Source organism: Euphorbia lathyris, chromosome 4 (assembly GCF_963576675.1).
Source record: "Euphorbia lathyris chromosome 4, ddEupLath1.1, whole genome shotgun sequence".
NCBI classification, from domain to species: Eukaryota; Viridiplantae; Streptophyta; class Magnoliopsida; order Malpighiales; family Euphorbiaceae; genus Euphorbia; species Euphorbia lathyris.
The window spans coordinates 20,591,523-20,662,868 of record NC_088913.1 but is presented as its reverse complement, the minus strand read 5'-3'; the positions used below and the strand labels follow the sequence as shown (position 1 = coordinate 20,662,868).

Here is a 71,346-nt window from a genome sequence, read left to right as displayed (position 1 = left end):
TTCGTAATTTATAGAGACTAAACGGTAAGGAATTTGGCCAAAGTCCAAGAATTAATGTTGCTCCAAATAATTTTTAGAACATTCTGAAGTTAACCAAATAATTTTTCTGCACTTATTTCGTATGTCACCGGAAAATATCACCGGTGTTCGGGATCCGCCGATCGAAAAAATTAAAGTTGATTGTTTTGATAAACTAATTATACCACTTTGTTCCTTATGATTCCAGGAGTCTAGAATCACTCTCAAAACATCCAAAATCAACCGAAAAATTAAACTTTGGTTAGATTTCTTACTTTTTCTGGTGTAGCTCCGATTAAACCCCAAAACTCCTTACATGCATCAAAATCTAGTGTATCCATACATAAATCGATCCCCTGAGTCCATTTTTTGTGTTAGAATTGCAAAATAATGAACATAGGACCGAGAAATAGAGATAATAGCAAAAGTGACGAATTTTCTCTCTCTAAACGATTTTTAAAAACTCAAAATCTCTCAATAAAACTTACATGCACTTGTAGCTAGAGTTGAGAGCTTCATTTCGGTATAAAGAACGCCAAAAACGGTGAAAAAATGAGGAAGAACAAGGGATATGAAGATTGTTTTTTGTTTATAAAATGGAGAAGGTTTAGAGGAGGAAGATGAAGTCTGCGTGTATGATGCAGATTTTATTTTCCTCAAATTAGGTCAAATTATCATTTAGTCCATACATTTATAATACCTTTTAAAAAATTTCCAAAATTAATTATATTTTAGCTTGAACTCCTTCTAACTAATCATTTTACCAATTAGTTTAAGTATATATAATTTGGGGTATTACATCGGCTTAGTATATCCATGTAAAATATTAGTGACTTACTGTATTAAAAAGTAATCGATCAGTGGTTTAATATAATTATTTAAAATATTATGGGTTTAGTTAATAAAAACATGATTTGATGAAGGACTAAAATATATATTTACCTAAAAGAAATATGGAGGACATGAACAGTGGGCATCCAAAACTTTTCATTTTTCTATAAGTTTGTTTCAAAAAAAACGTCACGATTTTGTATGCCATTGTTGGGCAATTGAAAAAAAGTAAGGATAAAATTGAAAAGCAAGGAACATGGGTAAAATTGGAACAAATTATAGCAAAAAAAAATGCAATTGGTACTGTTCACTTAATTCTCTTTTATATATATAAATAATTATTATCAAATTTGAATGTTGATATATCTATTCAAAACCGGTTTGAAATGAATTTGGTCAGTCACCTTATATATTGGTTCATTAAAATCTTATAGTGAATATTAAAATCATCTTAAGGCTTAAATCTAATAAGTCTAATATAACTGCAACACTAACCACGTATCTATTTAAATTACAAAATTATATCTATATTTTTTTCTTTCCGGCTCAATAATACACAATATATCTATTCTTATTAAGTTAGAATGCATACTTTATATCTCTTGGATATATATTTGATTAGTTGGCTGAGTCGCAACCGTAAATAGAAGTTCTTGTGCTCAAAGTATTAATTTCTTTGAATGGAAACCAAATAAAAGTACTATGAAAACAACATCAAAAAAATGAATGTTTTTCATGTATGTAATTTGGGGAAGGATTTTGACTTTAACTTCGATTTATTTATTTTTCTTTTTATTTAGGTTTAATACATCTCTTTCCCTAAAATTTCAATGAAGGCGAAGACATAAAAACTAATTTAAATCATTTGACTATTTATATAAATAAGTTGTCCTAAAGTAAAAGCTTTATGCCAAAAACAAATATAAAATAAGATATTGTATCTAAAATATAAATAATGTTTCAAAAAATTAGAAAAAGCAAATACATTTATACAATATCAAATTTTCACTTTTTTTTTACTAAGATCATATATGTAAAGTAGTCAAACCATAATTTAAATACCAAGAAAATAAAAAGAGGAATGCGTGTTTCGTTCCCCTGCACAATTATTGTATATTGATGTCAATAAAACAACATACTATACTGACACTTTTTTTTAATTATTTAAAATTGTGATCCATCTATATAAAATTGTCATAAAACTCTACAGTTGGATGGAACTTGTTTCTAACTTTTTTTATACCGAAATGTATCTTGTTTAAAACAAATAATTTTAAAAACATTTTTGTTTACTCTGAATTTTAGGTTTTATGTCATTTTTTATGCACATTATTATTTTATTGAAGCCCTCTAAACATGGTAGCTATTCTTCAATGAAGAAGCAGAGGATGAGAACTGAACTCCTATCTATCTGTTTAATTTTTTTAACGTCTTAATCAGAAATGACATAGATGTCGTTTTACATTTAAGATATTAAAGAAAATAAAATTACGCATATTGATCCCTCCTCTGCATAAAGACTCACGTGACAAATTCCAAATTTTTTTAAAAGCAAACGACAAAATGGAAAGTTTAAAAAAAATGTGAAGTTAATATTAAGAGGTTGTAGTATTTTTTTAATTAATTAATTTTAATATTAATATTAAGAGGTTGTAGCATCTTATTATTATATCACTCTAACTTCATTTTACTTATTTCTCTCTTAAATAATAACTCATTTTTATTTTAGTTATTTCTCTCTTAAATAACTCATTTTTATATAATTAAATTTAGTTAATATACTAGTTAATGCACATTATGTTATTATTATTATCAAATTTGAATGTTGATATATCTATTTAGCAACGGTTTTAAATGAATTTGGTCAGTCACTGTTAGATATAGGTTCATTAAAATCTTATGGTGAATATTAAAATCATCTTAAAGCGTAAATCTAATAAGTCTAAATCTAACTGTGACGCTAACTATGTATCTATTTAAATTACAAAATTATATCTATATTTTTGCTTTCCGGCTCAATAATACATAATATATCTATTATTATTATTAAGTTTGATATATCTTTGATGTATATTGGATTAGTTGCAATATTCGTAGGTGTGGATAGCAAGTTCTTCTACTAAAAGTGTTGATTTATTTGAGTGGAAACCAAATAAAAGTATTATGAGAACAACATCAAAGAAATGTATGTTTTTCAATTAATAGAATCATGGATGTAATTTGGGAAAAGTTTTTGACTTTGACTTTGATTTATTTACTTTCTTTTGATCTAGGCTTAATACATCTATTTGCCGAAAAATTTCAATGAAGAATAGGACATAGAAACTAATTTAAATAATTTGACTAATTGTCCGAAAGTAAAATCTTTGTGCTAAACACAAATATAAAATCAGGTATTATATATATAAATACACTTAAATAAAATTTAAGACAAACACTTTTATCAGACTATTTTTATATATTTTTATCGGACTATTTTTATTTGTCATTGTCACCGAAATAGTTCATGTAATACTAAACCGGTATCGTTAATTCCGACCGAATGTTCAGTTGGACTTGTGACACTGTTAGGAGTCTATCTGTATTAATTTTATATTCCAAACTCTTTGTACTAATTATTTTATATTTACTATTCATACCGACTCTAATTGGTAAATATCAATACCGACTTTAATTGATAAATATCAGCATTAGATCTTCTAATTTATAAATTTAACTTTTGCTTAAACTATTTTATTCATAAGATTTAAAATAATCAAAATATTCTTATTGAATTATTTTAAGTCATTGAGATAGTAATTTTAAACCAACGTAGTTAACGTTTATACTTTTAAACTCATGACACTGCTAAAAGCCCATTAATACCGAATTTCGCTTTAATAAATCCAAAAGACAACTAGTCTAAAATTTATATTTTTATTAGTAATCTATATAGGCGATAAATTATTAATCGTAGATCTGTTAAAATTAAATTAGACGAACTACCAGAATCAAACTTACTTAAAAATCATATTTATAACATTTTAAAAATAGTTTGGGTTTAAAATATCGTTATCGAAATGTCGTTTCTGATTGCCGAGATGTTAAGTGTGGTCGCCGAGATGTCACCGACGTCGAAATGTCGCAGAGATGTCACCGCTCTTGCCCTTTAAAAGTTGCATATATCTTTATATCACTACAAAAAGCAGTCTTTACCGACGGAGTTTATTTTCTATAGCGACGGTTTTTTCTGTCGCTATAGACTTTAGCGATAGTTTTCTAAACCGCTGCAAAACCGTTGCTACTCTAGCGACGGTTTTTGTGAGGCGTCGGGGTAAGTTTCTATAGGAACGCCTAGGTTGTGGCGGTTTTGCGACGGTTTTCTAACGAATTTGCGACGGTTTTTAGACAGTTTTGAATTTTAATACCGTCGGTTTTAGAACATTTTACCGACGGTTTTGCATCTAAAGGCGTTTAAAACCTCCTCCTTTTTTAATTATTTTATATATATATATAATATTTGAATGCTTTTTATAATAAAATATATAATTACAAAGTATCTTTATTGAATCAAATCAACTACATTTTTTATCCAACGATTGGAAATATACTTTCATATATTATGTAATGGAGTCAATTTTTCATTTCTTATACATTATATCCAAAATTGTCAGATTGATATAAGTGCTACAACAATTATCAAAGCTAGTTCACTAGAAACTAAATTTGTCAATACAAAAACGTTTGTCAATACAAAAACGTTTCACTACGCTGTAAATTAAAATCTGGCACAGAATGTGTAGCTTGTATCATCACAAACATCACCACATGCACCATGGTAATTGCAATAGCGATTCACCAAGCAGCTTGATAGATCTTTTTGCATGAACAATTTGCACAAACATCATATTAACTAAAGCAGTACATCAATTTACTATATGCACCCGCTACTAAAAAAGGCATAAATAGAGAATCTAACATTACAAGTGAGTTTCAATAATAATATCGCAATGCATCGGCTAGAAGTTTTCCTGTACTACTTTTCAATGAGCTCTTCATTCCTTTCAGAAGAAAAAGAAAAATTGCAATCCAACAACTCAACATCTATTACACACGAAAGTAAGGCAATCTGTTTGAGTAACCATAATATAATGGCAACCGCTTACCCACAAGAAATATGGAAGTTCCTTTCAATTCTGAGGATATATCTGCCCCTCTTCTCTAAATTGAAATTTGAAAACATAAAAGATGAACTCTTTCAATTCTAAATATAAGTAAAACTTGAAATTCAGACATTACATTTCAATTTCAGTGTCTCACCTTCACTTCATGAGAATAGTCCACCCGCATCCACTTTCGTTGTTGTACAAGATTACACCATTTTAGACGTTAGGGGTAAAATTATCAATGTTATGGGTAAAATTGCTCTTGGCTGCCAACGTTAGGGGTAAATTTGCACATTTTAGACGTTAGGGGTAAGTTTTGGGCCAAGTACCTACATGGGGCAACATATGGACAAGTTCAAGTTTCCTCAATATACAATTTTAAGTGCTCTTAGTTATTGCTAAAATGCTAAGGTTTTCGCTTATGTTTCAAATTAAAGTTAACAGGACAGGACTCAAGAATGGTTTTCTCACACATGGATAAGAGAAATGTAGTTGAGTAATTCTAAACATCTCTACATCTTCAAATGAAGTTTTATTATTATCAAACAACATTTATTGCACACAAATAGATTCCTTGCTCCATATCCTAACAATGCACAACATGGATATTTTATATTCACAATGAACCAATTATAGAAGTTGTAAATTATCAAGTCAAATAGATTCCCAGGATTTATTATCACTTCACATAGAGTAGGCCTATATCTTCTTAAATACTGTAAATACTTAGAGCGTACCGGAAAACCGTTCAGTAGCTTTCCTTAGCAGATTCATTAAATTTAAAAATAAACAAGTAGAAGAAAATTACCATCACAAACTCCACAAAAGCAATACGAGTAGAATGATGATAATCCCCCAGCAACCTCAAGCTGTAAACCTCCATCAAACACTAACTACATCAAGAACAATGTTCAAACCCATCCTAGTGATATTGCAATATCAAGAACAATATTCAAGTTTTCATTAGGAATAATCACAAACCTCTCCACAGACTGACTCGAAGAAGAGTTTAACATCAGCTTAAGTAACCTATATAAAACAAATTAAACAATTCACCCAACTGAATCAAAGAATCCAATTAGAAATCTCTTTGGACTAATCAAAACAGACCTTTTTATCAATGTTTGTGCAGTAGATAGTTCTTGTGCACATTTCACGTTCATCATCAGTCTGAAATCCAAGGTACCAACTTGTCAAAAGATTATATAGAATCATAATACAAAGAAAAAGCCTATTTTATCAAACTCTGACATCATGTCCATGCGTCGGTGTATGAAAAGGCTTTCTTCTCACCCTAGGCAAAAAGGTTGGATTAACTGGAGCAATGGCTGTTTTTGAACGCAGCACCCTAACAGGGTAGACTCCAAGCATTGTCCCGGCCAGATTCAAAGCAGTCCGTTTACCTTCTATATAGCCAAACCACTGGATCATATGAGCAGTGTTTTTCTTTTGCACTGACATGTGAATGCAAAACAAATTCATGAAACAGGAACCACATATAATTAGAGTAAGCAATAAGCATTATCCTCATCAGTGAACTCAATAAATGCAAAACGGAGTACAGAGTTGGGATCACCACATATACGACAGTCCACCACCTGTTCATGGGAAAGGAACTTGTCCAGAATATAACTATGATGGGGCAATTAAGATAAGAAGGTAGGAGATATTACCTGCCCACAGCCAATAAATAGAGCGGCAAGCTGCTTTTCAGTCACCTAGTTCCAAGTAAGAGAAAACACCAACAAATTAGCAAATATACAATTTGGTACACAAAAAGAAACATAGCAATAGGATGGTAGTGGCAAAGACATCTCGTAAGTTCATACTTGTTGATCAATGTCAGACACATATACAGTCCTACGAATTATATCCTCCCTCTGAGCCATATTAGTCATGCTGTTCAACCTCCGTTTTCCTTGATTGAAGTTTTTCTTCTGTGCACAAACACAGTAATAAATATCATGAATCATATACCAATCCTCTGTTCAATACTTGACAAGGTGAATAGAAAAAAGGCAAAAAAAAATTCTAAAGTGACGTACCTCAGCTTGATACTCGAACTTCTCACCAGAAGCATCGACAGCCTCTTTCTCAGCAACAACTTCCTCACACCGGATAGCCAGTCGATTATTTCGTTTCTCCAGGTTCCATTTGAGGCCAGTACAAGAAAAACCCTTATTGAGAATGCTGCTATTGGACAAAAAATGACTTGTTAGATTGAAGAGGTTTGGAGTGGCTGATGGACTTGGGAGAGGAGATCAGAGGAGTGGCGAGGGAGACGCTGAGAAGATCGGAGAGAGCGGTCTCCCTTTGCTTGGATCTACACCATACCGTCTCAATGAAAAGCTTAGAGATCCATCTCAATCGTAATCGTCTTGGCCTTACGAAAAACTTTAGAGATCCATTTAGGTTTTGCTCAAAAATAGTGACGGGCCAAAAATGGGTGGACATTAATTGGGCCTTTTATATTGCTTGATTTTACAAAGTAAAGTAACTAGTTGGATAAAATTGAAATAGATAAAAAATAAGTAAGTAGATTTTATAGTGACACTTTTTAAAAGTGTATTTACAAAAGTATTGGTATAGGGATATTTTTTTTTATAGTGTATATGCAAAACTAGTTTCCTTTTAGAAATACCATTTCTTTATAAAATTCATTTCACTCCTTTTTTTTATGGTGTAAAAGGTTTTCTTATAAGATTGTCCAAATTTTATTTTGTAAGCCTCTCCCCTAATTAATTCCATCATATATATATATATAGAGGGGTGAGATCCAGCGTGACAAGGGTTTAAGTTGTGACATAACAAAACTACGTAGTTTTGATGATAATTAAAAAGGGTAAGGTGGCAAATTGGTAAATAAAATGAAAGAGAGGATAGAGAAAATTGTTTTATTTCTTTTCTTTAAAATACATTTTCCCGACATCTCTAACATCGTTTTTCGAAAATTTTTATACTATTAGACTCGTCTAAATTAGACGGTCATTTTAAGATCCCTAAAGCTCAAGTAAAAAAATTTCCGGTGAACGGAATCCGGGTGGGCGTTTTCCGGCGAGAAAACAAGGTTAGAAATGTCGGGAAAATATATTTTAAAGAAAAGAAATAAAACATTTTTCTATTGGAACAATGCAATATGTTGGAACAAATGGTACACTGATTTGGAACAAATGGTACACTGATTTGGAACAATGTAAGTAGGACAAAAAACGTGCCCAAAAAATTATCAAAAAATTCGAAAATATGTAAAACATCATTTTAAGAAACTTTAATTCTTGGCTCAAAGCGAAATTCCTTACAGTTTTGACCCAATAAATTATTGAAGCATGTAAAATGGATAAAATTAAGGAACAAGTTTTATTGGGACTAAACCGTAAGAAATCCCGCTTCGACCCAAGAATTAAAGTTTCTTAGAATAATGTTTTACATTTTTTGAAAAAAATTTAGAATTTTCTGGGCACTTTTTTTCTTGCCAGAAAACGCCAACTCGGATTCCGTTCACCGGAATTTTTTTTACTTGAGCTTCAGGGATCTTAAAATGACTGTCTAATAGTATAAAATTTTTCAAAAAACGAGGTTAGAAATGTCAGAAAAATATATTTTAAAGAAAAAAAATAAAACAATTTTCTGTTGGAACAATATAAGTATTATGTTGGAACAAATGATACATTGATTTGGAACAACGTAAGTAGGAAAAAAAACGTGTCCAGAAAATTATCAAAAAATTCCAAAACATGTAAAACATTATTTTAAGAAACTTTAATTCTTGGCTCAAAGCGAGATTCCTTATAGTTTTTACCCAACAAATTGTTGAAGCATGTAAAATGGATAAAATTAAGGAAAACGTTTTATTGGGACTAAACCGTAAGAAATATCGCTTCGACCCAAGAATTAAAGTTTCTTAGAATAATGTTTTGCATGTTCTGAAATTTTTTGAGAATTTTCTGGACACTTTTTTTCTTGCCGGAAAACGCCCACCCGGATTCCGTTCACCGGAATTTTTTTTACTTGAGCTTCATGGATCTTAAAATGACCGTTTAATTAAGACGAGTCCAACGGTATAAAATTTTTTGAAAAACGAGGTTGGAAAAGTCGGGAAAATGCATTTTAAAGAAAAAAAATAAAACAATTTTCTCTTTCCTTTTATTTACAAATTTGCCACCTCCTTTTGGTTAATTACAAAATTGGTCCTTGTCACACAATAAAGCTTGTCATACCATAAGAGATGTGTCACACCTGATCTATATATATATATATATATATATATATATATTTCACATAGATTTTTGTAAAATTAAAATTAGTGCCACATGTACTTTAATAAATTAAAATGTTGAGATGTGTATTTAGGTTAGTTAAAATATGGTATTGCTATATACCGCCCATAAATTCCGGTTCACCGCACCCTTTTGACCATATTGCCCTTTTCATTTTTTTCCCAAAACCTTAAAAACTCTCTCTACTTTTCTCTCCCGAGCACAAATCCCGGATTTTACAAAAATGGATCAAAGCATTCCCGAAGATAATGAGTTCGAACACGAGGTAATATTACGATTATTAAAAACGTTATTTAGGTATTTATGAATTTTTTTTTTTTTGGTTTTTGCCTGGGCGAGTGGCGCATACCACCCGTTCCCTAGGCCGAACGGATGAACTACCCGTTCGGCCTACAGAACGGGTGGTATGCGCCACCCGCTCCACCCATGGAACGGGTGGTATGCGCCACCCGCTCCACCCATGGAACGGGTGGTACGCGCTGCCCGTTCCACCTACGGAACGGGCAGTACGCGCTGCCTGTTTCCACCTATGGTGAAACAGGCAGCCTGTCCGTTCAGGCAAAATTGGGCAGAAATTGCCCCGAACTATTTTTGCACGGGAGAAATAGCCCCGAAGTATTTTTTTTTAATTTTAATGTCAATTTTTTTGTATATTCAGGTACCGATAGAAGATTGGAACCCCGATAATATTTATTATAGTTCGCGTTTCATAACGGATACCGTTTTCCCCTTAAGTCAGGATGCTATTGATTGGGCAAAAAAGATAGCTATTCAGAATGGGTTTGAGATTGTAATATCTTCGCACAAACATGGGGGAAAACAGAAGCTGTTGCGATGTTCACGGGGTGAACGATATAGAGGTGTTGTGAAAATTGATGAAGATCCTGCAATTAGGAAAAGTAAAACTAAAGCGTGCCGCTGTAAATTTCAGATTAAAGCCTATCAACATGCAGACCTTTCTGGATGGGGGATATAGGCTAAGGCTGGGTTAACTGGAATGCATAACCATACAATGCGTATGTATCCAGAGGGAAGTCGGCAAATGAGCGGACTCAGTATCGCATCTAAACAAATTGTGCGTGATATGACTTCAGCTCAAGCAAAGCCTTGTGCTATTTTAGCAGCAGTTAAAGAAAAACACCCAAAGGACAACTCAGTAATTAAACACATATATAATTACAGGGACAAAATGAGGAGGGACGGGTTTGAAGGTAGAGACCTGGCTAGTCAATTCTACTATATTGATGTGGAGAACAAATATGTCAATTACACACAGGCTGATTCAGGTGTGATAACGCATGTGTTCATGGCACATCCAGAGTCAGTTGATATGTTCAGGACTTACCACTGGTACATCGGCATTGATTCAACGTACAAAACAAACAAGTACAAAATGCCGTTTGTTGAGATTGTGGGGATGATGCCATGCAATAATAACTTCAAGATAGCGTATGCTATTGTTAAAGACGAGACCGAAGGGAGCTATCGTTGGATTTTGCAAAGGCTGAAGATTTTGATTGGGGATGATCTTAACCCGACCGTTGTTGTTAGTGACAGGGAGCTTGGGTTATTAAAGCCGATCCAAGAAGTTTTTCCACAAGCAGCGCACTTGCTATGCACTTGGCATATAAATAAGGATGTGGAAGATCGGGTGTATAGAATTTTGGGAGATAAAGGCCTTGCCTCTAAATTCAAGAATGGCAGATGGAGAATAATATTACAATCATTAACCATTGAGGAGTACGAGACCAATCTTATGATGATGAAGGATAAGATGAGCAGGTACAAAAATATTATCTCGTATGTTGAGGAAATGTGGTTGGTGCATAAGGAGAAGTTTGTTGTTGCTTGGACAAAGGAGTTCCTACATTTTGGCAACACAACTACTTATCGAGTGGAGAGCGAACATGCTAGTCTAAAGCAATGGCTCAATACGGCAACTGGCTCCCTTGACACGGTATGGCAGAAGGTTCACAAGCAGATTGAATCACAAGCAACCAATATAAGGTATTTGCAATTTCTTCTACTGCAATTTAGGAATTTGCATTTATGGTTGTATCATTTCACTAACTAATAATAATTTTGTCTTCGTATCAGGTACATGCTTGAGCAGTCCCGGCTTCGTCAAGCAGTCACTTTCACCGGACGCCCATTAAGCCAACTTGTATTCAAAGTCTCTCACTACTGTCTGCAGTTGCTGAATGAAGAGTTAGAGCGCATGAGAAGGTTGAGCCATGAAGTGTACGTGCGTTGCGGTTGTGTATTGAGAACATCGCATCAGATACCATGTGCATGCGAGCTGAAACGAGCTTGTGATCTGGAACAAATGATCAGTACTGAGAGTGTTCACGTGTTTTGGAGAACACTTTTAATCAATCATGGTCACACTGATGAAAATGACGGGCGTAATGATCTGAATGAGGATCAGCGATATTTTCAGTCCTTAGTGGACCAGGTCTCTAAAGGTGACCCATCCTTAATGCGTAATATTTCAATGTTTATCCATGATCAACTACACCCTGATCAAGCTCAGTACACCGAACCCGATGTCAAAATTCACGTGCGAGGGCGACCTAAGGTGAGCAAATCCACAAAACGTATGCCGAGTTCTTGGGAATACAATGAAACTCGTCGCGGACGGGCTCGTTCTACTAGTTCATCTAGGAGTCGTGGTTCTGTAATATTACAGGTGAATTGTGATGAATTCTGTGTGGTTCTGTAATGTTACAGGTGAATTGTGATGAATTCTGTGTGGTTCTGTATGGTTTTGTAATGTTACAGGTCAATTGTGATGAATTCTGTGTGGTTCTGTAATGTTATAGGTGAATTGTGATGAATTCTGTGTGGTTCTGTAATGTTACATGTGAATTGTGATGAATTCTGTGTGGTTCTGTAATGTTGCATGTGAATTCTGATTAATTCTGTGTTGTTCTGTAATGTTACAGGTGAATTATGATGAATTCTGTGTGGTTTTGTATGGTTCTGTAATGTTACAGGTCAATTGTGATGAATTCTGTGTGGTTTTGTAATGTTACAGGTGAATTGTGATGAATTCTGTGTGGTTCTGTAATGTTACAGGTCAATTGTGATGAATTCTGTGTGGTTCTGTAATGTTACAGGTGAATTGTGATGAATTCTGTGTGGTTCTGTAATGTTACAGGTGAATTGTGATGATTCTGTGTGGTTCTGTAATGTTACAGGTCAATTGTGATAAATTCTGTGTGGTTCTGTAATGTTACAGGTGAATTGTGATGAATTTTGTGTGGTTCTGTAATGTTACAGGTCAATTGTGATGAATTCTGTGTGGTTCTGTAATGTTACAGGTGAATTGTGATGAATTCTGTGTGGTTTTGTAATATTACAGGTGAATTGTGATGAATTCTGTGTGGTTCTGTAATGTTGCATGTGAATTCTGATTAATTCTGTGTTGTTCTGTAATGTTACAGGTGAATTGTGATGAATTTTATGTGGTTCTGTAATGTTACAGGTCAATTGTGATGAATTCTGTGTGGTTCTGTAATGTTACAGGTGAATTGTGATGAATTCTGTGTGGTTTTGTAATGTTACAGGTGAATTGTGATGAATTCTGTGTGGTTCTGTAATGTTGCATGTGAATTCTGATTAATTCTGTGTTGTTCTGTAATGTTACAGGTGAATTGTGATGAATTATGTGTGGTTCTGTATGGTTCTGTAATGTTACAGGTCAATTGTGATGAATTCTGTGTGGTTCTGTAATGTTACAGGTCAATTGTGATGAATTCTGTGTGGTTCTGTAATGTTACAGGTCAATTGTGATGAATTCTGTGTGGTTCTGTAATGTTACAGGTGAATTGTGATGAATTCTGTGTGGTTCTGTAATGTTACAGGTGAATTGTGATGAATTCTGTGTGGTTCTATAATGTTACAGGTCAATTGTGATGAATTCTGTGTGGTTCTGTAATGTTACAGGTGAATTGTGATGAATTCTGTGTGGTTCTGTATGGTTCTGTAATGTTACAGGTCAATTGTGATGAATTCTGTGTGGTTCTGTAATGTTACAGGTGAATTGTGATGAATTCTGTGTGGTTCTGTAATGTTACAGGTGAATTGTGATGAATTCTGTGTGGTTCTGTAATGTTACAGGTCAATTGTGATGAATTCTGTGTGGTTCTGTATGGTTCTGTAATGTTGCATGTGAATTCTAAAGAATTTTGTCAGGTTGTAATCCAAGGAATATATTCGAACATGATATATTCCAACGGCTATATTCAAACGGATATATTCCAACGGCTATATTTTCCATCTATAAAATTAAACAATTTTTCTACTTCAGTTATCCACATTTACTCTTTAAATTCATTTCAACGAAAACTCTCAACTATCAATGGCTTCATCTGATTTTACCAATGTGTTCCCTAATTTTCCTCCCAAGAAAAGCATAGTGTCAACTTTGAGTAAGTCTGATTGCACGGCGAAGATGCTTGATTACCAATACTATGCAATCCGTGTATATGGAGAGACATTTGTGAGTCCAGCAATGTTCCATCCTGAAACTCCATTTATGTTTTGCTTCAAGCTTCCGTCTGCTGGTGAGTTTCCAATATACTCACTACACATGCTATGGTTCTTATGTTATATGCATTACATGCCTTTTGAATTCGCTCTAGAGGAATGGTTGAACAGTTTGAATGAAGGAAATATTCCTAGTCATATTCAAACATTTCTGAAGTGGTTTATGCCTATTGATGACTGGAAAGCTATGTTCGCCAGACTATTGCGTGATAATCAGAGGGGAATTATCCCTAGAAAAAATTTCAACTCCATCATCTTTTTAAGATGGACAGAGTCTGAAATTTCTCATGAGGTTCATCGAACTTATCCTTACTCGATCGTGCAAAATTGGGATCGCTATAAATTAGAGGTTCGAGTACTATAGAGTATCAGCGCTTCAAAGAACGATTACCTTCCAGGACGAGCTTGGCCAAGAAATAGAGGAAATGCTCCATGGAACATTTTTCCTGTGGAATATGAGACGAATATTGCAGAGGAGAAAGAGATATACCTTGCAATACAGTCAGGTGTACCAGCGACATCTTCACCAAACATTGATGAGTACGAAGAAGATAGTGACTAATGTATTTTTTTTTTTCCGTTTATGTCGTTGTAATGTATTTTTCCAGTTTATGTCGTTGTAATGTATTTTTTCAGTTTATGTCGTTGTCATGTATTTTTTCAGTTTATGTCGTGGTAATGTATTTTTAAATTTGCAATAATAACAAAGCGTACCACAAAAAAACGATAATATCAAAATACCAAATTCAGTCATAATAGTACTAAAATACTTCGAAATACAGTCATAACTCACTTGGCCAAATGCCAAGCACCCATAATCTGCTCTAACGACTGCCTATATACAATCGCAGCATCCTCGTCCAGATGACTCATGTGATCCAACATAGTTTCACCCCAGCCAGCTAATCGACTAACCCACTGTCAAAAGTAAGGAACAAAAAACAGAGTTAATATCACTTCACACTTCAGTAAATATCATTTCACATTAGTAGATCAGTAAAGAAAAACCAAAAATAACTTACAATCTCACTGTTCGAGCGAGTATAAATAGTCGGTCCGGGTGCAACAATCTCCGGAAGTAGACGAGGGTGTGAGTGACGGGTGTACCAATGCATGTACTGATCCTCACAATCTGATGGAGTATGTGCTGGAGTGAATACAGACAATATAAGGACGGCCGACTGGGGAAAAGAGTCCCAAATACCCTGCACCATCACAGCTGGCACCTCTACACGATACTTCAAACTGGTCCACGGACGCACAGCCTTAGAAGGCTGCAATATCGGTCTAGGAATGGTCTGCACATGTCCAAGCTGTCGAAGGCATCTCCCCGGCATGTACGGCTCGATCATATCCCGATACCGTATCCATCCAGCGTATAGAGTCCTCGGGGTCTCCGTAATGGCATCAGGGCCATACGGCATCCACATCACCTACAGATGTATAAAATTACATTAACACATACAAGTAATACAAATTTGTTTTAATTGAATAATATTTATAATTATATAGCAAGTATACCTCATCTGCCGTCAACACATCAAGCCGGGCACGAAATGCTCTCAGCCGCTCATCGCTCTTCTCCATCGATATAGATGGCCACAACGAAGCCCTAGGAAGATCCAGGTCAACTGTAACTGCCTCTCGATGTGGCCTGAAGCAAGGAAAATACTCGTAAATCCAGGACTGGAGCAATGTCATACAACCCGTTATCTGCCCGCAATCTCCTCTAGTAGCAATACCAAGATGACGGTATAGATATGTTAGTGCAGCTGATCCCCAAGAAAGTCCAATGGCTCCAGCTGCCGAGTCCTGCACCTCTAACAGATAAGAAGGTCGGATGCGGTCACCACTCTTGTCTACGAACAAGGTGGAACCGAGCATCAGCCACGTCCAAGTTATAGCCTGGGTCTCAGGAATCCGATCACCTCTACAGTGCTCCATGACGGAAGCGGCTCGTATACCACCAGAAGAATAGTGACGGGCATCTAACTCAACCCGAGTCATCCCAAACAAATCCATCACGCACTCCTTAAGCTCATCAATACTCGCATCAGCAGTCACCATGGCACCATCTACGGGGATGCGCAATATCTCCCACACATCATGCATCAAAATGGTCATCTCGCCAAACGGCATGTGAAATGATGACGTGTCTGGCTGCCACCGCTCTACAAATGTCGTGATCAGAGCAACATCTATGTGACTGTGCATAATACCAGGTAAATGGAACATGCCAGATGACTCGATATGCGACTGAATCGTCCTGAAAGAACCACTGTACCATAATCTCAGCTTCGAGCAATACCCTGATCTGGTATGACACCTAAGGACGCCCCTATCCTGACCGGCCCAGATAGCACATGCAACATGTCCCAGAAAGCTCATGATCACAGCACCATCAAATGGACCCCCGGGTACGGGGTCCTTCACAACCCAGTCATCCTCTGTAGCACTCCTCGATCGCTTGCTGCTACCTGAAATTACAGTAAATGGTTTACATTAAATTTTTGGTATATTTTCCAATAATCACGATTAAAACAAATAAAAATAAGCAGATTTTTAAATTTCTCTTACCAGAAGACGATCCTGCGGTAGAAGAAAATCGTCCGTCTCGACCCCTCGTCACGACGCCACGATGTATGGGGATAGTATCAGAACTAGGACGAGGCATAGAGTCATCTCCGTCCATCTCTATATCAGCCGCCTCATCCTGTCCCTCAGCACGCTCCGCCTGTGCTGCATGTGCCCTCCGGGCGTCCGTCATGAACCGCTGCTGCTCCGTCCGCTCCCGCCGAGCAGATGCAGTAACAGGACGTGAAGACGTGTGTCTGCGGTCAGATCCCACCTCATCCTGTAATATTATTTATTTATTATATGCAATTTACTATAAATTTTTTTATTTTTTATGTGTTCGGGTCTGCCTACGGCCGGTCCGTACAATTTTTTTTTTTAAAAAAAAAACAAAATTTGGCCTTTTTTAGCCTGGGCGGGTGGCTTACACCACCTGGCCGACGGACCAAACGGGTGCGGTGCACCAGTCGGCCATAGGACCGACTGGTGCGCCGCAAACGTTTGGCCCGTAGGCCAAACGGGCGCGCGGCTCATATGCGTTCCACCTACGGTGGAACGCACCGTTCGTGCGTTCCACCGTAGGCGGAACAAGTAAATCGCACCCGCCTGGTGCGATTTCTGTTTTTTTTTCCCGATTTCGGAGCCAAAAATCATGAATTCGTTAATTATTTGAATGGAAAAACTTACCGTAATACCCATGTATCCTTTGCCCTTGCCTACTTTTTGTGCCATGTCGTTTTAGGTCGGTTTTTTGAAAACGGAAAGAAAGTAGAGAGGATTTGGAATTTTCAAATTTCTTGTTTGAAATAATGAGAAGGGCAATATGGTCAATAGAGTGCGGTGAACCGGAATTAGGGGGCGGTATATAGTCGCTCACTTAAAATATGGACATGTAAAGTAAATGTGTCGTGTAAATTGATTAACTTAAATACTCATTGTTTAGTATTGCAACAAGTGTTTTTAAACTTCACAAGTATATGGCACAATTTTTTTTGTTTATTATTATTATTATAAATTATTTTTAAAATAATAGGCAAGTTATATTGTTAAAGTTATATCAAAATATTTTTAAAGCATATTTACATAGCATATTTAATATAATAGTATAAAATTTTATACTATTATACACAACTCATATACTTGGTAATATTAAAAATATTCATTTTGATTCTTTTAATTTATAACTGTTATAAAACTTACTCAAAACTTTTAGTTATACCTAAAAATATCAAATTAAGCATAATAACATAATTATATATGATATAATCTTAATTTAATATAAAATACTTTAAATTTTTTTGACATAGACGTGACAATTAGTGCTCGTGTTTTCCTTTGTCTTTAATGTAATTTTACTTTGTTTAATGTAAGTGCATTGCACACAACTTAAAAAAAATATATTATAGGCTTAATACCCTCACAGCCCCCTCAAGTTGGCCCAATACTGCAACTGACCCCCCGTACTTATACTTTTAACAAGTAACCCCCTCAACTTGCTTATTTTGAACAAATAACCCCTCAAATAGGTTATTTCGGGAGTTTTTTTTTGCCATTTACTTAATGTATCACTAGATTAGTTAGATGTAGCAACCGATAATTTGAAATCTTTTATTTCTGATGTAATATTATATTGATTTTTTTTTGGCTTTAGGGGTTATTTATTCTAAATAAGCAAACTTGAGGAGTTATTTATTCCAATTGAGCAATTGGAGGGGTTATTTGTTCCAAATAAGCAAGTTGAGGGGGTTACTTGTTAAAAGTGTAAGTACGAGGGGTCAGTTGCAGTATTGGGCCAACTTGAGGGGGCTGAGAGGATATTAAGCCTATATTATATTAAATAATAAATAAAATGAGAATAAAAATTTAAGAGAATAAATAATATAATTTTTTATATACTAATATTGCAAGTATAGAAATATTAATATATATCATACAAATTTTATTAAATTTGAATTTTTTTCCTTACATTCTTTAAAAGCAGTTTTATATTATTATTTTTTTGGTAAAAAAACAATTTTATACTTTTATTTATAAAAATTAAAGGAGACTTAATACTAGTTGATTAAGATAAAATTTAAGAATATTAAAATATATGGATAAGTTTACTAATCTATTAGCTCTTATTTGAGAGGAAGTTAATGGAGGCAAATGTAAGTAATGGAAGGTTAAATATCGCATTAATCTTGTTTGTGAATTGTTTTGGAAAAGTAAGTAAAAGTTAAAACTTTTACTTCATTTAACCTCCGAACTCTAACCTCTAAACTGGAAGTTAATAGAAGTAATAGAAACTTTATTAATTTTTTTTATCTCTGCAGAGTAAATTTAATCTTCATTCCCTTCTATATTTAAACTTCTAAACAAAGTTAATTTTTAACTCTCATTTACATTGTATAAACTTCCAAGATTAATTTTTAACTTTTATTTCCATTAATTCCCTTCTTTTCCATTACATCTTTTAACTCTCATATCCATTAACTTCCAAATTTTCAAACAAATGCTCAGTAAAAATATAAATAGTAATTAATTATAACAATTAAAACTAAAATTGACTAGAAATAACATAAAAAAATCCTAAAAAAGAAATAACATAAAACTATATAAATTGTATAATAAAATATAAACATGAAATTCACTCAAATAAATTATATGATAAACATAAATTAGATTAAAAACCCTAAAACCATAGTAATAAATAATAGGTAATAATTATGCAGATTTCCCCCCAAATAGTAGTATATATATATATATATATACATATATATATATATATATATAAAGGGTAAATTTCAAATAAAACCCATGTGATTTCACTAATTTTCAGATAAAGGGCTGTGGCTTACTTTTTGTCAAAACGAGTATTGAGGTTTCACACTTAGATTAATGCTATTAAAATTATCTTTAACGTCTTGAAAATGAAAATTTTCAAGAATTAAAGTTGTTCAATGTCATATTTTTTTATGGAACTACATTTTCCATTTTCGAAAATCATCTTTTTTGGAACTTTCTATCTCTAAACATTAATTTTCCCTTTCTTTACCAAACATCATCTAAATAATCTTAAAATAAAAAAGTTGAAGAATTAAAGTTGCTTAAAATATTAGTAGTTCTTAAAATATCTCATTTTTGAAGTCGTGAAGGGTGATTTTAATAGTATCAATCGAAAAAGTCCTTATTTTGCTAAAGTTGAAAAGCTCAATCCTCGTTTTGACAAAAAGTAAACCACAGCCCTTATGTGAAAATTAGTGAAACCATATGGGTTTTATTTGAAATTACCCTATAAAAAAAAAAAGTAATATATGCTTTCTTCAAATAAAAATAAAACAAAATCACGTTTTATTTAAGAAAATGGTTGAATGTTTAGCAATATTAAAAAAATAATTTAATAAAACAAAAAACAAAATAAAAATGTAAGGAATTTAGAGATCTAGGGTTAATTCCGATTGCCACCTAGTCCTTGAAGTGTCTCCGAGTGTCCCTAGAAGTCTCCACCATTATTTCCGACAACAAATCATCACTCCGCCAAACATACAGCTTTCAGCGCCAGCACCACTGACACCTAAGCATTCACACTCTTCCTTCTTCCCCTTTTCACCCAAAACTCGAAAATTTCCATCTCCCACTTTTCCCCAAAGCTCTCGTGTGAGAAGTTGTGACCTACTTGAAGCAGAAAGGGGAAAAAACGAGTGTGGTTTGGTGCTGTGGTGGTCTGGTTGTCCATAGGAAGTTGCAGGCTCGGATTTGAAGACGAATTATGGGTTTTAAGGTTATGATTCTTTAGGTTTATTGCTTCTGCCAATAGAATGGCTTCCACGTCTCAGTCGCTCCGTTTTCTGCCGCTGCCGTCCCCCGGCCCTACTGGCGGTAGCTTTGATGCTCTCAATCGTATATTTGCAGACCTCTGCACTCGTGGCAATCCTAAGGTACCTCTATTTAAGTGTTTGTGTCTTTTTTTTAGTTCAATTTTTATGCTGCCTCTTTCTGGAAAAATGAAGTAGAAGGGGGTAAAGAAAAGCTTACGCAATGTGAATTGTGCTTTCTTTACATACGGGAAGGATGCTGATTAGTGATGGATAAATATTAGAGCGGGGAAGTAGAATACATGTGGTCCTGTTCTCTTTTGACAGTGGAGAGAGTATTTTTTTTTTTTTATTTTTTTTTTTTATCGTGATTTAAAGATAATTACTTGAGATACGCATGTAGGTGTTTGTTTTCTTCAGTTTAGAGTTGAAGGTTTTCAAGGATTTATTCTATTTCCAGTTTTCTCTTCTGCAGAAGTAATGTGCAAGAAGCAAGTTTAGAAATCAGCAGTTTTTGTTAATGTTGTCTTTGTGTTAATTGATTATGTCGGTGTTCTGCAATACTTAACTTGGTTGTTATTCAAGTATGCATGGTGAATCATTTAGCTTTGGTGTGGCAGGAAGGTGCAACATTAGCCCTAAGAAAACATTTGGAGGAACAAGCTCATGATCTCAGTGGAGAAGCTTTTTCTCGCTTTATGGATCAGTTATATGAAAGAATTTCCACTTTACTGGAAAGTAATGAAGTTGCTGAAAATATGGGAGCCTTAAGAGCTATTGATGAGTTAATAGATGTTGCACTTGGTGAGAATGCCTCCAAGGTCTCAAAGTTTTCTATTTACATGCGGAATGTGTTTGAGGTAAAGCGGGATCGCGATGTCTTGACCCTTGCTAGTCGAGTTTTAGGTCACCTGGCTAGGGCAGGGGGGGCAATGACAGCAGATGAAGTGGAATTTCAGGTTTTTTTTTTTATTCCTTGATTTGGTTTTTAGTATTGTCTCTTGCCTTGCGGCAACTAATATTTCATGTATAGGTGAAAATGGCCCTAGATTGGCTTCGCAATGATAGAGCAGAATATCGTCTTTTTGCTGCTGTCTCAATTTTAAAGGTATGCCGTATTCTGGGACGAACTCTTTTCTTTTCAATAGTGGCGGGTGTTATCCATTTATGTAGTTATTAAGCCCTTCTTGTTCAATCTTAAGGACTTTTGTTTCTTTGAAGCTTTTAGTTAATATTTTCAGCTCAGCTTTCAAAAGTTCTTTATCCAAATGCATGCTTTGCTTTCGACGGCTGCAGGAAATGGCCGAAAATGCTTCCACAGTATTTAATGTTCATGTACCTGAATTCGTCGACGCTATCTGGGTTGCTTTGAGGCATCCAACATTGGAGATTAGAGAAAGAGCAGTAGAGGCACTACGTGCCTGCCTTCGAGTTATTGAGAAACGTGAGACTCGTTGGCGTGTCCAGTGGTTAGTACCATATAATATGTTTGATACTTTGATTTTTATTTTTTTTAATTGGAAGATTGGGAGTCGTTTTTGGAAGGCCTATGCATCCTAACGAGGTTAGCACACATAGGCCGACCTGAACAGGCCCAAGATATTATTAAAGATGATGACACTTTGATTTAATTGAAGAATTGCATTTGGAAAAAAGCATAATTTATGTGATATTTTGCTTTAATAGTTTCAACAATATTTGGAATCAAAGAGTTTAAGTTTTTCCAGACATAAGAAATATGTGCCTGCCACCTTGGGAGTTTAATTTCCCAAGGTTTTCAAACATATGACTGGCCTACCATCTCGATGCACTCCGGACTGCACAATTCCCTCAGGAGGTGGAAATCCTACCTCTATACAGAATAGAGTCTTGCAGGCTCCCGTGGATTAATCGGATTTTATTTTTGTATTTTTTAAATTTTTTAATAAATAAATATACAAATACAATTAAAATATGAATCATACTATGTAAAAATAACAACATAAAAGATTTTTAAGATTGAAAAACACATATTTTAATGTTGGCCTAATACATCACTAGCTCCCTGAACTTGTCCATTATAGTAGATTGGCTCCCTGGAGTTTGCAAGTGTCTCACCAGCTCCTTGAACTTGATTATTCCGTATCAACAACTCCGTGAACTTGTCCATAAAAGTAGATTAGCTCCCTGAACTTTATAAGTGTCTCACCGACTCCCCAAACTTGCTTATTCGGTAACAACTAAATACAAAAATCATAATAACATCAATAACAAAATTCGCCAACAAAATAACATTAATATCCTTAAAAATAGCATTTGATAGTTCTAGGTATTTTCTTTTATTTTTAGATTATTTAATATTTTATTTAAAATTGAAAAAATTGACAAAATTCAAGTGCCATTTTTTGGAAGGGTGCCTGGGTCTGCCCAGGCGCCCAAAAATTGGTAAACCCGTTTACACCGCCCGATTTGAGGAAATTGGGACGGTGTGGTGAAGATCCCCGCCTAGGCGGCTGCCTGGGCCGACTTTTAGCGCACTGCTCTTAATGCCCCTATAAAATAACAAACAACTCAACTAGTTTCAAGTTTTGCCTGCTCCTTATTCTTTCTCCGTACATATGCTCTCTATTTCTTAGGTTCAACATTGTTCAGTTTTGCTGCATTATTAGCTTGTTCTCTATCAAATCAAATACTACTAGGAGATAACTTTCTTTTGCTGCATGCAGTACTAGAAAGTTTTGGGAGCTCATTGATATGCATCAAGGAACCATTTGAACTAAAAGTTTAAGCTGATAGTTAAGGCCCAAGAACAACTTTTTATTATTATCTCTGACACACCCCTCATGTGAATGCCCCCATGCTTGAAGCCTTTACAACTATGTTGCATGGAAACGGGAAACGAAACCGAAACGTAAACGGATACCGGTAAACGTTATTTCTAAGAAAAATTAGCTAGGAAACAGTAATGGAAACGGAAACGGAAATGGACACGAAACGTAGAAACACTAATGAAGAAGAGTTTCCGTGCAACATAGCTGTACAACACATGCCCATCTTACCATGCGTTGAAATTTAATCAACAAACTGGGTTTCCAGGATTTGGACCCTCGACCACTTGGTCTAGGAGGCTTGGATGCCGTGTCAAGGAACCATTTGAACTAAAAGCTTAAGTTGATAGTTAAGGCCCAAGAATAGCTTTTTATTATTATCTCCGACAATATGGTTAAAATGAGGCCATGAGTATAACCATAGAAGAAGCAATATATTTCATGGAGTGATGCTAACTTTCACTTGTCTAGATAGATTATAGTATTTGCATAGTTAACTTTCACTAGGAGATGCTACTTTTCCTGTTTATGCACATTCTGGCTAGGTGGTTGAGGAGGTAAGAATTTCTTTGAAGATGCTCATCCAGGAGCAGGGATAAACTTTGAGTGCAATTCAATTAAATGGGAATTGGGAATGGTTCCTCCTATGTTGAAAACTAGGTTACACATGTACAAATAAAGCTATCTTTAGGAAGTGGTTGTGGAGATGCATGACGAAGAAGTTAAGTTTTCATTTGTTTGGCTTGGGCTAGTTTGGTGTATAAAATACTGATTGATTTTCTTGGCCTTCCAAATATCCTTTTGATTATAATTAGTCATAATGTGGTTTGTATAACAATATGAGATGGAGTTGTGCACTTGACATATTATATTATGGTTCTATACTTCTATTGTGTGAATTTCAATTCTTAGTGGAGAAGTCTTGAAATGGTGCGAAATATTTGAAACATGCTTTACTGTATGGTCCATTCGTTTTGAACAAGATTAACTGCATTTATTCATAAATAATGGGACCTGAGGCAGTGGGGCTCCATGGGTACTATGAATATCTACTATTGTTGACGTTTGAAAGACTATGAAAATTTACTATTATTGTTATTCCCCATGGCACCTATTGAGAATAAGAGAGGATTATCTAAAAAAGGGCAGTATGTGGAGGTTGGTGACAATTAATAGTGGTTTTGTGAGCTAGCTGATACGTGCCTTTATAAGTTTGGTCTGTTTGCTTTGTCCAGTAAAAGTTAGGGTTAAATGCATTATTTTTCACTGAACTTATATGGTTGTCTCAACTCAAAATAGTCACTTAACTTCAGAATAAAGTAACTCAACTTTGAGTTTTATCTCAACTAGGTCACTCCGTTGATTTTAGTGATTAAAATGCATCAGAATGGTGACATGGGTGACATGTCAGCATGAGTCAACTCAAATCTCTAACCGAAACGACACATGACATCCACGTATGCGCCACCTAGCTATCACGTGTCAGCTATTTTTATGGAAAAAAACAAAATTTAGTTTTTTTCATAAAAATAACCGACACGTGGCTGCCACATGTTGTTTCGGCTAGAGATCTTAGTTGACTCATCCTGACGTGTCAGCCATTTCGATGCCTTTAAACCACTATGTGGAATGACCTAATTGAAACAAAACGCAAAGTTGAGTGATTTTATTGAGACAAGTTGAAGTTGAGTGACCATTTTGAGACAACCATGTAAGTTTAGTGACCAGTGGTGCATCTAACCTGTAAAAGTTAGGAAAACTTGCTCTCTCCTATAACCCTGAACCATATTGTAGTACCCAATTTTCTTCCACTTCCTTCAAATTGGAAAAGGAAATAAAATTTACTGCAAAATAATGACTCTGTTCGAGGAAAATAGATGTGCTCTCAGTATGTTGATTTGGTGAAGAGGCGAATGGAAGGTTCTGTTCGTGTGCTATGTCGATTGGCAGCCTTTCTCTTTTGGAAGCATCTTTACAGGACTTTTAACCGTTTCACTGTCTTACTTTATTTAGCTTGAACTGTTCACTTATTTATCACACTTGTTTATTGTAAATCTTCATTTTAATTCTGCCCAAAGTTGATTAGATAGGTGTTGGGGTAAACTCATGAAATTTTTCTTTATTTGCATTTTTATTATTTGTTGTTCAATCCTAGTGGCCTAGTAGGTTAGATTGCTTCTTGGTTGCTCCTGTTTCCTTCTACTGTAAGAAGGCGTTACTGTTCTAAAGAAATAAAATTCTGATGTTCCTTTGCTTATGTTTTGGTGGCTACTACAGCATGCTCTGATTTTACTTAATAACGTTGTATCTTTGGAGCATTGTGTCCTCACCTTCTTTCTATATATTCTTTTTATTCATTTCGATTTATTTTGAATTACTCTTTATCGGATTTGGTTAATTAGTATGTTTTGGGTGTGGTTTTGATAGGTATTATCGCATGTTTGAGGCAACACAAGATGGATTGGGAAAAAATGCTCCTGTTCACAGCATCCATGGTTCATTACTTGCTGTTGGAGAGCTATTGAGGTCAGTTTAAACTTTTCAAATTTTTTTGCTTATGAAGTAGCTTAGTTTCTCTCAGCATCACTAAATTGGCCTTGGAGAACTGTATTTTGGCCTATTTTTCAGTTAGTCATATTAAGTCATGAAATATATTATGATTCTTTTATCCCCTATGTAATGTCGTCTTGTGAACATTTGGAAGGGTGAATAGAAATTTACTTGATTGTCATGTGTTACTCGCCAAAAGATGAAAAGGCTGAGGTATGAATTCTGTAAATCTTAGATCAATGGTTATTCTGTAAAATTGACTCTGTAAAACTTGAAGAAAACTCAATTGTTAGGCATGCTACTTTGGCTGGAGAACTGCATTTTATAGTTGACATGTTTTCGTATTGCCTCTTTGCTGAAGGAGACATCACTAATATTCATGTGAAACAAACTGTGTTAGTCATGATAGTGTGTCCTTTGCATAAGTTTTTTTCCCCTAGCAATTGCGAGGATGCGTCTTTTGACCTGAAACTGTGGAAGTCCTGCCCTGATTTGTGCTTGTTTTATTTCTTCTCAATTGAGATGGAATTGCTCATGGTCTCTCATCAAGTTTTTGAGTTGTAGTAGTAGAGTGGTATGAAGGTTGTCAAGTGGAAAGTTAGCTGAGCTTTAAGCATGTGAAATTGGGTTTTCGAAAGCGAATTATTAAATATATTTGTATCAAGAAGTGGGGATATCTTTAGGCAATTTACAGATTGTATGTTTTGGAGAAGAGGGTATCCCATTAGTAGGAGCTTACTTAAAAGGAGAGAAAGGGTGTACCAAGGGCTTGTTAGTAACGAGAAGAAAGAACTTATAGGATTAGCAACGAGAAGAAAGAATTTGATCAATGAGTGAGATGTGGAAAGCTTCTATCTTAGAGGAGAGTGTGATTTCTTGGGGTACTCTTCTTCTCTCATTCCCTCTTTGTCGGGGTGAATTTTGGAGGCTGCATGACTTTTTATTTTTATTTTTTTTTGCATTTGAGTGAAGAGCTAGACAAGTATCCTCCTTCAGTTGAGAATGAAGATAGGTGGTCGGAGAATATCTTAATTTAGATGAAGTGAAGGAAGGAATTCCAGGACTATGTTGTGATGATGATACCGAGTTCTCTCTGAAGTTATAGTAAATGGTAGAAAGGAGTATGAACTCTTCTTTTATCTAAAGTGATTGTTTTGCCACGATTAGGAGATTCAAATTCCAAGGTCTTTTGGCTCATTGCCATTCATTATGATTTATTTTTATTGAAGTCCTTTCAAATAAATATATGTGAGTGCTTGGAGATGCTATTCTTGTTCTCCTGGTGTTTTATTAGCAATATCAGACGTATGATTTTTTTCCCCTTTTCCTGAAAGAGTTCTGCATGATCTTATGAGCAGATATAGAGAGGCCCTTAATTTGTATGCTATTTATAAACATTGGAAAAGACTTGTGCTGCTAGGAGGCTAGGAGATAGCCTGATCAATTTCCCTTAGAATTAGCTCCGTTTGACATAAACAACTTTCAGTTCAGCTGAATGATGGGGTCCAAAGCTGGGAAGCAATGAATAGGTGTGAGCCTTCTAAAATTAATTCCTTTTCTTGTTATTAGTGAAGAATTAACATTGGAAACAACCATGACATTAATGGCCTCCAAGTTTAAGGAGGCCTTGTTAAGGGGATTCTCCATCCTGTACGACTCTTCCTTGTTTTTATATGTAAGAGTTCACTTTGTGTTATTCAATTTATTCTGTCAAGGGATGAAACTATTATAGTAAATCTAGAATTCTGATGATTAATGATTTCGAAAAAAAAAATGCATATTGATCTTGAATATATAGTACTTAATTTGGTTCGCTTCGTTGTTTTGCATTGCATTACTTGATTAATTGGACCAATCAACAAGTCTCATGCTTCATCATCATATATGTATTTTATATTTTTTAGTAGCTTGGGGCATAGAACTAACATCACTTGAGTGGAAGGATGCTGGTATGTTGTAGTTAAATTATTCAGGGAAGATATGATTGAACTAGTGAATAGCTACGCCTTTAACTATGTTTCAAAACTAGTTCTTTTGAATAAGAAAAGCATTGTGTAACACCGTAGAATTTTCTCTTCCTTCATTCCAAAGCCCATGAAATAATGCTTTTTATCTATTGCAACTACATATCTTTTTCTGTTTGGATGAACTGCTGGTACTTGGTGTGGTGAATATTCAGTTTTGAGTGAAGGACATCAGATGTTCACTTTTTATTATTTGTGCTTTTGGACTTCTTATATATCGTCTTAAAAAGCATTATTGAAGTTACTCCAACAAGTTTTAAGATCCATTGGCTGTTGATGTAATTAATATTTTATTTGGGCAGGAATACTGGCGAGTTCATGATGTCCAGGTACAGAGAAGTTGCTGAGATTGTTCTCCGATACTTAGAACACCGTGATCGGCTTGTTCGCCTTAGCATAACTTCATTGCTACCTCGAATTGCTCATTTCTTGCGGGATCGATTTGTTACAAACTATTTAACGGTATGTTTAGTTGGCTTTTTCCTCTGGTCACAGTAGGTGTCGAGTTATTTCTTTTTTCTTTTTTTGAGAAGGAAGTCATTTTTTTATGCTCTGTAGATATGCATGAATCATATTCTGGCAGTACTGAGACTGCCAGCTGAAAGAGGCAGTGGGTTCATTGCTCTAGGGGAGATGGCTGGTGCTTTGGATGGGGAACTTGTCAACTATTTACCGACAATTATGTCTCATATTCGTGATGCTGTAAGTACCTGGCATATAGTTGACACGTTCTTCTGCGGATATTTTAATTGTCCATTGGGGATTTTATCCTTTTTTGCTGTTTTGATTTCTTAAGAATAAATAATATTGATTTAAGTACTCTATTAATTTGTTACAGATTGCTCCACGTAGAGATAGACCTTCGCTTGAGGCTTTGGCCTGTGTTGGTAACATTGCTAAAGCCATGGGACCTGTTATGGAACCATATGTACGTAACCTTTTGGAAATTATGTTCGCTGCTGGTCTCTCCTCCACACTTGTTGAATCCCTTGAGCAAATAACCATAAGGTATGTGTGATATTAATTTGTTTTACAAGAGTTCTGTTGTATACTCTTAATTTCAGTTAAGAATCACAACTTTCTTGCTGTTTCAGCATTCCATCTTTATTACCAACTATTCAAGACCGGTTGCTTGACTCCATTTCACTGGTCCTCTCAAAGTCACATTACTCTCAGGCAAAGCCGGTTGCTTCAACAGCTCGAGGGGTCATGGTGAATGCACCTCAACGAGTTTCAGACCTTAGTGGTCCGGCACTTGTGCAACTTGCTCTGCAGACCCTAGCTCGCTTTAATTTCAAGGTTTTTTACTGAAGCTTTCCCTAACCCCCCCCCCCAACCCCCCCCCCCCCCTCTCTTCTCCTTTGCTCTCTCTCTAAAGAGAGTTCTTTATTTATCTAGGGTCATGAACTTCTTGAGTTTGCAAGAGAATCAGTAGTTGTTTATTTGGATGATGAGGATGGAGGCACACGAAAAGATGCTGCACTTTGTTGTTGCAAACTAATTGCAAATTCTCTTTCTGGCATCTCATCAACACAATTTGGTTCTACGAGGTCTGGTCGAACCGGGGGAAAGCAACGGCGTCTCATTGAGGAGGTTTTTTTTTTCCTTTCTTTTTTAAATCAGTCTTGATGTTCTGTGGGTATCAATTAATCATGAATAAGAGAAGAAGGGATCAAACAATGGAAAAATAGTTCCAAACCAAATTTCTCTTCTTTTGAGATCGGTGCATGCACTTAAACTAGTAAAAAAAGTTCAAAGCCCAAGATAAGAATTAAGACCAACTGTGATTGAAGTTGGGTTTCTGATGGTGCCATTTTTCCTATTATAGTATCATGTTATGATTGATGTGTTAAGTTCCCAAATAGAGGTTGATTAATGTTTTTCTAAATGTGTGGAATTCTTGTTCTTGCACTTAAATGTTTCTTGAATACCCTACAGCTTGTGGAAAAGCTTCTTGTTGCAGCTGTTGCGGATGCTGATGTAACAGTTCGCCATTCCATTTTTTCATCTCTTCATGGAAATCGAGGGTCCGATGATTTTTTGGCACAGGCTGACAGCCTCAGTGCAGTTTTTGCTGCTTTAAATGATGAGGTACTTGTATGACTCCTGAAGCGTGTTAGGTTTCCATTCATTCAATATTTGTCTGTGAAAGCACACCTAATTTGAGTATGAAACCATGCCCACAGGATGACATGGATAAATTGCAGTGTTGATTAAACTGTGACTAACAGTATGGTGTATGCCCTAGAGGAGATAGTTAAAATAATTGATTAAAAGTGAAAATTATTGCAAAATTTAAGATTTATCATCTTTGGGATATATGTCCTGACTTCATGTTCTTTTCTGTAAAGTTGTTGTATTTGTGTATATTATGGTAAGTATTCTGCCATTATGACCTATGATTAAAATTCTCGTTTGCACTGCACTTCGTTCAATAAGTTCTACAAAGTGCATGCTTCCGTTGCTTATGATGGTGATACTGCTGTATGATTTTTGTCATTTCCTTTCTTGGTATTCTTATCAATTGAATTGTGAAAATTGAAAAAGGTAAGTGTTGTATCAGGACTTTGATGTCAGAGAATATGCAATCTCAGTAGCTGGGCGACTATCAGAGAAAAATCCCGCATATGTTCTGCCAGCCCTTCGTCGTCATCTGATACAGTTGTTGACTTATCTTGATCAAAGGTGATGTAGTATTAGCTTGACAGTTTAATATAGGATTATGTTATCTAATAAAGTAACTATTGTCCTCACTATCCAAGCTGTGGAAGCATCTCTCACATAGAAATGCCTTGTAACATCAGCAGTGCAGATAGCAAATGCAGAGAGGAAAGTGCAAAATTACTAGGTTGTTTAATACGCAACTGTGAAAGATTAATACTTCCATACATTGCTCCAGTACACAAGGTTTGATTTGTTTATGATATATATTGCTTTTGTTTTCCTGTCTTCCTTTTTAATGTAGGAAAGCCTAATTTTGCAGGCACTTGTGGCAAGACTTGCTGAGGGCACAGGAGTAAATGTAAATAATGGCATCATTAGTGGAGTTCTTGTAACTGTTGGAGATCTTGCTAGAGTGGTGTGTGAACTTCTCTTCTCTTCTTCTCTACACCTTAGTTTGTTGTATGGATTGGGGTTAGAGTGAAAATGATGGGATTCACATATTTCCAGAAGCAATTAGTTATGATATATTATTTAATTGCAAAAGATGATATTGGATGATTTAGAAGAATTCAAATTTAAATTCTAGTGTCAGGGAATTGAAATGCCAGTTAACCTAATATTTGAATTGGTTTACTGCTACCTAACTGTTAGAACTGTTATGCAATTAGCAATTACTTGATTTTTATTAGTTAAGATTTGGAATTTTGTATCTAAAAGTTCAATGATATTATGCTGCACTAGACATGATGCTCATCAAATGGTTAGCTAGTTCAAGGGTACCCTTACATCATAGGTTAACCCTCTCTAATATGAACACAAGGGCATGCAGAAAATTTCTTTGGGTGCAAACATGACTTCTAGCTGTTAGACCGAAACCTTTGGAGTAGGGATGGATCTGCATACAATATACAAATGTCGAATCATGATTATACTTGGGGCTTTTATTCGAGGACTTCTCTGCATGTAAAATTCATGTCTAAATCAATATATCATTAGAGCAAGTGTATTTGGTAATCCACAAACTTAATCTAAGCTTAGTGCCTGAAAATTTCTCAGTAAGTGTCTTATTGGGTTTGCTATATTATTAATAGCATGTCCTTTCTTTGCTTACACTTTTTCTTTTTGGTTTATTTGGGTTGTGGTGCTTATCTAGGGTGGTTTTGCTATGAGGCAATACATTCCAGAACTTATGCCTTTGATTGTTGAAGCTTTACTGGATGGAGCTGCAGCTACAAAACGTGAAGTGGCTGTTGCAACTCTTGGTCAAGTTGTTCAGAGCACAGGGTATGTAGTCAGTTCATTTTTTATCTTTATCATTATTATTCTTTTTCCACGCTTGCTTTTTTTGATGTGGGTAATTGAAACTCTTTTCCATAATTTTTTTTTTGTCCAAGATCTAAATACCAATTTTCAAGTTTTTATATAATTTCAATTTTTTTTTTTAATTGTTCCTTTCCCGTTATGTTTCCTGGTGAATCAATGAAACCTGAATATGGAAACTTTTTTGATGCATATCTAATTTGTTTATTTTTAATAATGTCAATGATGCGTGTTATATTATATTTGTTCTTTTTTTTTATGTTTCTGTTTATTTTTCTTGACTCACAGGTATGTCATAACTCCATATAATGAGTATCCACAATTACTTGGATTACTCCTAAAATTGTTAAATGGTGAGCTCATGTGGTCCACTAGACGTGAAGTACTAAAGGTAACTTCATATTGATCAAATTGCATAGACCTATTATGTTTCTGTAACTGTCTTCGATGCAATTGTCTGTGTTTGCCAGGTTCTTGGTATCATGGGAGCCTTGGATCCTCATGCTCATAAGAGAAACCAGCAAAGCTTGCCTGGATCACATGGAGAGGTTGCCCGTGCAGCTAGCGACTCCGGCCAACATGTTCCATCAGTGGATGAACATCCTTTGGACCTTTGGCCATCTTTTGCTACGTCTGAAGATTATTACCCCACGGTAGTTCTTAAACTGATTTGTCAATCCTCTTATCCTTCCTTTTTATAATAGATTTTGTTGATGTATTTTAGGTTGCTATCAATTCTCTCATGCGAATTCTTAGGGATCCTTCACTTGCTAGTTACCACCAAAAGGTGGTAGGATCACTTATGGTCATATTTAAAGTAAGTCAACATGATAAATTATGCTGTTTTGTTTCTTTGACTATTTGAATTAATTTTCTGTTGATTATGTTTTGAATGAGACTTTTTGTTATATTTCAATCTTTTTTTTTCTAATTTCTTCTTCTATATATATTTTATCTTTTGTTTCTGCGAGGTTAGTCAATGGGCCTTGCTTGTGTTCCATATTTGCCAAAGGTTAGTGTACATTAACTTCTACCTGTGCCTATATCTATCTCTGTACTAACCCCAGTATTTTTTTCTTTTATATTCTCTGATGGCAGGAGTCTTAGTTTTTAATTTTCAAAGAATAGAAATGTCATGTGAAAACCCTTCTCATCCCTTGCACCTCTACCTCTGTGCACATGCATATGTAGTACCCCCTTTTTGCCTGCCTCCATATATTATAATGTAGATTACTCTCCCATCTTCCCTTTCTCTCTTGTCATCTCTGTGTGCATGTTTAATTGTTTATACATATTTTGCCCAGAAAGATAATTGGAATGCAAAGGTTGTAGTGTTACATAGGTACAAAGGACTTAATGCAAATTTCTAGGTTTTATTCAAAACTTACAAGATTTTGAGATGAAAGAATTTACATTGAACTGTATTTTTTGTTCAGCTGCATTTGTTGATGGAATAATCAGAAGTGATCTAGGAATTTGTCCTATGGTTAATTAGTCTAAAATGAACTTTTTTGGGATTGGATTGTTGAACTATCAGGTTGCTACATAATGTTCACAGTTCCATAACTCTTAAAATATGGCAAAGTTACTTTATTTAGGATGGAAAATGACATTTTTGTCCTTAGACCATCTCCATCCCAATACTCCATTGGTAGTTTGGCAAAAAAATATGATAATGCTATACTGGGAATAAGGGAACTTAGTGGATGATGGCCCAAAGATGAGGAATGATTGTATCAGGAGAAATAAAGGGACATGTAGGGATTTCTCTTTAGCTAGAGTTTGTTAAGCGTTGGAATTAGAGTTGTGGAGAGAGAGCAGTTGTTTATATATGTGAGGGAATAGCTGGTGAGAGGTACCTTTGTAAATTTTAGAATTGACGTCTCAACTTGCTTGTTCTTGGAAAAGGGGTGCTGTCTTGAGAGAGCAGAAGTTTCTCTTTTCTTCATCTTTGCTTTATTCTTTTTATTGTTTTCGTTTTTCTTTATCTCTTGTAGTTTTGCATTTCAGAGAGCTAGGAGTTTCATTTATACTAATTTCTTTTTATACATGAGTTTGCGTGTTTCTATCATATTATTGCATGCAAGAAGACAAGAACTTAGTCATTGTGTTTTCCTTTAATATTACCAAAACAGTACAGTTGCCTCGAATAAAAACTTTAAGCTTTTAAATTCTTTTTTGTGAGGTAAGCAATAAAATATTTGTTGCATGTACTTAGGTTGGGTGTATCATGTAATTTGATTTATTTCAATTTTTTACATAGTCATAAGTAGGTAATTGAACAGACAAGTTGCAAATTTGAAGGAGTTGTTATATTGAAGCAAACAAGAATTATACCTTCTTGGAGTGTCTTGCAGAGAAATTCAAGTTTTTGGGGAATTGGTTTGCTGGGGAAAAGGAAAATATGGTAGTGGATAGGACGGAGTGGAGGGAGCGAATCTGTGTCGCTGACACGACTTGATTTTCACGGTTTTATATGATGGTTCATGTTAGCCGACCCTGAATCATTTCGGGACTAAGGCTTTGTTGTTGTTGTTGTTGTTGTTGTTGGTTTGCTGGGGAAAGTTGAATTTTGGTAACTAAATGTACATCATAAATGTTTAAGTGCTATAGCCATGCAAATCTAATGACCTTCAAAACTGTTGCTTCAATTTCCTTTAAGGAACGGAAGTTGGTTCACATTTGCAAAAAAAATATTGTAAATACTGCAAAGTTGTCGGTCTTGTTCTTTGTTTTCATTTTGAGATAATCACAATACAGATCACATTTGAGATTATATCTTATATATTATATTCAATATATTTTTTCCTTCATCTGATTTTTTTGGCATGATGTATAATTGTAATTTAAGCTTAAATTTGAGATTTAGAGTTTGATATAGCTTTATTCATTTCTCATATCTGATCAGTTGATGCAAATTTTGAATTAGTTACAAATGCTATCAAGTTCCTTCAATTATGAAGCTGTCTTGAAGTTGCCATAACTGCTCAATCTCTACTGTTAATCAAACATCACAGAGATGTATCCGGAACATGTATGATTGTTGCTCAATCACAATCAAAATTCCGAGAAGTAATCGATACATCTCTGTAATGTTGGATTACCACTGCCTGCTCTTTTCTTTTGATATTTTATTTTAGTGAGCAACACTTTTGTTATATGTAACCTCCAGTTATAGTTAATTATGCCTGATATTTGTCCTTTTTTGTAGGTTTTGCCTGACCTCTTTCACATTGTGCGGAATTGTGATGATTATCTCAAGGATTTCATAACATGGAAGCTTGGAACTTTGGTATCAATAGTGCGACAGGTGATTACAAGCTTGCGAGATACTTAGTGATGCTTTTTGCCTTCTGCAGATGTTTATGATGATTTATGGTGTTTTGATGTGTTTATGCAGCATATTCGAAAATATCTTCCAGAATTACTCTCTCTAATATCTGAATTATGGTCATCCTTTACTCTGCCTGCCACTAATCGCCCGGCACGTGGCTTTCCAGTAAGTTAAACCCTTTCTTATCTGTGTATAATAGTGTTACTATTACTACATTTTCAGATACTTTTTAGCTCAGTCTTTTTTACTCAAATGCATATCCACCTTTTCATGTCAGGTTTTGCATCTTGTGGAACAACTTTGCTTGGCTCTCAATGACGAGTTCAGAACACATCTTCCAGTTATTTTGCCTTGTTGTATTCAGGTTCTGAGTGATGCAGAACGGTGTAGTGACTACACTTACGTTCTTGACATATTACATACACTTGAAGTCTTTGGGGGTTAGTACTTTCTTGTCATGCTTTGTTAATGTTGTTTCGTGGAAGCTACTGTTCATGGATCAATGGACTCTCAGATAAAGCAGTATTTGCTATTCTTCATATTCTCCTACAAACTTATGAGAAATCATTCTATAGAGGGTCAATTAGATAATGCGGAAAGGAATAAGGGATTAACTTTTGTTATCCTTGATTTGGGATAAGTTAATTTATGAACTAAACTCTAAACTAATGAGATTGCTAGTTCTTTGAGAAAATAAACTCACATACTGTTTGAAGCATGATGGAATCAAAATTGACGTATAAGTAGTTCTAGCAATGGAGATTAATACGCACTGAATAGCAACTGAGATTTGTGTTTTTCATATTTGAATAATTTTTTTTATTTGGGTCAAGAATGTTGGCCATTCTACTTTTCTAGTCGATGGGTCACTTAAGAGACCGACATTAAAGCTATAGGAGGAAATTTTGCGTGATGTTTGAACTGTTGAGACTGGGGAGGCTTGTGTAATGAAATATCATAAGGACTAATTTTTCCTGAGATACCATACACAAAAATTGCTGTTGGTTCAATTTATGATCGGGAGTTTTGAGCCCTATAACAAACCATGTAACACACTAGGAATACATGAGATACCATGTAGACTAAGAGACTACATTGATATATTTTACTTAAGAGCACTACACACTTGTATATACAAGACATTCCTAAAATCACTCCTTAAATCAATGAAACATAGTAGCCCTACTAGCCACCTATAGTTGTCTTGTAGCAGCCTATAATCAACAAGCATGCTATACATTTATTACATTGACTTATTCTGTAACGCTTCCCCTCAAGCTGAAGCATGGATTTTAATCATGCTCAGCTTGCTGCAGATACAGATAACATAGTCATAAAGGCAATACACTCAAGATATTTAAGACTTAAAATAAAATCTGGAACCCGCAACCTAGAAGAACAAATTGGATAGGGGAGACCACAATGGAACATCAAGCTTTGTCGGAAACAGAGAAGCAAAACTCAATTGAAGCAACATGCAAGAGGTTGCTAGCAAGGACAATGCACAAAAGGAGATTCACCGGAAAACTAAACGGACAGACAGGTTGGAACAGAGAAGCGACAATGGCGGAAGAAGAACTGAGACTTGGAGCCCTAGTTCCAAACAATCTGCTCACTAGGGCAGACATTGAAGCTGAAAGAAACAACCCAAAAATACAAACCCCGAAATTCTGCACACGAGGGCAAAAGTTGAAGCTAAACTAGGTTGTGATGCCATGTAACAAACCATGTAATACACTAGGAATACATGCGATACCATGTAGACTAAGAGACTAGGTTGATATATTTTACTTGAGCAATACACATATATATTCAAGGCATTCCTAAAATCACTCCTTAAATCAAGGAAATATAGTAGCCCTACTAGCCACCTATAGTTTTCTTTGTAGCAGCCTATAGTCAACAAGCATGCTATACATTTGTTACATTGTCTCACTCTGTAACAAGCCCCAATGAGACATTGGGCTGACCCAGCCTTAGAATCTTTGTTTGAATCATGTAAAAATTTAACTTTTTAGAAGGGAAAAGAAAAGAAAAATCCCTAGTGCGTATGTTTTTTGGAGCTTCAGTTCCATGAAAATCCTTGTACTTTTGGATATTGTATTTTGTAACCTCTGAATAATTTCTCACAAGCAATATAGGTACGGTGGACGAGCATATGCATTTGCTTCTTCCTGCACTCATTCGGTTGTTTAAAGTGGATGCTTCTGTGGATGTAAGACGCGCTGCTATCAAAACATTGACAAGATTGATCCCTCGTGTGCAGGTAGGTCCTGACCTTTCAGTTATCTGTTCTCATTGTCTTTTTTCTTTTTTTAAGTTGTACGTTTGTATTTCCTAGATTTGATTATGGTGAATTTTGTTTTTAGAAATTTTAAAATATCACCTCAAATATTTATTTCTAATGTCCAGTGACATTATGGAATCAATATACGAGTTGGGTAATCCAAGTATTTTCTGCAAAAAACCAATAAAAAGCAGCACACACTAGCACACATGCCATTTTCTAATGTGGATAGTTTCCAGCATACATGTGCATGTTCTTATGTAACTAGGTGGTAATCTTTCTTTCATATGTATTTTTTTCTGTTCAGGTCACTGGCCATATTTCTTCACTAGTGCACCACTTGAAACTTGTCCTGGATGGGTAAGTCTTTGCTTCCGCTCTATGTGAATGTGAAGTATTTGTCCTGTTTTCGTGTACGAGAACTTCCCTGTTTTCTAATAATTCCTATATGTAAAAGACCATGTAAATTGTAATACATGGGATACCATGTAGACTAGAGTAAGATACAACATGAATATGTTAAATTGAAGAAGAATACAAATATGATATATATATATATATATATATATATATATATATACAAGAATGAGGATAGGAAGTGGATCTCCTATCATCCTTGTCTCCAATCCAGTCTGCATTGGAGAAACACTCCATCCGGGTATGTCCATAATTCTTGTAAAGTGATCCTCGTCCCGGAGTTCCCTTTAAGTAGCTTAAGTAGCATAAGATCTGTTCAAGTGTAGTTCAGTGAGTAGTCCAGTGATCAATGGTGGGAGAAAATATAAACTGGCTGACAACACTAACGGATTAGGCAATATCACGTCTAGTCACTGGAAGATAATTCAACTTTCCCACCAAACACGCTCGTGTCTTCTAGGATCTTTAGCTCCAAATTATCAAGAACAAATTTTTTTTTGAGTGACAACAAATGAATAATATATTTTCTTTGAGATGACAACAAATCAATAACATATTTTCTTTGAGACAAGAAGATTCCTTTCTTACTCCTTGAGACATCAATTCCAAGAAGTACTTTAGATCCCCCGTATCCATGGTATGAAACTGACCATGAAGAAACGATTTTAGAGATGAGATTCTTGAAATGTCACTACGTGTAATAACAATATCGTCTACCTAGACGACAAAGAGAATGATACCCTAAGCAGAATGTTTATAGAAAACGAGTGATCAACTTGCACTTCTTCATCTCAAACTTCTCAACTGCTTGGCTAGACTTTCCAAACCATGCTCGAGGACTTTGTTTCAACCTATATAGAGATTTTCGGAGACGAAACACTTTTGCCATACTCCCCTAAGCAACAAACCCTGGTGCTCCATGTAAACTTCTTCTTGAAGGTCACAATGGAGGAAAGCATTTTGATATCTAGCTGACGCAATGGCCAATTGGAGCAGGCCGTCAAAAACGAATAGAAGTCAGTTTAGGCACTAGAGAGAAAGTGTCAGAATAATCAACCTCATAAGTATGAGCATAGTCCTTTGCAACAAGGAGTCTTTTAAAGAGCAAATGAACCATCAGAATTGACTTTCATAGCAAACACCCATCGACATCCAACATATTTCTTTCCATTAGGAAAATTTACCAAATCCCAAGTACCATTAGCATCCAAAGCATTAATATCATATACCATTGCATTGCGCCAGCCCGGATGGGATAAGGCCTCCGAGACAGATATAGGAACAATAGTAGAATCAAGTGAAGCAATATTGGGTAAAGGTTAATACGGATGGTGCAGCGGACGGAGCGCAAAATAGTCGAGGTTTTGTCATGGGTTGCTTCGCCTTTAAAATCCCTGAGTCATATGCTCATATCGCGGAGTTAATGGCAATCATATTTGCAATTGAAACTGCTTGGGAAAGGGGTTGGCATAGCTTGTGGATTGAATCGGACTCGAGCTAAAGGGCGGCCCGGTCGCACTACGCGTCCCCGCTGAGCGAGGGTCCGGGGAGGGGTCCCACCACAAGGGTGTACTGGGGGCAAGCCTTCCCCTGCCAATTTATTTGGCAAGAGGCCGCTCCTAAGACTCGAACCCGTGACCTCTTGCAGTAAAAATGTTAACTGACAAATCCTCGGAGGTTCCATGGAAGATTAGGCAAGATTGGCTTGGTTGTTTATCCCGTTACTCGGCTATGCGCTGTCGCATCACTCATATTTTTAGAGAAGGTAATCAAGCGGCTGATCGGCTTGCCTGTTTTGGCAAATCTTCAACTACGCTTAATTGGTGGTCTTCTGCTCTACATTTTTTTCAATCTTTTGTTTTTGACGACCTTTGTAATGTTGCACACGTTCGTTTTCTTTAATTTTCTCTCCCATTGTAATCTTTTCCTTTATTTTAATAATATTACGGGTTGTCTAAGTGTGTTAGGGGTGCCAACCTAGTTGGGATGTCTGACCTCTTATTCGCGTCCCAATCTTTACTTAAAAAAAAGTGAAGCAATACAAGACTGTTAACGAGAGGATAAGCTTTCATAGGAAACAAAAGCAGAAATAGGATAAGAGCTATGAAGCAGCGACTCGGGTGCGGACATGGGTGTGGCAAAACTTCATTTTTAAAACATATAAGACATGGGTGCGAGCCTTGGCGCAACGGTAAAACATTGTTGTCGTGTGACCGAAGGTCATGGGTTCGAGTCTTAGGAGCGGCCTCTTGCCAAAAAAAATTGGCAAGGGAAGGCTTGCCCCAGTACACCCTTTTGGTGGGACCCCTCCCCGGACCCTCGCTTAGCGGGGGCGCGTAATGCACCGGGCCGCCCTTTTTATAAGACATGGGTGCGGCGAGACACGACAAATTTTTATATAATTAATTATATATATGACATATAAAAATGTATGGTTACTTTGTTTTTTTCCACCATTGGATGTTGACTTTGTTTTTTTCCACCATTGGATGTTGACTTTGTTTTTTTCCACCATTGGATTAATTTTCTATCGTGAAAAAAACAAAGTAATGGTTACTTTGTCAAAAACAAAGTAACCATAGCTTGCACCTAAAAAAAAAAAATCCATAACATAACACATTATTAATTCATCGAAAACATCTAATACTTCAAATCAAGTCAAACTATTTAATACTGCAATGTCAATAACCCAATCCTATGATGTTTTACTATAAATAATATAAGACACTAAAAAGGATTCCACTAAAATGAAAAACAAGTAATGGTTACTATAAATAATATAAGGTAATCAATCAAAACCAAAACAATTACTAAAACATCACAGACCAAAAAGGGTTCCACTAAAATGAAAAACAAGTAATAAAACAGCAGAGACCAAAACAAGGTGCAATGAAAACGAAAGAATCAAAACCAAAACAGAAGGAATGCAAACGAAAACAAGAAAAGATGGAGTCACACCAGAATAACGAAAGAAACTTACAGCAGCGAAGATGAAGAGCAACAGGCGGAATCGCACAGAGAAAGAAAGAGTTTGGGTATGGAAGGAAATGAAGGAATCAGTCGTACCAGAGGATCGCATAGAGGAGCACCAGATCGATAAGGTTTGGAATGAATCGCACCAAATCGTTAAGGGTCAACTAGACGTATCCATCCCTGTCCTTCTGTGTCTGATCTCCAAAACAAAAAAAAAAAAAACGCCCGGGACACGTTTTTGCCGTGTCGGGTGCGAATCCGGCCGTGTCCCCGACGAGTCCGACACGGCCACGGTGACCCCTGGAAGAGTCGGTGCTTCATAGGATAAGAGCTAGATCGTTTACCCTTATGAAGGGCAATAGGAAGGTCATCACTTGCTTGACTTGACTCGGAAGGAGGATCTGAAGGCGAAACAAAAATTGGTACGGAATTGGAAGCAGAAGGTTTCTGTCGAACAATAGTAGAATCGAGTGAAGCAATAAAAGACTTGTGAAGGAGAGGATAAGCTTTCATAGGAAAGAAAAGCAGAAATAAGATTAAGAGCAAGATCATTCACCTTCACGAAGGGCAATAGGAAGGTCATCACTAGGTCGACTTGACTTAAAAGGAGGATCTCAAGGCTTGTATGTAGACTTGAAATTGCACCGTCTGGTAAACTTTAGGTTTAAGATCGCATTTTTTGTATTTAGAGGCTAAATTCCTCTCCCCCAACAACCATTGGGGCTAAATTTGTACCTTATCCCTTTAATGAGAAATATAATGTTATTCAATTTTGAGATATTTTCTATGGTTGTGATAGTTTACGGAGGTTAATCTATTATTCCTATTATAAGTTATAAATCAAACTTTTAAGATTTGATCCTCCCATTTTATACTTTTTTTTTTTTCATAGTATTATTTTACCTATGCATGCATATATGTTGATGTCTAATTTACAGGAAGAACGATGAGATCAGGAAAGATGCTGTTGATGCACTTTGTTGTTTGGCACATGCTTTAGGAGAAGACTTCATCATTTTCATCCCATCAATTCATAAACTTTTGTTAAAGCATCGATTACGGGTATGTTAGCATAGTTCTTCTATTTCTGTTGCTTTCTTCTTGTCTTCCTTTTTTAATCTAGTAATTTTAGTCATTAAATGGTTGTTCTTACATACTAGAAATTAAATGTCACTATCTGCAGCATAAAGAATTTGAAGAAATCGAAGGATGCTTGCGGAAACGTGAACCTCTAATCCTGGGGAGTGCAGCTGCTCAAAGATTGAGTCGACGACTTCCAGTGGAGGTTATTAGTGACCCTTTAAATGATATGGATAACGATCCTTATGAGGATGGGATGGATGCACAAAAACAACCTAGAGGTCATCAGGTAATTTTTGTACTGTTTGTGTATGCTCAGTGATTCTTCTTGCACGCTGAAGCATTCCGTAAATTCATAGATGCCTGTGCTACTAGTTCTGTGCTCAGACATGATGACAATACTGGGTTCAAGAAATCATTTATCTATTTGTAGTATTGGATAATTCATAATAGTCTTGTTGAAATATTTGTATTGCAAAGTTTTCACTAAATCCATTATTAGTTTTCTGTAAGGACTTGTTACTTCCAATCTGAATTGTAAAGTCTTTGGTGCTACTTAAATTGAAATGTTAGGATACCACCATTAGATGGGATAAAATTCAAGCACAAGTACCTATACTACTATATTGTTGTTAAAAATTAAAAATAGTAGATATATAAGTAAATAAAAAGTAATGTGAAATTGCAATCAAATTTTCGAACTACATTTTGGAAAAAAGATTTAGTAAACTTGATGGTCAAATAAATTGACAATTAGTTATTGACTTAAATTTTTTAATACATGGAGCTTTGCAACTTCCTGATTGATATTGTCATGGATCTTGTCATGGGACCGATTGAACTAAAAGCTCGAGCTGATAGTTAAGGGTCCACTTCATATTAATAGCTGACACACCCCCACACGCGAAAGCACACTTGGGCTTGAAGCGTGACAACACAGGCCCATATTACCATGTCCTGAAAATAACTCAACAAATGGGGCTGCCAGGAATCGAACCCAGGACCACTTGGTCACACTGGCTCTGATACCATGTCATGAAACCGTTTTAGCTAAAAGCTCAAGCTAATAGTTAAAGGTCCACTCCATATTAATATCTGACACACCCTACACGCCATGCCCACTGGGCTTGAAGCGTGCACAACACAGGCCCAAATTACCATGTCCTGCAAATAACTCAACAAATGGGGCTGCCAGGAATCGAACCCTGGACCACTTGGTCACACCGGCTCTGATACCATGTCATGGAACCGTTTTAGCTAAAAGCTCGAGCTGATAGTTAAAGGTCCACTTCATATTAATAGCTGACACACCCCCACACGCGAAAGCACACTTGGGCTTGAAGCGTGACAACACAGGCTCATATTACCATGTCCTGCAAATAACTCAACAAATGGGGCTGCCAGGAATCGAACCCAGGACCACTTGGTCACACTGGCTCTGATACCATGTCATGGAACCGTTTTAGCTAAAAGCTCGAGCTGATAGTTAAAGGTCCACTTCATATTAACAGCTGACAAAACTAATTAACCTAAAAGCTTAAGCTGATAGGGAAGTCCAAGAATAACGTTTATGGTCTCTTATGCATTCCCGCACATTAATGTCTCTTGGGCTTGAAGCATGTACAAGCACAGGCCTTCTCTACATTGTGCTGAAATTCAATCAATAAATGGAGGCTGCCAGGATTTGAACTTTAGACCTAAGAGGCTCTGATCCCATGTCTTCTATTGACCCAAAAGCTTAACAGTAAGGCCCAAGAATAGCTTTTAATATTTCTAACACAAAATTTTGTGCAGGTCAATGATGGTCGATTGCGCACTGCTGGGGAGGCTTCTCAACGCAGTACCAAAGAAGATTGGGCAGAGTGGATGAGGCATTTCAGCATTGAACTTTTAAAGGAGTCCCCTTCTCCAGCATTACGAACCTGTGCCAGGCTTGCACAGTTACAGGTACTGTAACAGCACTCGCGTATACATTTCCCCTATACTTTTCATTCTGACGCCTAGTTTCTGCAGCCTTTTGTTGGGCGGGAGTTGTTTGCTGCAGGTTTCGTTAGCTGTTGGACACAACTAAATGATGCTAGTCAGAAACAATTGGTTCGGAGTTTGGAGATGGCATTTTCATCTCCAAATATTCCTCCTGAAATTTTAGCAACACTCCTGAATTTGGTACGTTTGGTCTTCTGTGATATATTTAGGCTATTGTTATTTGGTTTAATATGGAATTTCTTATTTTCTTCTACCTGATCTTCTGGTAACTGTTGCATGGTTAATTCAAGTGCCACAGTCACCCCAAACTATCAAAATTGCATTTCCCCCTATTTGACATTGTCATAACGCAGCCTGACTATGACTTCTTGTTATAGAATCTATATGTATATTTCATCTTGGCTGCATTTTATTTTTTTAAATGTTTTCTGAAATATTCGCAGTTTTGTTGCATTGAGAAAGTAGTTTAGTGCTTTTGTCTACATGCTGCTGAATGCTTGCATGTGGTGGGGTAGTCCATTAGTCAATCAAATTTGATGGTTAAATCTTCTTCAATGTCCTATTATTCTGGCAAGTAAGAGTTGAAATGGAAGCTCTTGCTTGGTCTCCCTATCATCATGACTTCAGTGGATGGGTGTTTTCTAAGTTTGAGGTAATAGATTCCAAATTTATGGTTTGGATTTTGTGAAATAAGATGATGTGAGTGAAGCATTTTTCCGTTCTTATAAAACCTTTTGCTATAGCTGGCGATGAATGCAAACTTGAAGGGAGGTGTAGTTTGATAGAGGACGGCTAGCCCATTGACAGGAATATTCTAGAAGGGTGAGCTGTAAGGGGGTATGTTTGGATTGAGGTTAGGAGAGGTTAAGTAATGGAAGGGGAAGGAGGATGAGGTGAGGTGAGGATGTTGCTTGGATTGGAGGCAAAGGTTTTATAAAGAAAAACCTTCAAAAACCTCCAATTTGGTGGGACTGAAAATAACCTTCAATTAACCTCTATTGATATCCATTTAACCTTTTAAACTCCTTGCCAAGCATAGTTATTTAACCTTCTATTATTTCACATCTCATAACCTCCATCCAAGCAGACCCTAAGGGAAGTCTGTTATGACTTATGATGTGCTGGCAAGGGGTATTTCTGGTATAGGGCATTAGTGTTGCTAACTGAGTAAGATTTCAGCAAGGGAGGTAAGATTTTTTTATTATTATTATGGTTCGCTGCTATTCGCGGCGGCTCTTGTAGAGAGGGAAGTTTGTTCTTTTTGAGGGGCTTTGGGCTTAGGGTCAATTCCATTTATCTTTATTTTTTGTTCGTGTCGATTTCAGTATTCAAGCTTATTTTTAGTAGAGAAGAACTATCAGTACATTGCTATTTCTCTATTTGGTTTTGTGTTATTGTTAGGGTTTCTATATTTGTTTGACCTTCAAAGATTACGAGAATCTTTAGTAAATGAGTAGTATTAGTTATTAGCTGTTTGAAGCCTAATAATGATTCTAAGAGTTTATAGTTGATAGCTGACAAATAATAATCAACTTCCAAATATCTGTTGTCAGCTACAATTAAGAGTTAAAAGAACCATTTACCTAACAATATTTTTTATTTCTGTAGTCATTCTTCAAGATGTCTATAATTAATTTGTTGGTCTTGTAATAATGTGGCTTGTGCTATGTTTCTGAGTTGCGTGTACTGTTGTACACAAGGGAAACATGGCTTGATACAGCTGCAATTTGTACTTCACGGAAAAGTTAAAAGTGCACATAGTCTAAGAGTTAATTAATGCTAAGAAATATAACTCACTAATGAGCATAAATACATCATAAAGATATTAAGCAAGTGCTATATAGTCATCATTAACAAGCAACTAAAGTAACCAGCTGAAAATTCCCTATAGGATGGAAAACAATATAGCCTTTGTTACTATAGAAAATAATATCTATTTGAAGCCTCATTGCCATGAACAAATGCTGTGCAAGCATCAAGAAGGAAAAAGACAACGATTAACTTTGTGCATCTGAACAAAGTGTGTGTATAATTCCTTATGATATTTGTCTTTTACTATTCGAGATCAATCATTGGTTGGCAGGGATTTGGAAGGAATTAGGCATCGGATACATGGAAAAATCAAAGTAAGTTGATCCTTTGGATGGACAAGAATCAGAATGACTGCCAGGCAGAGCTAGGATTTTATAACAGATATGGTCCATAAGACAATTAAAAGAAAGAAAGACATGCTACTTGATGGTTGTAATGGTAGTGGGACTCATTAAATTTTTTTATTAACAGCCATTACATTTTATATCAACTGATATTTGAATCCATGACGTTTACATGGAGCATACGTGATTCGTAGGACATGAAAGAAAGAGACTAGAAATATCAGGTCTTTTTGATGCAGAAACCTTGCATCCCCAGTACGGTAGTTTTTCTGAAGTGTTGTTTTCTTCTTTGCAGGCAGAGTTCATGGAACATGACGAGAAACCTCTTCCAATTGACATTCGTCTACTTGGTGCTCTCGCAGAGAAGGTATTTTTTTTTTGCTTGGATGACCTTTGCAATTGCAGAATCATATGCTTTACGTATATGCATTAAGAATTGCAGTGGGATGTCTCATGAATTTTGAATGATCAATGGTGCACCACAGTGTCGAGCATTTGCAAAGGCACTCCATTACAAAGAAATGGAGTTTGAAGGTGCACGCTCGAAGAAAATGGATGCTAATCCTGTTGCTGTGGTTGAAGCTCTCATACATATAAATAATCAGTTGCACCAGCATGAGGTATTCTTCTTAGAAGTTTTAATGCCTTGAGGCTCAACTGGTACTTGTGCCATTTTCCTGCTTTTGTTATTGATATTTTTATTATTTTATAATTATCTAAGCTTCCTTGGCATTCATTGGTTATTCTAGGCCGCTGTTGGTATATTGACCTATGCCCAACAACATCTCGATGTTCAACTGAAGGAATCCTGGTATTGATCCATATGAAGGGCAATAATTTCCCTCTTGTATAAATTGTTGATTGACCCTAATGTTTCAGAATGAGAAATATTTGTTAAAATCTTATTCTTGCATAGGTATGAGAAGTTGCAAAGGTGGGATGATGCTCTGAAAGCATACACTGCAAAAGCCGCACAAGCATCAAGTCCACATCTTGTCCTAGAAGCAACACTAGGTCTGTATTTAGCTTCTATTAAGTCCTTTTGTTGTAACATTAATTTATTCAATTTTTCTATTGTAAAGAGTTTCTTGGAGCAATAAGATCTATTTATTTTGATGTTTTTTCATCCTGTGACACTTATCTAGATATGAAATCTTTGAATTTCTTTTGCACTGTAACTGATTTATAAAAAACTTCTTGAATTAACTTGAAAGACTTGACAAGGGACTGTTAGGGAAATGTACACAATCATTTATTTCATTATTTACTTCTTATTACTGCTGTCAAGTTGAATTTTCATATGCTATTGTTGAGTAGTCTCTGAATAATATTATCGCAGTCAACATTCTATTCATTGAAATTTGGATTGCTGTTAATCAACCATATCAAGTAAGTATTTTACTTGCCTTATCTTGGCTGGTTTGTGGAACTTTTCAAGTGAAGATCTTGCTTGCCATTGTAAGCTAGGGTAACCATTCCTATTGAAGCTTCATATAGGTTGAACTTTTTGGTTTTGGGAAAATTTCTCTTCGAGCTTGTTTGAAAATTTGACATCGTTAACTTGTCACTTGTCTGGATGAGGCCTGAACTGCACTGCATTGGTTAGTGTATATACACTGAGATCTGTCAGTGTCCCCAGTTGTGAGACTTGTAAGATTCACCAATATTTGCAATGTGCTAGGCATGATTACTGTTTTTAATAGTGTTGGATGGTGCAAGTGCTTGTGAACATACGACATCATATTTTCATGATTTTCATGTGCAACTTCTGCTTAGCAAGTTAATCCTATTTATTTGCTTCATGAAATGTTGGACATTGTTTCCAGCTTATGCTATACAGTGCTTCTCCTCACTTATTTTTGTCTCTTCCTCTCTCATCTTGTTTTGCATTTTGAACTGTTTTCAACATTCAATTTTTTTTGTACAATCTTGGAATTTATAATAACGGTGTCTTCTGTAGGAAGGATGAGATGCCTTGCTGCATTAGCTCGGTGGGAAGAACTTAACAACTTGTGCAAGGAGTACTGGACCCCAGCAGAGCCATCTGCTCGACTAGAAATGGCTCCAATGGTTGTTTTTGAATCTTATGCAGTTGATTTAGATTTCCATATGCACACTTATATTTGTCAAGATGTTATCTCAGGCTGCTAGTGCTGCTTGGAATATGGGAGAGTGGGATCAAATGGCAGAATATGTGTCTCGATTAGATGACGGTGATGAAACTAAGCTACGGGTTTTGGGTAACACTGCTGCTAGTGGTGATGGAAGTAGTAATGGTACATTCTTCAGGGCTGTCTTATTAGTTCGTAGGGGAAAGGTATTCTTTGCGCTATAACTGCATTTAGCATACACCAAATATTGTTATGATTGGTTGTTATTTATTTGGTTCCTTTTTATAATGGTGTCTTAATTGGTTCATTGTAATCATTGTTTCTCAAAGTATGATGAAGCTCGGGAATATGTTGAAAGAGCTAGGAAGTGCTTAGCAACAGAGCTTGCTGCTTTGGTATATTTTTCATCTCCTTGTCCATTATTTTGTCAAGTCCTTATACTTAGCTTATATTTCTGATTTAAGAGTCTTCACTTTGTAGGCATTGCAAGAATTACCTTCTCACAGCCATGCTTATTATCTTTACTATTGTTGATTTCTTTGATTGTTTTGTTTTGAAGGTTTTGGAAAGCTATGATCGTGCTTACAGCAACATGGTCCGAGTTCAACAGCTTTCTGAACTAGAGGAGGTTTATTTATTTGCTTGATACGCTATTCCTTTTTTTCTTCTTCTTTATTTTGTTCATATTCCTTGTACAAGCTTGACATATTGTTTCATATTGAGCAACGTTTTTTTTAATAGGTAATTGACTATTGTACTCTTCCTGTGGGAAATGCTGTTGCTGAAGGACGGCGGGCCCTTATTCGCAACATGTGGACTGAGCGGATACGAGGAACAAAGCGTAATGTTGAGGTAGACATAACTTTTAGTGATCAACATGATGATGGATACTGGCAGTGAATTTTTGGATTGTCTTGATAGTAGTCGTAGTAGAAGTAAATATTTTGGAGAGAATGGAATATGTGCATTGCAAATATGCACTCAAGAGGGTAGTTAATAGGGTCAGCTAGGAATGTGTGTTAGGAAGCAATTATCATAGGTTGTAAGACTATTATTCATCAAGATGGTCATCTGGATGTAAACCTCAGTTGAATGGGAAGTTCTATAGGCTGCAATATTCGTTAGGAAACAAAGGTGCAATTCTAGCAACTGTTTCATGTTGCTTTTGATCTTTGTGGGATAAAGAAAAAACTACAATGCAATTCCCATTTAAATTTTATAGTTTTGAACTATGAAGCACGGAAACGTTGCCAAAGTAGCGTTTCTACGTTTCCACAAGATGTGGGAAACGGAAACGCCCGGAAACGGAAACGAACCGTTTCCGGGTACGTAAATAAAGAAAATATGAAACGCGTTTCCAAAATCTGAAAGAGATTCTCAAGCAGTTCATACTGAAATCGATCTCCAGACTTCCTTCTTCTTCTTCTTAGTTTTGCGATTTTTTCTTCTTTTATCTGGTGTGGGTTCCCCGAATCGTTTCGGGACTAAGGCTTTGTTGTTGTTGTTGTTGTTGTTATCTGGTGTGGGTTGTTAGTCTGGTCTGGGTTTTCTTCTTCTTCAAGTGGCGATTGCGATTGCTTCTTCTTCTTCTTCAAGTGGCGATTGCGATTGCTTCTTCTTCAAGTGGCGATTGCGATTGCTTCTTCTTCTTCTTCTTCAAGTGGCGATTGCTTCTTCTTCGACTGGTTTTGGAAATCATAATACCAGTTTGATCTCAAGTTCTTCGTAGTTGGTAATTTGTTCTGTTTTTTTTTTTCTTTTTTCTGTGCCTTCTTGAATGGTGTGATGGAGAGAGAAGCTTCTGGAATGGATTGGTTGGACGACCTTTTATATTGTTTATTATTTAAGTAGTGCTATTTCTTTTTTTACTGTTTAGCTAGAGACTTTAATTTTACACATTTTGATATTTATACATATTTGTTTTTATTAATTAATTGGCAGTAACATGTTTATTTTATTAAATTGCAGTTTTTAAAATTAATTTGTTTTCATTTTACCAATAATTAGTTCATGTATTTATAATTTATGATTATTTTTATATATATTATATTTTTTAAAATTTTATAAATATGCCCCTATATTTTTAATATTTACACGTTTCCCCCACGTTTCCGTTTCCTATATTTTTTAGAAATCGCGTTTCCCATTTCCGTTTCCGTGCATCGTAGGTTTTGAACTATGAAGCACCGATACTTCTAAGAAGTTAAGGCATGAACGTCAAACACTCCGGGTACAAGGACACGCTGCCGGGGACATATACCGGACACCGCAAATAAGTGTCCCCTCTTATTTTTAATATGGGGGAACACGCGGGGACACGGGATTCTACATTAATTAGATAAATATATTGTTTTTTTTAAATAACTTTACAAAAAGAGGGGTTGATGTATATAAAAGAAATTAAACCCTAATAAAAATAATAAACCTAGCAGCCCCCCCACCCACCCCTTTTAATTGTAAAAAAGAAATCGAAATCTAAAAGTTAAAACCTACCTAATTATTCTTCAATTGAGATAGCAGAACAAAAACTCAAATCAGCCACCCCTTCGATTTTAGTTCATCTAATTCAAGTCCTTACCAGCCATGACATTCAACAATGATGAATCGGTGGGTTCGATTCCAACCCTTCGATTCTCAATTCTTCTCTCTTTTTCCGCTTTCATATCTTTTAATTTTTTGATTACAAATGTAATATATATATAATTTGGCGTGTCCCTGCTGTACCCATATCTCATATTTTCTAAAAATGCCAAAATTTTCCGTACAAGTACACTTATGAATATCCATGTCGGTGCTGCCTAGGTTTTGAATAAATTCAGTTGAGTACTGGTAGGTTTTCTGTCGCATAGTTTACTTTCTGCATTACTTTGACTGTGATGTTATGGTTTTAGACATAGCCTGATTTATTCCCTTCCAACCTTCAAAACTGGCTTTACTTGTTAGCTAGTCCCTCTATTCCTAAACCATTTTCGTTCTTGCAGAATTTGAACGTCTAGATTTTTTCTTCAATACAATTTGAGTTCTGACAAACATTTGAATTTAAAAACAATGTTTGAGTTTAGTAGATGAAAAAAAGAGATGTACAATTTTAGTAATATTCTGTATAATTGTCTATCAGTGAACTCATTAATTGTTAGATCCCTTAAGTAGCTAGTGGACTAGTAAAGTATTCTCATTGTTAATTCATCTAGTTACTCAATTTGTCTTGTAAATGAGTAAAGTCGATACCTAGGGCCACTTTCTTGATTACTAAATAAGGAGTAAAAGCTGTGCGAAAATTGGAAATTAACAAATCAAAGTTCTAAAGCCCACTCGAAGCATTCCATTGAATCCTATTTTATGATTATAATTTTTTTTATTTTCTTTCTTTCTATATTATTGAAACACTGAGTTGGATCATTATTTTAGTTTGGAAACTATTTATTACAACAACTTCTCGTGGCGGCCTAATACCCAATTGAAATTCTCATGACTGTTAACTGATGCAGTTCTGCTTCAGTCTGTTGTATGAGATCAAACTATTCTTTTGTTGCTCATTTTCCCCCGGTGTAACCTTTGATAATCTAGGTCTGGCAAGTTCTTTTGGCTGTAAGAGCACTTGTGCTTCCTCCGACAGAGGACATTGACAATTGGCTCAAATTTGCTTCTCTCTGTCTGAAAAGTAACAGAATCAGTCAAGCTAGGTCAACTTTGGTTAAACTTTTGCAGGTTAGTTGTGCATCTCTGGTAAAACCAACAGAAGTGCTAGTTAGTGAGATTGATTTAGTGTGAACCTAATTGACTTTTTGTTTTCCATTATTTAAGTATGATCCGGAGACATGTCCTGAAAATGTTCGATACCATGGACCTCCTCAAGTAATGCTGGCATACTTGAAATACCAATGGTCGCTTGGGGAAGAACACAAGAGAAAAGAAGCATTTGCTAGGCTTCAGGTATGGAAGACTGACTTTCAGATGTATAATTACTTGTAATTAAAATTATACTAGTGTAATGTGACATCTGATTTTGATTCTTTTGGTACTTATTTTGAATTGGTTGGTAGAGTTTGGCGATAGAAGTTTCAAGTTCCCCAAATATTAGTTCTGCTGCACCAACTGCTTTAGTGAGCAGCACAGGTTCAAATGTGCCCCTTGTTGCTCGTGTATATCTTGAGCTTGGAAATTGGCAGTGGACACTTTCTCCTGGCTTGGATGATGAATCCATACAAGGTGGTTATCCTTTTCCAATTCCCTCTGCTGTTTTACACCTCGATCTTTTTCTTGAACAATTTTTCATTTTTTGGCAGATATCCTTTCTGCATTCAGAAGTGCCACTCAATGCGCAACAAAATGGGCCAAAGCATGGCACACTTGGGCTTTGTTCAATACAGCAGTGATGTCTCATTATACTGTCAGAGGTTTTTCTAATGTTGCCTCACAGTTTGTCGTTGCTGCTGTTACTGGATATTTTCATTCAATAGCCTGTGCAGCAAATTCCAAAGGAGTGGATGATAGCTTACAGGTAAAAAATTTATCTGGATATTGAGCTAGTTGTTATTTGAAGCTTCTAGAGACACACCTGAAAGAATACCAAGTCATTTTGAGTTTTTTTATGAGTTCTTTTTAGTTCCTTTCACCGATACTTCCTTCCTTTGTTGTTTAAAACCTAGTTTTACTAAGGATTAGTAAGGTATAAGAATGCAATCTGACTCATGTTTGCTCTCCTGTGACATACCCTAATTTGTATTGTTTGGCAAGTCAGTTTTGTAAAATGTGAATCGTGTCCTCTACTTCAGGATATACTCCGTCTTCTTACCTTATGGTTCAACCATGGAGCTACTGCAGAAGTTCAAATGGCATTACAGAAAGGATTTGCACATGTTAATATAAACACATGGCTGGTGGTTTTGCCTCAAATAATAGCCAGGATACATTCAAATAACCATGCTGTGAGAGAACTGATACAATCGTTGTTGGTCAGAATAGGGCAAAGTCATCCCCAGGTATGGCTTCTCTTATTCTTTAGTCCTGGAATGGATGTATTGATGTGCTTGAGAATTTAGATAATTTGGCTTAGTGTATTTTGTTTGAACTTTCTTTGCCACTATGCATGGTCATTGTATTGCTGTGCAAAATTCCATACAATCTTAGTGGAATCAATAGGCTTTGCTATCGTTTTTTTTTTCTCCCTTTTATTCCATGATCAGAGAGTGATATGAGTTTACTGGGAAATGAGGAAAATATGATAGTGGATAGGACGGAGTGGAGGGAGCGAATTTGTGTTGCTGACACGACTTGATTTCACGGTTTTATATGATGGTTCATGTTAGCCGACCCCGAATCATTTCGGGACTAAGGCTTTGTTGTTGTTGTTGTTGTTGCTGCATTCCATGATCAGATCCTTTAACTAGAATTACTTAGTATTATTCAAGTGCGAAAATGTTGTCCTGCACATTGTTCTTGCTTTAAGAATGATGATTGTTGGGCGTGTGAGGAAGACTTGAGAGCAAAAAGAAAAGGGCTTCTGGAGGACCTATTTAGCCTAATTTAGTGCCCTGCTTGCCCTTCACCAACTATTATGAGATTCTTGCTTCAGCAATTCTTTTAAGTGCATCTCCCCTGTGAACACGCTAAACAATGGATAGTTTTTTTCCATGCAAAATTGGTTCTGGTTCCCTTTCGCAACACAGAAATGGATCCAGTTGTTGACTAGCCCTCAGACACCTAGTTAGGGAACAAATTCGGATTTTGGGCTTCAAAGCTTTGTCGAGCCCATGAAATGTTATGAGATGCGTCCAAAGGTAGAGAGGTATTGAGCTTAACAACCACAGAAAAGGTCTTTTTTTCTTTTTGCTTTCATTTTGGGCTGTAACCAAAATTTGATTAAGCTAATTTGGTATGGATGCCCCACTTTAGCTTGTTTTCTTCTTCAACTACTGATGCACATTTTTCTTCCATACGTTATGACAAATATGTTTGTCCATTGAGCAAATAACTTGTTTTATCTGTCATTTCATTTTTGTGTCTGAGTGGCTTAAGTAGATTGCAACAATATCTAATTTCTGAAAGAAAGAAAATCCTAATTGCATCAAGACCACCAACCTCCATCCTAAAAAATCCTTGGCAACTTTAGATCTTGAAGATCCAACTTGCTTTTGTGGAACTAAATGCAGTTTATCATTATGTGTTTACCACAGATCACATAAAGTTGTTGCAAATGGAAGTAGTGTTCCCGTAGATTGTCTCATGCTCAAGAATTCACCTTTTTTTTCAGGCTCTCATGTATCCTCTTCTTGTGGCATGTAAATCCATAAGCAATTTACGTAAAGCTGCAGCTCAAGAAGTGGTTGACAAAGTTCGGCAACATAGTGGTGCACTTGTAGATCAGGTTAAACCATTTGGCTGGTTGTAGTTTATCAATTTTTGGGTGTAATGTTCATCTAACTTACGAACTGATCTCTATGTGTAGGCACAACTTGTATCAAAGGAACTAATCAGAGTTGCAATTCTTTGGCATGAATTATGGCATGAGGGACTGGAAGAGGCCAGTCGCTTGTATTTTGGTGAACGTAACATTGAGGGAATGCTGAATGTATTGGAGCCTTTACATGAAATGCTCGAGGAAGGTGCTATGAGGGAGAATACCACCATAAAGGAGAGGGCATTCATTGAGGTTTCTACTCAAACATTCATTTCTTGTTATATTATTTTTGATTCTATTCAAATGTAGCTAACCACTACATGGTCGTCTTGTTTTATGACTATATTCAGATGTGCAAGTTGGATCCAGTTTTCTTGGTCTAATTAGGATAATCTTGGATTTGGTTCATTAGGATTACTTTATTATGGACTGATGGATAGGAGATTCGGTATAAGCACCATTTTTTATTATTACATAGATAACTTGATGGATGATATTACAGTGGAGACATTTACTATATGGATTCTTTTCAATTTTGTATTTTCTTGCTGTTGATTTTAGCTTCCCATATACTGTAACGTACATCTGATATGCTCACTCTTCCTCCCTCTTATATTTTTTCCATTTACGGTCCTGTAATGTTGTGTCCCACTTCAACTTTTAAAGCTGAGTATGTAGCCGACTTTTGTTCTCCTTGGACATTCAATTTGTAGATTTCAATCCTGTTATCTTTCTTCTTGAACCCATCAACCATCTAAACTGATATCTTATTTATTTATTTAATAACGTTTTTTTTGTGTGTGTGTGTTCTTGCAGGCATACCGACATGAATTGTTAGAGGCATGGGAATGTTGCATGAATTATAGGCGAAATGTACACGAATCTGAGCTTACACAGGTATTTTGACTTGTTTTTTTTTTTTTCTGCTGAGGCATTCAGCAGCATTTGTTTGAGTTTCAGTTGCGTTGCTGATGCATTGATGGAATTGGTTGTTGAATAATTTGAGCTCGATTTTGCTAGGCATGGGATCTATATTACCATGTTTTCAGACGAATAGACAAGCAGCTTCAAAGCCTTACTACCCTCGACCTGCAGGCAAGAAGATTGTCTCTGTTTATTTTTAGCTTTTCATTGAATGGTACTGACTTCTATGCTTATGAAAATAGTCGGTGTCTCCGGAGCTATTAGAGTGCCGTAATCTGGAGCTTGCTGTTCCTGGGACATATCGTGCTGGTAATATTGAAATCACTGGTTGATAAAAATGTTCTGTTGCAAATTATGCATTGCCTAACAAAAAGTTGGTTTATTATTTGCTCTTCAGATTCACCAGTTGTGACGATAGCATCATTTGCACGCCAGCTTGTTGTCATAACATCCAAACAGCGACCCCGTAAATTGACAATTCATGGGAGTGATGGTGAAGATTATGCATTCTTGCTGAAGGGACACGAAGATCTGCGCCAAGATGAGCGTGTCATGCAGGTAATCTCTCTTCTTCAGTTTATTGTGTTTCTTGCACTGCTGGTATGAGGATATTTGTCTCATGTCGGTTAGGCCTTTATGGTGTATATGGCTTTGCTTGGAAAAACATATGTAGTTAATCTTTTGAGTTACCTCATTAAAGGTTACAATTCCTTGACCTCCACATTCTTTTCAGCTTTTTGGACTGGTAAATACTCTGCTGGAAAATTCAAGAAAAACTAGCGAGAAGGATCTATCCATTCAACGATATGCTGTCATTCCATTATCTCCTAACAGTGGGTTAATTGAATGGGTTCCGCACTGTGACACCCTACACCAACTCATTCGAGAGTACAGAGATGCCAGGAAGGTACGCAAGGGTTTCCAGTGGATAGCTGGGTTTTCTATGTTATTATATTGTTGTACAGCGTGAGGAAGTTGCAACTGGTATAATGATTCATGTCCAAATGTTTTCAGATCACTTTAAATCAAGAGCACAAATATATGCTTAGTTTTGCTCCAGACTATGACCATTTACCACTCATAGCTAAGGTGGAAGTATTTGAATATGCTTTGCAAAATACTGAAGGGAATGATCTAGCAAAGGTATGCGATCAGATTTTTCTCTTTATTTTTGTTCTTTCAAATGTGTACCTTATTTCAATATATCACTTTCTGTATTTCTGATAGGTTCTTTGGTTAAAGAGTCGTACTTCTGAGGTATGGCTGGAGAGAAGAACAAATTATACAAGAAGTTTAGCAGTCATGAGCATGGTAAGTGTTTCCCTTCTGTTGTTGTAGCAACTTCTGTAATGTAACATAATCTTCAACATTGAAACTTGCAGTTATTGTTGTGACAGTTTTGGCTACCTTTTTAATCTTTTGTTATCTAATATGCCATCAGACTTGAATAGATGGAAAAGAATTAAATACGAATTTGGCACCGTAAGTGAAGATACAGGGCCAAATTACTCAACTAAGTTGGGAGGATGTCAACTTAGCCGTTCATGTGTCAGTTTATTGTCAAATTTGACCATTGAATGTGGCCCTGTGTATCCACTTCAAGTGCTAAATTGGTCCCATGCACTTAAAGGGGTTAAATTTACAAAATTACATTTGATCTGTTATAACTTAATATACATGGGTGAGATTGCCCATAAGTAACAAGGTGGTGGTGAAATTGGGCTTCATAGGACTTTGTGTACTAACATGGCCCATGTCTCCGCTTCGAGCACCAAACTGGATAAAATCTGTTGAGTTTTGTATTTTGATAAATGTTAAGAGTAACATCTGTTCTGGAATTGCTATTTGGCCCTGATTTGAGAAAAGATAATTTTTATATGGGTATCTTGCTACCATGATTCAAATGCTCTTTTTTGAGGAATTGGAAGAGAGAGAGAGAGAGAGAGAGAGAGAGAGAGGAGAGAACTGATTTCAATGAACATTAAATAGCCAAAAAAAAGTCTGGTCGTAGACAACAAAGTTGTAGCGAATAGCTTGCATCTTTATACCACTTTTGTAGTCAATGGAGAAATTAGTGTTGTTTCCTTTGGCAACTCCTGAATATTATTCACTGATAAATTCATTCAAACATTGCTTCTCTTTCAGGTTGGTTACCTTCTTGGTTTAGGTGATCGGCACCCAAGCAACCTTATGCTTCATCGTTATAGGTAGGTTGTCATTGGAAGAAAGTTGAGGATTGTGTAATACTGGGACATTATCATATGTTGTGTTTTGCAGCGGGAAGATTCTACATATTGATTTTGGCGACTGCTTTGAAGCTTCAATGAACAGGGAGAAGTTCCCCGAGAAGGTGCATTTTCAGACTTAGTGTATGTTATGTGGTTCATAATGAAGTTGTGATGTATTGATGTTTTATTCCCCTTCATTTAGGTTCCCTTCCGTTTGACAAGAATGCTTGTCAAAGCTATGGAAATTAGTGGTATAGAGGGCAACTTCCGTTCCACCTGTGAAAATGTAATGCAAGTTCTTCGGACGAATAAGGATAGTGTTATGGCCATGATGGAGGTAGGATTTGAAGTTGCATGGTTGAGTTTTTCTGTTACCAATCCAGCAGAAGAGAAAAAACATATAGTTGAATATTTACTCATATAGTAATATCATGTAAATATCGGTGTAATACTTGGTTTTGAACTTTTCCAGGCATTTGTACATGATCCTCTCATAAACTGGCGTCTTTTTAACTTCAATGAAGTCCCCCAAATGCCCATGTTTGCAAATACACATGCTCCTGCTGTTGTAAATGCAGAAGAATCTGCTCCAGGTAGAGAACTTGCCCAACCTCAACGCGGTGCTCGTGAGAGGGAAATTCTACAGGTATGATATCTGAAATATTAGAGAATGTTTTGGTGATTCTGTTGTATGATGCGTATATTTTCTAAGGTTGTCAATTTCTGACACGACAACATGATTTGCAAAGGCAATCCCTTCTGGCAAGATCATCATTTTTGTTACATTTACATTACAACCTGTTGACACCCCTAATATTTCTCATTATATGTAGGCTGTGAATCAACTTGGTGATGCAAATGAGGTTCTAAATGAGCGTGCTGTGGTTGTCATGGCTCGAATGAGTCATAAACTGACGGGACGTGATTTTTCTCCATCGTCCTTGATATCAACGAGCCATATCCAACATGCAGTAGACCACGGCGCTTTAACTTCTGGAGATGCCCGGGAAGTGGATCATGGGTTATCTGTTAAGTTGCAAGTTCAGAAGCTGATTATCCAAGCCACTTCACCTGAGAATTTGTGTCAAAATTACGTCGGGTACGATATCACATCCTCCTAAGATTTTATTAATTGAATGAAGAGTCTGATTTATAACTGCTCGTACCCTTTTACTTGTTTCAGGTGGTGTCCTTTCTGGTGAACTCAAACGCAATCACATTGTATATACAGAATATGTAAATAGCTGATTCATGATTGGACCTTGACATGTTAGTTGGCATTGGCATTGCAATGTTTGTATATAAAAAGCATTTGTAATTTATGGTTGTATAGTGAAACAGAAAATCCAAGTAAATGGTCTAGTTATTGAGCTTCTTATCTCTGGTTTAATCCCTCCCATTTTCTCCTTTTTATTCTTGTCTCGATCCATCACTGGGACCTTTTTTTTTTGGAATCTAGCTAAGAACAATCTTTGTAGGGTAATTTCCATTGGTAAAAAAAAAAAAAATTCCATCACTGGGAACTGTGTTTTGGGGAATCTCGTATCTTCGTCGGGGGATCTCTGGGAAGGACAAAATTAAAGTTGACAATTCTAGTTCAGAAGTCAGACATATTAAGAACGTGTATATTCTGGGTTGTACTTGCCAATGAGATGTGAACGGTGCTTGCATTTTGGACCTCATTTTGTAAAAAAAAAAAAAGTTAACCAATAAAATGTAGATACAGAAGCGTTCATTGTAACTTAACCAATAAAATGTAGATACAGAAGCTTTCATTGTAAATTCACGAAGGGGAGTTCATTTTGGGTCTTTTAGCAGGGGCGGATCTAGGGGGGGTAGGGGAGGGTCTCTCGACCCTCCGACCCTCCGGAACACCCTTGACGAATAGTGGTTCAGTCCCGAGAAGCCCCTCCAAAATAGTTAAAATTAGTACTTATAATGTGGAATGTGATTATATAACATAAAACTAAGTTTGTATAGTTGGTTGTAGTGATAATTAAGGGCATCTCTACATCCAAGTGATCCTATGTTCGAATCTCCCTCTCTTCACTTTTTATCTCATTTTAATTTTTTCCCTTAAGTATCATTTTTAATCATTATTAACCTCACTCTCCTTTATTATTTTTAATTAAATTTTTTTAGTTACAAAAATCATGACCGAGAAGACAATTTGATGAATAATTTCTCCAATTGATCAAACTTATCAATGTTAGGGATAAAATTGCTCTTGACTGCCAACATTAAGGGTAAAATTGCACCATTTTATACGTTAGAGGTAAAATTATTCTTAGGTGTAAACATTAGAGTATTTTTGCACCTTATCCTTACTTTATATTGAATCTCAGTTGTTTTGTACCTTAATGTTTCCAATTATGATCAAATTTACCCTTATATTATCAAAAATTTGAAAATTTCAATTTGACTACTACGAATCAAAACCCTTAAGTCGTTATTAAGAAAAAAAAATCTTCATGCAATGAAGCCCCTCCGGACCTTGACCTCTGGCTCCGCCACTGTCTTTTAGGAAAGTATAAGAGAAAGAGGAGAAATTGAGCCTAAGACTTGGAGAAAAGAACCTTGTCTTACAACTTTCATTTTTTTTTTTCCGTGGTTGTTTTATTAATTCAATTATATTCTTCGAATTTTGGATTTACTTAACTCTTCTAATCTCGTTATCCAATTTCTTTTAGGTTTTTAATTTCCTTTCCCTCTTTTATTAGAACTTCTATCCTCTTAATAAAATTTTATTTTAGTCTCTATTTTACTTTTTAATTTTTGTTTTGATCTGTATATTTATTTATTTATTATTTTTGGATTAATTTCATTTTTGATTTTTATATATTTTTAATTTTTTTCCTTAAAAAATATCCTTAATCAAATTTTACTTTTTGATTTTTATACTTTTTTTACCCCTAGACTATTTTCACTTCAAATCCTCGTACTTATTTATTTTTATTTTTGATCAAATTTTTTTCTTTTATCATATTATTCAATTTTAGTATTTATTTTTAATTCTTTAAAATGATTTTTTTAAATATAATGTTTATATATTTTTTTATTAATTTTATTTTAATTTTTTCTGTTTCATCGTCTTTGCATTTTAATGATTGAAGTATATGGTTTTAATTCTTAATATGTGATTAGAGTAATTTTCTTGATTACATTCCATTACTCATGCGCAAATTAACCGCAGCAAATATGCAAATGAGAACTTTGAAGATTGAAGAGGTAAAAGGTTCCATGTGAATGGCACATGCACATGGGTTAGTTCATCGTAAGAGATGAGGGAATCGGGCTAAAATTCCCTCCTAACTTTTTCCTATGGACACTGATGCGCAACATTGCGTCAATTTTTTTGCTACTTCACGTCAACTTTTTGCGACTTTTGACGCAATAGTAACACTTCGTAAATATTTATATCTGGATCATTTTGCCCTCCTTTTTGAGTTTGAAGGGGCAATTTAATAAAACTGCTTTTGTTACATCAAATTCCGTGTTGTACCATTGTGGAAAAAACCATTATCCCATATTACTTAGGCCCTGTTTGGGAATTAGCTGTTAGCTGTTAGCTGTTAACTGTTAGCTGATTACATTAGCTGTTAGCTGATTACATTAGCTGATTTGATTAGCTGTTTGTTAGACCTGTTTGGTAAAACTTAGCTGATTGATAATAGCGGTTTGTGCAAAAAGACAAATAAGGGCATTAATTTTGGCACAGGAGAAGAGAGAGTCTATTTATTGGGGTCAAAAAAGTCCATTAATTTTAATATCTCAAAACGCTAATTGAAAAAGCTCCTAAAATGAGCTTTTTCAAAATTAGCGTTTTCATCCCAAAACGCTCTTCCAAACCTCTCTCCACTAAACACTCCAATCAGCGGTTTCAGTGGTCAAACCGCTAAAGTTGGTCAAAAACGCTCTTTTTATCCCAAAACGCTCTTTGCCAAACAGGGCCTTAGTTTCTCTAATGCCTTAGATAATTACTTAGTGCTGTTTGATAAAACTGAAAATTAAGAGCTGAAAAAATAAGTACTGAAAATATTGAATGATTTAATATATATAAAAATATTAGTTGATAATGTTTAACTTAAAATGTTAAGTTAAATATTTTGACTTATCAAAATAACTGATTTTTAACTTAACTAATTTAAGTGGCAGAGAAACGACCGTTATCAAACGCACTTAAATTAAATAAGTGCTTAATATTTTAATTTAAACAATTAAATGATTTATCAAACAAGGCCTTAATTTCTCTAGTGCCTTAGAGCATCATTAACGGTGGTAACACCTTTATAATGCCACATAAGATACGTAATAAACCAAGAAAACATACCAATAGAACCCTTTGTTAGTTAGATATATAGAGGGGTCACTAAAATTTACTAATAAAAGAAAAAGATGCATTGAAAATGAATTTTATATTTGAACATTATTGGAAAACTCACGTAAAAGGCAACTTGCTACAGAAAAAAGCAGTTTTGTCTGCTTTTTTGTGGCGTCAGACGCGCCTCATCTAGCGTGTTGCTTACACGGCCAGATGTAGTGCATTTGACACCTTATGTGGACTTCACCTCCTAATTTTTTTTATGGTATTTGGAATTTTAGTCCAACAGTAAACAGCATGTTACTTATATTAGTAACATAACAAGTAGAGTAACAACCATATTAGTGGTTGATTGTAACCAAGAGGGGTTAGTAACAAGCAAATAGCAACTATTAGAGTTGCTCTTAGGGTCGACAAACAAAAGTTTTGATTAAAGTGCAATTGTCTATGTCTAAAAAGAAAATGTTCCACATATATAATTCAAAGGGACATCTCTAGATATAATCAGTAGAAATATTATATCAACTCTATAATATTGAATTGAATCTCTACCAAAAAACTGTTTTTAAATTCGAATGGACAAACGATCTAATCTTATTATATTGTACTAAATTTGATATGGGGCAAACTTTGTTATTATGTTATACTATGTAGAAATAGTATAGACTCGAGATAATTCTAAATTCCAAGGAGACATCTCGATATATAATCTGAAGAAATATTATATCAACTCGATGAATTTAAATCAGATCATTATCAAGAACCTGTTTTTAAATTCGGAATGGACAAACGATCTTATATTGTTGATACTTTTTAAATTCTGCAAGGTCAAACTATCTTATTATCTTATACTATTGAATTCTCAATAGTGAATCTATTTTATAGCTCAACCTCATGCTGAATTCTGCACACCTTGAGAGAATTCTCAGTTCTCAACCTACTTTGAATGCATCACATTTGTAATTCTTATCAAATGCTCAAAATAAAGGGCTAAAAGCAAGCATATCACAGAAGCTACAATTTCAACTACCACTGAACTTTATCAAAATCTGTCTCAACAACTAATCATAGTCACCTTAAACTCCAAAGTAAAGATAAGGAATGAATGAATAATTAAGATGGAAAAAAAAAACAAATGACCAATAAAGGAAAATGAGGTATCTTGACAGCTCTTTGGATCAATTATTGAATATGCTAGATCTTAACTTCCATCAGAGCCGCCAATCATGTTGAGTCATTCCACCCGAGAAGGGAAGTTTCGCGGATTTGCTCATTTGCCTAGAAACAGTACAAAATATCAGACATATGACCAGCTGAGATAGTAGCAATAAGCTGGGGACATTCTCATACCATTTAGTAAATTACACAAGTAAATTGATTGTTCTTCAATTCTCCATGAGACCTAGATCTGCAAGGAACATTGACATATATTTGTATGGGTATCTCCAGTCATGCAGCAGATCTCTTTCTATACTTGCTCGGTGCTAGGCTCAGTAGGAAATCAGTAAAAATGTGCTCGTAATCAGGCATCTTCCCATAACCTGCCACGAATTAAAGATCCTGTTCATCTAATCTGGACAAGGCATAAAAATCTTAGGACATGATCTCATGCATCGACCATCTAGCACGAGAATCATGAAACATTGTCGCTTTTATCAAGCACATTCTACACAATGTTTAAGATCAAGCACATTCGCAACACACATACACATGCAGAGAAGAGAGAAGATAGACGAATTTGAAGGAAACAAAGAGGCTAAGAAATTTGAAGATATACTATACTTGCCAGGAAAGTAGTTGATATCAATCACATAGAAGACATCTTTTGTACCGTGCTCTCGGATCATATCAATGTTGAACAACCGGAGGCCCTAGAAAACGCAAGAGCATACAGTTAAGTAATCTAAAACTGAAAGCTAAATAAGGCAATAGAAACAACAGAGCTCAAAAAAGGCAGGGGAAAGGGGAGTTACTAATCGGGCACGAAGCTCCTTTGCAAGCCTCTCCAATAAAGGACGTGGAGGAAACTCTGCAATAAGATATCACATTGTTGTGAAAGGAATTAGGTTAAGTGAGACAATATACTTCATGGAAGCATAGCATATGTATCAAACTTTTAATGTTAAGGTTGAACTATCTTACCGCCAATAGAAGGATCCAAATCTGCATCATCAGCCGAAGCTGCAGCAGATGAGACCCTTGGAAATCGGAACACACCTGCTTCTTTTGCTAGCGAACATTTAGTGACATTAGGCAAAGAGAAGCGCCTGACAACCTTTATGGCTTCACCAACAATATAAATCTTAAAGAGAAGTCCACCTAGAATATGAGGCAATAACGAAAAATTCAGGGTAAAATAATACTGATGGCTATAAAAAGAAAAATCATTTCCACACCATGCAAAAATACCATACCGTGATTAACAAACTCCTGTAGGACCAGAGGGGGTTCAAGTTCCGTCAAAGAATAATGATCATAGGCAAGAAATAATTCATGTGACTTGGCAGTTCCATCCACTAACAGCGGTTTTGCAACTAATTATAACAAGTGAAATATAATTTGTCAATAAAGTTTCTATTTGATCAACCGAAACAACTGTAGAATATCTAAGTAGCCACCAAGGCAACCACATATTATAAATAAATCTAACTGATTTAGCTGCTCCAAAGAAACCTATGTACTAGCCAGGGGATAGCATCTTAAGGACTTTAACACAAATAATTTGATGAGGCCACGTCAATCATTCTTGAATGGATAGAAAAATTACCTAGTGGCAACTTGAATCCAGCTTTGCTAACTTCATGAGGAATGGATGATGGATCTTTATTGACAACTATTTGCTTCGGGACACATACTTTACCTACAAATCAGCAAATTAATGCAACATTTGCCATCATTAGAAAAACTAGTCTTTAATGTTGAGGTAAAACTTGGAAGGAAAAGGTTTCTAAAAAGAAGTGGCAAAAATTAATCTATTATTGATTTGAGAAAATACTATGAAGATTACCATGAGAGTCAGACAGATTCAGATCAGCTACCTCCCGGAGCATCGACTGGCGGTTATATAGATGTTGTATAGAATCTGGAGGATCAAGGACAGTTACTTCCGGATGTTCTTTCTGGTAATCCTTTAAGAGGGAAGAATAAAATTATAAGATATCAATCCATCTCCGATGAAGAAAAAAATACAAAAGGTAATATGTTCCATTTCATACTACATAAGACATATTGAAACTATCTTAGCAAGCACTAAGCTACAGAACATGTTATTGCTTAGACAAAACTTTTACTATAAATCATAAAGCAAAATGGTATCGTGCTTAAATAAATAACGTTGTGTGCTCCAAACAAGTTAAACTGCTCATTAATTTAAGCTCCTGGAGGGGAAAAAAAAAGAGGTCTCTTGACAAACATATTGAGAGAAAAGGAACATCTACGCATGGCATATAAAGGATTTTTTTTTCTTTTGAATGGATATGAAGGAAAAAATTTCTTCACAATTTTCTAAAAGATGGACCATAAATTTCAATAAAAAAGTTATTCCATGAGATTTGCACAAGCTGCCTATTCATCTAGGGTTTAAAAAAATGTTTCTATAACTAGTGATGTTAAAAATATAGTAACAAAAAGGAGAGAACTTCAAGCTAGATATGCCCATACGGTTCGAAACATTGCAATAAACTGCATAGCGTATTCAAAGCACTCAAGCAGGAAAAGTAACCTAAATTTGGTTTAGGGTAGCTCAGAAACCATGTAAAAGCACTATCTTTATAAGCAATGCATTTCTATAAGGTTTACAAAATGGCTCGTTTGAAATTGCATAGGCCAGTGAAAAACACCAAATATTCACTCAACTAATAAACAAACCATATTGACAGGTTGAAGGGCACGGAGAATATCAAGTTTTGGATTGAAAGTTTCTGTTTTGAGAACTTGTTAATAGGAAAGAAACACATAAGGAAAGAAAGGAGCCACTAACTTATATAATAGGAAACATTATGTCAAGGTGAATTTTCTAAGCCAACACATTATGCAAGAGAAGATACCCTTTATGTATCTCGATTTCTATCTCACAGATTTTCTATTTTTCACTTTTCAAAGAAAGTTATGTTAAGAGTTTGGAAATGTATTAAGCAAAGATATTTTCCAACACTCATGACAGATGAAAAAGTTGTTCGAACATGATAGCCGAATAGAAAAAAGGAGTTGTCTCAAGGTCCATGTGTTAGAGTAGTCCAAACGTAAATCCTAACACGTGTCGAATTACTTTGCATTAAATAATAAACTGGATATCCTGTATCCAGATAGTTTTAATCTTACAGTTATTTAAAAACCTAAAAAAAAAAAAACTATAATTAGAATTAACATAAAGATCAGATAACAAACCTCAATAACTTCGCACCAGTCTTTTCCGGTCAACTACAAGTATTATAAGACTTGTCAGAAATTTGAACACATGATAGAACCGGATAAATAAACAGGAAACGTATTAGGCAGAAAAAGTTTGTCGTTAGTGATAGACAGAAACCGACACTAACCTTATGCAAAACAACATCAAAGGGGCCTTGATCTGACAATGGCCTGTTTAAGTCGATCGCAACGAACAGTATCCCCTTATTTCTGCACCAATAAATTAAAATAGTTTACGTCATCATTACGGAGAGAGCATAAATAAAGCGGAAACCTACTGGACACTTAAGTAATTACATGATCAAATGGCTTTCATTCAATTACTAGCCATTTCCAGGAAAAAAACAAAACAAAACTCAGTTCTCCTATTCACACGATATAAAACCGTTTCTCAATTAAAATCATCCTCACCCATTTGCCAATACAATTATAGTAATATATTTCAAAAACTAAAAAACATAAATAATGTCAAATTTAAAGTAAGTCAGTTGTCACGAAGGATATCATCATCACTGAATCGCTCGTACAAAACGACAACATAGAAGTAGATAAAGATCAAGAGATCTATACCATAAATCAGAAAAGACAGTCCCACCAATCTATAATAGAGCCAAGCGCTATTTCCGATTGCGCCATCTAATAATTCTTGAAACTCAAAAGTTGTTTACATTTACATCTTCTATTTCAAATTACTGATATTGAACAGATCCAAAACATCAAAAGGTAAAACCACCAATACAAAACTGCAGAGAAGACAAGATTAGTACTAATCTAATGATAACTAACAAAGATCTTTAAAAGGTAGATAAGTAGGCATGTTTGAACAATGTAATGAACAATATTGCCTTGTAAACTATCTACAGAACAAAGCACCAAACATTGACTTTATGTTTTGTAAGCCATCCAAATAGAATATATGGAAGAATATTCCCACCTAAAATTAAAAATGAAAGATTCCAAATACCCAAGAGGACTAAAAGCATATCTATCACGTCAAGTGTAAAACTGGTTGCCCAAATCCTATTCTTGACAGTGATATCCACAAATTTATTCTCTCCATTATCACACAGAAACTACATTTGAAAAATCTCTGCTTTTGGCATATAACAAAGCGTAAAATTTCAAGGCAAAAAACAAAGCAGAAAAAACAGAACTCTGTTGCAACCAATTTAAAAAGAAAATAAAATAATACTAAATCAAAAGAAAAGAAAACCTTGATTTGCAAAAACATCAACAATTCTGAGATAACCCATTTCAGGAAAAATCACGCAAAAGATCAAAACTGCACATCCAGAATCTCAAGTACAAAGATGCATACGTATTTACATTTATTATAATGATAAATCGATAATGGCGTAAATAAAGACCAGAAAGAATGAAATGAATAGTGTATACCTGGCCAGAACTTCAAGCTTTGGCTGTAAGAAACTCTTTTTTTTCTTCGACGTCAAGGCATAGCCAACGACGACCACCTTCTGGTACTGTTGCACCGGCGACACCGTTTTCAAATCCTCGACCATCATCTCTTCCTCCTCATCCGGCGAGATTTCCCCGTTTATCCTCATACCCAAACAAAACCTAAAACAACCTCGACGGCAATTTCAATATTTTTTGTTTTATTTTCTCGAAAAAACTGACGCAAAATGTGAATTTGATCAATCACACAAAAAAACAAAAACAGAAAGTGAAAATCGTACAAAAGTAGCCCCTATTTTCTGGAGCTTTCTTTTCCCTTTTAGGTTTCTCTGTCTACTTTGTGCTCACAGTGATTTGATTTCCCTTGTTCGATTTAGCTCCACGGTTCTGGTTTTCTCACTACTAATCTTTGTGCATAAAGTTCGAATTTTAATCGGAAAATTAAATTCAAATTGATTGCAGAGAGACAAACAGAGGGGAGAAGAGAAGAGAAGAGAAGAGAAGAGAAAATTAAATTGGATAGTAGAAGAAGAAATTAGAGTGTTTATATATATATACATTTTACACAGAAGGATTTATACTAGGCATGATAGCACTGGAAGAAGAAACGGAAACTTCTTCAAGATTACTATTTTGCCCCTGTAAGTTTCAAGAATTTAAGCTGACAGTCTTATCAGAATATCAGGGCGTGGAGGATAATACCGGTTGAGCAATTTATTTCAAATGAAAATTTTAAAGTTTCAAGCCTTTAATGTTGGGGCTGTTTGGCTTAGTTAATTAATACTTATCAAAACCAATCTAATATTAACGAAACTGTTAAAATGACTAATTTATATTTATATTTTTTATATATTAATGAGACTATTAAAATAATTAATTTACATTTAATACTTTTTTTTTTTAAAAAAAGGAAAAGAAAAACGAACAACAACAAACTACCCAGGAATTAGCCTAGGGAAGCTAACCTCAATCTTATCTTCTAAGAGAAGATGAGAGATGAAACTAGGGGAAACAGGAAGGGTAGTAACGCCTAACGTCCCTTCATGGCCCGCCGCCGCCAAGCGATCAGCAACACGATTCTGCTCTCTAAAAATGTGTCTGAACTCTACGAACTCAAAGGAGGAGCAAAGCCTTTTAATAGCTTTGATGAGGTTGCGACTGTTAAGACCCATAGAATGATTCTCAGAAATCATTTTGATTGCTTCCAAATTATTAGACTCCACAGAGAGCCTCTTAACACCCAGCCTTTTAGCAAGATTGATTCCAGTAAGAATAGCCCAGAGCTCCGCAGAAAAGGAAGAACCCAACCCTAAATTCTGGGAGAACCCAGAAAGCCAAGCGCCCCCTGCATCTCTAAGCACACCTCCAGCCGCAATCTTACCGTTACTGAGGCAGGAACCATCAGTATTCAGCTTCACAACCCCCTCTCTTGGCCTGCTCCATCCCACGAGATGGACATCACAACACTGAGAGGCTCTGGCAAGGGACTCTCCTTTGAAACTATCGATAATAGAGAAAAGTTTTTTCGAGAAGAAATCAGCTAAGTTTGTCATAAAAACAGTTTTATCTCCAAAAATCTCCTCGTTTCTCCATTTCCAAACTTGGTGACAATAATAGCAAAGAAAATGTCACCATGCTCCATGTATGGAAGCAACTTTCCTCTAACACCATCAGAGAACCAGTCGACCTCAGAATGTGCCATGAAGGAAGAGAAAATATGGTGTGGGAGAATTTTCCTCCAAACCTCTTTACTATTAGAGCAATCTCTAAGAGCATGGCACAAAGTCTCAACATGGCCTCTGCATCTACTGCAAGCTCCAGAATCAGCCAAGTGCCTTCTGTGCCTATCTGAATTAGTAAGAAGCCTGTCCTTAACGCCCAGCCACAGGAAACTCCTAATACGGAAAGGAACTTTAAGGGTCCAAATCGACTTCCACACATCCGAGGGAGGATCAGATCTAAAGAGAGAGAAAGCTTCAAAGGCCGATTTGCAAGAATAAACTCCATTGTTAGTCAGCGCCCAGCAGTGCCTATCCAAGTCTTCCTCTTGATTACTCACCTTCACTCCCCGCATTCTAAGGAGAGTCTCAAGGCTAAAGAAAGTATCAAACTTTGACCAGATCCAGTCCCCTTTCGAGTCAACCACATCGGCAATCCTCCAGTTGCGTATATCACTAGGCGGGGGGGAGAACACACCTCAATTAACGGTTTATCCCCAATCCAGTTATCAAACCAGAAACTAATGGACTTACCATTCCCCACCTCCAGGCCAACTCCCGAGCAGAACTCATCAAACACAGCACTAAGTCCTTTCCAGAGGAAGGAACAATTAGCAACTCTCTCTTTCGGGCCCCCGAAGATTTTGTCTTTCCGATACTTACCACAAAGGAGGCGAACCCAAAGAGATGAGGGGTTTTGCCACATACGCCAAAGGAGTTTCATTAATAAAACTTTATTATTGTCCTTTGCTTTCCTAATACCCAGACCCCCAGAATCTTTAGGCTGGCAAACCTCACTCCAAGGCACAAGATGGATCTTCCTGCCCTCCGCAGCTTCCTGATAGGGGTCAAAAAACCCTATCTTTGGGTACGGTTTTAGGACGGTTTTTAGAGTAATTTGGTTAATAAGCGAGCAATTCTCGCATTTAAATGCTTTTGTGTGAGTTAGTTAGAAATTGGAAACGTTCTATTTACTTTTCGTTGTTTAGGCTCGTTTTGTGATCAATTTAGGCAAATACGGCCGAAATAACATGCATATTAGAATTCCGTTATCTTTTGAAGCTAATTGGTCCGTCAAAAGTCGCACCAAACGAAGCGTTTGCTCAAAATAAGCGATTGACGGATCAATTTGGCTTTTAGACTAATGTTTCTTGGAGTTTTTATGCGTGTGCAGGTGTAAGTTCGGACGAAAAAGGGTATAGAAGTCATCCGGCACGGATCGAGCGCGTTTCGAGCGAAAACGCTCGGCGAGCAGGACCCCCCGGCAGCCGCTCGGCGAATTGAGCATCGGCACGCAGCCCGGGCAGCAGCCCAGGCACTGCCCAGGCAGTGTGCCTGCTCGCCGAGCAGGCACCCAGGGGCCTGCTCGCCGAGCAGGAAGTGCCTGCTCGCCGAGCAGGCCACCAGGCGCCTGCTCGGCGAGCAGGGGCTGCTCGTCGCAATTCTGCTCGGCGAGCAGCCTTTCCTGCTCGGCGAGCAGACCTGCGGGAATTGGTCAAAAAGACCAATTCTGCCCCCACGAAGCCACGTTCGGCCCCACGTCTTCCTACACCAACAAGGACACGAAATTAGGTCAAAACGAGGCCCAAGACGCGTCTATAAATAGGAATTTTCAATTGTAAATTAGATATCTTTTGTTTTTGTAATTTTCTTATCTTCCACCTCGAGAAATCCTCTCCACCTCCTCCAAAAACCTTCAAACCTCCATTGAAGACGCCTCCGAAGCTCCATTCACCGAGGATTGCTCGAGCTCCATCCTTAAGTCCTAGGAAGACGCCTGCATTGGTTGACAGGTTCCCTGAAAGGGATTTTTCTTCTTTTATAACTTGTTTATCCTATGATACATGCTATGAATCTTAGGCTTATTGTAACTTCGTGACAATGTTCTCCATCTTTGATTAATATAATAGTTTTGTTTCTTCAATTGTTTTAATGCTTTGAATCTTTGTCTTACGCTTTGTTTGATTGGTTTAACTCATTCGATAATCCCAAAATCAAGTTGGCACATATTGCGAGCTGAATCTGAC

At 36.0% G+C, this 71,346-nt stretch overlaps 3 protein-coding genes across 10 annotated transcripts; 1 reads left to right on the top strand and 2 right to left on the bottom strand.

The window, feature by feature from the left end:
• Window positions 1–4,401: 4,401 nt before the first annotated feature.
• LOC136227362 (polyadenylate-binding protein-interacting protein 11-like) lies at window positions 4,402–7,417 on the bottom strand. Of its 4 annotated transcripts, none has more exons than XR_010688026.1 (9): window positions 7,040–7,417; window positions 6,824–6,931; window positions 6,668–6,712; window positions 6,571–6,592; window positions 6,288–6,448; window positions 6,105–6,164; window positions 5,976–6,023; window positions 5,803–5,887; window positions 4,402–5,323 (listed from the first exon to the last, which is right to left on the bottom strand). XR_010688026.1 is itself a non-coding variant. In XM_066016002.1 (8 exons), exons 2-7 carry the CDS (start codon window positions 6,890–6,892, stop codon window positions 6,015–6,017), a joined length of 366 nt encoding a protein of 121 aa, XP_065872074.1. In that variant the 5' UTR covers window positions 6,893–6,931; window positions 7,040–7,417; the 3' UTR covers window positions 5,792–5,863; window positions 5,976–6,014. The 4 variants fall into 4 exon arrangements, 1 of the variants encoding a protein (XP_065872074.1); XR_010688027.1 differs by having other exon boundaries at window positions 5,803–5,883; XR_010688028.1 differs by having other exon boundaries at window positions 5,307–5,323; window positions 5,803–5,863.
• A 12,398-nt stretch (window positions 7,418–19,815) lies between these two features.
• On the top strand, window positions 19,816–58,824 carry LOC136226202 (serine/threonine-protein kinase TOR). 2 transcript variants are annotated; one of them, XM_066014552.1, is made up of 57 exons: window positions 19,816–20,316; window positions 20,814–21,152; window positions 21,227–21,301; window positions 21,490–21,662; window positions 25,428–25,526; window positions 27,877–28,036; window positions 28,133–28,276; window positions 28,413–28,582; window positions 28,669–28,873; window positions 28,973–29,167; window positions 29,513–29,665; window positions 30,138–30,259; window positions 30,382–30,481; window positions 30,558–30,653; window positions 31,392–31,522; window positions 31,847–31,949; window positions 32,029–32,211; window positions 32,283–32,375; window positions 32,535–32,570; window positions 34,770–34,868; window positions 34,959–35,057; window positions 35,170–35,332; window positions 37,034–37,158; window positions 37,487–37,539; window positions 41,508–41,631; window positions 41,753–41,938; window positions 43,444–43,596; window positions 43,663–43,815; window positions 46,087–46,158; window positions 46,277–46,411; window positions 46,541–46,602; window positions 46,708–46,805; window positions 47,752–47,861; window positions 47,935–48,108; window positions 48,232–48,297; window positions 48,462–48,530; window positions 48,644–48,754; window positions 51,470–51,610; window positions 51,707–51,835; window positions 51,946–52,111; window positions 52,189–52,403; window positions 52,678–52,884; window positions 54,156–54,269; window positions 54,351–54,554; window positions 55,119–55,199; window positions 55,323–55,397; window positions 55,469–55,535; window positions 55,624–55,784; window positions 55,960–56,133; window positions 56,241–56,369; window positions 56,454–56,537; window positions 57,372–57,433; window positions 57,504–57,576; window positions 57,657–57,791; window positions 57,927–58,100; window positions 58,288–58,553; window positions 58,638–58,824. In XM_066014552.1, the coding sequence occupies exons 1-57, from the start codon at window positions 20,197–20,199 to the stop codon at window positions 58,654–58,656; spliced, it is 7,425 nt and encodes a 2,474-aa protein (XP_065870624.1). In that variant the 5' UTR covers window positions 19,816–20,196; the 3' UTR covers window positions 58,657–58,824. The 2 variants fall into 2 exon arrangements, with proteins under 2 accessions (XP_065870624.1, XP_065870623.1); XM_066014551.1 differs by having other exon boundaries at window positions 30,379–30,481.
• A 3,956-nt stretch (window positions 58,825–62,780) lies between these two features.
• Window positions 62,781–68,144, bottom strand: LOC136226370 (inositol-tetrakisphosphate 1-kinase 4-like). 4 transcript variants are annotated; one of them, XR_010687708.1, is made up of 12 exons: window positions 67,883–68,144; window positions 67,581–67,763; window positions 66,314–66,395; window positions 66,162–66,194; window positions 64,783–64,903; window positions 64,543–64,635; window positions 64,190–64,309; window positions 63,918–64,094; window positions 63,749–63,804; window positions 63,562–63,646; window positions 63,126–63,316; window positions 62,781–63,053 (listed from the first exon to the last, which is right to left on the bottom strand). XR_010687708.1 is itself a non-coding variant. In XM_066014820.1 (10 exons), the coding sequence occupies exons 1-10, from the start codon at window positions 67,748–67,750 to the stop codon at window positions 63,225–63,227; spliced, it is 1,029 nt and encodes a 342-aa protein (XP_065870892.1). In that variant the 5' UTR covers window positions 67,751–68,144; the 3' UTR covers window positions 62,781–63,224. The 4 variants fall into 4 exon arrangements, 1 of the variants encoding a protein (XP_065870892.1); XR_010687707.1 differs by having other exon boundaries at window positions 67,581–68,144; XR_010687709.1 differs by lacking the exons at window positions 67,581–67,763; window positions 67,883–68,144 and adding an exon at window positions 66,756–67,050.
• Window positions 68,145–71,346: the final 3,202 nt, after the last annotated feature.

Bases quoted from the DNA above. Each gene is read 5' to 3' on its own strand.
- LOC136226202 (XM_066014551.1), top strand. From the start codon at position 20,197: ATGGCTTCCACGTCTCAGTCGCTCCGTTTTCTGCCGCTGCCGTCCCCC. The intron at 43,597-43,662 runs GTACTGTAACAG...TAGTTTCTGCAG, and splicing joins CCAGGCTTGCACAGTTACAG to CCTTTTGTTGGGCGGGAGTT. The intron at 56,370-56,453 runs GTATGCGATCAG...TATTTCTGATAG, and splicing joins AAGGGAATGATCTAGCAAAG to GTTCTTTGGTTAAAGAGTCG.
- LOC136227362 (XM_066016002.1), bottom strand. From the start codon at position 6,892: ATGACTAATATGGCTCAGAGGGAGGATATAATTCGTAGGACTGTATAT. The intron at 6,449-6,570 runs GTGATCCCAACT...TTCACATGTCAG, and splicing joins GGTGGACTGTCGTATATGTG to TGCAAAAGAAAAACACTGCT. The intron at 6,165-6,287 runs GTGAGAAGAAAG...CTTGGATTTCAG, and splicing joins ATCCAACCTTTTTGCCTAGG to ACTGATGATGAACGTGAAAT.
- LOC136226370 (XM_066014820.1), bottom strand. From the start codon at position 67,750: ATGAGGATAAACGGGGAAATCTCGCCGGATGAGGAGGAAGAGATGATG. The intron at 66,195-66,313 runs GTTAGTGTCGGT...TAATACTTGTAG, and splicing joins TTGATGTTGTTTTGCATAAG to TTGACCGGAAAAGACTGGTG. The intron at 64,310-64,542 runs GTAATTTTTCTA...TGTTATAATTAG, and splicing joins TGGATTCAAGTTGCCACTAG to TTGCAAAACCGCTGTTAGTG.